At 34.9% G+C, this 67287-nt stretch overlaps 4 protein-coding genes and 1 non-coding gene across 15 annotated transcripts in view; 2 read left to right on the top strand and 3 right to left on the bottom strand.

The window, feature by feature from the left end:
* Positions 1-11020: 11020 nt before the first annotated feature.
* Positions 11021-11104, top strand: LOC124897470. Its single transcript, XR_007054188.1, has one exon. It is a non-coding gene; the product is annotated as a small nucleolar RNA Z196/R39/R59 family (small nucleolar RNA).
* Positions 11105-11879: 775 nt separating this feature from the next.
* Positions 11880-29349, top strand: LOC107862132 (probable serine/threonine protein kinase IREH1). The gene is made up of 18 exons (XM_016707597.2): positions 11880-12888; positions 18041-18111; positions 18191-18373; positions 18462-19847; positions 20255-20427; positions 20568-20811; positions 21891-21983; positions 22057-22197; positions 22275-22367; positions 23757-23961; positions 24406-24491; positions 26317-26405; positions 27884-27935; positions 28044-28100; positions 28215-28388; positions 28474-28551; positions 28934-29126; positions 29240-29349. The coding sequence occupies exons 1-17, from the start codon at positions 12234-12236 to the stop codon at positions 29015-29017; spliced, it is 3864 nt and encodes a 1287-aa protein (XP_016563083.1). The 5' UTR covers positions 11880-12233; the 3' UTR covers positions 29018-29126; positions 29240-29349.
* A 3891-nt stretch (positions 29350-33240) lies between these two features.
* On the bottom strand, positions 33241-36402 carry LOC107862133 (probable inactive receptor kinase At1g48480). The gene is made up of 2 exons (XM_016707598.2): positions 34894-36402; positions 33241-34302 (listed from the first exon to the last, which is right to left on the bottom strand). Exons 1-2 carry the CDS (start codon positions 36269-36271, stop codon positions 33695-33697), a joined length of 1986 nt encoding a protein of 661 aa, XP_016563084.1. The 5' UTR covers positions 36272-36402; the 3' UTR covers positions 33241-33694.
* Positions 36403-46017: 9615 nt separating this feature from the next.
* LOC107862134 (chaperone protein DnaJ) lies at positions 46018-58620 on the bottom strand. Its single transcript, XM_016707599.2, has 11 exons — positions 58163-58620; positions 57708-57776; positions 57440-57535; positions 57220-57344; positions 56844-57039; positions 56008-56183; positions 54470-54599; positions 48505-48665; positions 47261-47337; positions 46576-46627; positions 46018-46294 (listed from the first exon to the last, which is right to left on the bottom strand). The coding sequence occupies exons 1-11, from the start codon at positions 58460-58462 to the stop codon at positions 46126-46128; spliced, it is 1551 nt and encodes a 516-aa protein (XP_016563085.1). The 5' UTR covers positions 58463-58620; the 3' UTR covers positions 46018-46125.
* A 6597-nt stretch (positions 58621-65217) lies between these two features.
* LOC107864767 overlaps positions 65218-67287 on the bottom strand; it is a 5640-nt gene continuing 3570 nt past the window's right edge. For 2 of the 11 annotated variants that reach the window (XR_007053958.1, XR_007053962.1), the window contains exons 6-8: positions 67247-67287; positions 67101-67156; positions 66751-66962 (exon numbers count right to left, since the gene is read on the bottom strand). The exon at positions 67247-67287 is cut by the window's right edge and continues 88 nt beyond it. Coding sequence is in view for 4 of the 11 variants with exons in the window: in XM_047409981.1 (XP_047265937.1) it covers positions 65556-65634 (79 nt within the window). In the remaining 7 variants the exon portion in view is untranslated. Of the gene's footprint in view, positions 65635-66750 lie in introns of those variants that run through there. The other 9 variants (XR_007053959.1, XR_007053961.1, XR_007053957.1 and 6 more) reach the window with 9 other exon arrangements.

Genomic DNA, 67287 nt, shown 5'->3' with positions numbered 1-67287 from the left:
AACAAGTTTTTAAAAAATCATACGTAGAATTCCATCTAGTATCAATTTCCTCAGGCGTTAATATCGGTGTAAGTCCATTTTCTTGACATTTAACTTTAAATTTTCTAATTCTCGATCTACGATTATTTCCTTGAATAAAACCAACAACAATACGAATTTTTCAATATAAAGCTCAAAAAACTCAAGACCATCTTTTACAATTAAATTATATATATGACATGCACACTTAATATGAAAAATTTCAGGCAACGGCAGAGATAATGTAGATTTTAATTTTTTTATAGCAGTCTTGTTGTTAAAAGCATTATCAAAAGTAATACATAAAATTTCATTTTCGATACCATAATATTCGACAATTTTAACAATAGAATCAACAATAAATTGTCCAGTATGTTTACGATCTTCATCATATAAAAAAACAAGAATACGTTTTTGCATCACAAAATTACTATCCATCCAGTGACAAGTAACGGTTAAATAATCATTTTTATTTAGAGCACGACCAAGATCAGAAGTTAGGGACAATCTACATTGAATATTTTTTAACAATGTTGATAAATAAAAATAATATTGTGAATGAAGTATAAAAATATCAGACCGACAAGTACTTCTACAAATACCGTTAAACATAAGATTATAAATTGCTTGTATATAATGAATAAAGGCATCATAAGAAGGAAAACTAAAAGGCAAACAACCTACAACTACCATTTTAGTTATTTCTTCCTGGTCCCTCAATTTATTATACTTCTTCGCTACGTGACCGGTTGATGGGTCCATTCTAGTTTGCGTTGGCCTACCAACATTCCCACCACTTTGTGCAATATTTAAATCTCTTTTGTGAGCTTCATCTATATGTCTCATTAACGTACCCCTACCCCCTTGCTTTTCTCCACTTCTATGCTTGTATATTTGTTGACAAATATTGCATTGCACCTCAATATCTGATATACGTTCAAAAAATTATCATGCAACACTAGTTGTTTTACGAGGTCTTGGGGCACGGGAAGGACGGGGAGGGAGATTAATCGATTCAGATCTAACGTTAGCATTTTCTATTGTGGGTGTCTCAGCAATATTTTTATTATCTTCGTCTAAATTAATCGCATCTACTTCATTTTCTTCTTCTATAACGTAATTTTTCTGAGCTTCTACATAATCCATATCGTGAGCACCTACACCTAAAGATACACCTACTTCTTCCTCAAAAGGTTGACTAAGCGGTGTCGAAGGCACACAGGTACATCTACTACTTGAACTACCTCTGCCGCTAGTAATTCGCTTTTTACTACCACTACCGCTTTCGGAACAAAAAATTTTAACACCTTTAGTAGCGAGGTTTCTTAATTTATCCATAATATAAATTAAATTAAACTAAAAAAATTCAAAATACACAAATATAATAAAATTAAATATTAAACAATTAATATAATAAATAAAAATTAAACGTAAGAGATGGAACGACAATACCAAATTTTGGAAGTATAAGAAGGTTGCGACTTTAGAAACTTCTGCTCGTACTTTGTAAGCAAAAAATTTAAAAATTAAAGTGAACACTTTAAGAAATTAAATATATTGAATATTTGAGAATTGAGATTGAGATTTGAGAGAGAATGAGATTTGAGAGAGTGAAAAATTGTGTGAAAAATAATTTGATGTTGTAGGGTATTTATAGATTTTTTTTTTGGATTAAAAAATATATTTTAAAGTAAAAAAAAATTCTTTTAATAAAAGAGCCCAAACTAGCCGTTTGGACCCAAAAACGACCATATAACCGTTGGGCCAACGACTAGTTTGGCCCAAAATTCATTTTTTTTAAAAAAAAAAATTAATCCGGGCCGGTTAACCGGTGGGCCTGGACCGGGTTTGGTCCTGTCCGGGCTAACCGGACCCAAAATTAAAAAAAACCGGCCAGGGACCCAGAACCCTAAAGCCTTAGGGCTTTTCGGGCCTGGTCAAACCGGGCCGGGTCATTTTAGTGGGACGGGTAGGGACGGGTCGGCCCGGCCCACTTGACAGGCTTACTTTAGCTCCTCAGTATAAGTCTACCACATTCACATCACCACATACCGTTTGTGCTTTTGTTGCTCAACCTTCTACTAATGCTTTCACTTTGGCTATCAATCCAACGATTGTGCTTCCCCAGTCCACTAGTGAATATACGTTCAATACTCGTGATGATCATTGTTATACTCTTGAGCCTACAGTTAAGTTAAGTGGGCCGCCAAAATTTCTTACTTAGAAGCCTAGTATGCTAGAAGACTCAAAGAAAATGGTTGAGAAAGTTAAGAGTGTAGAAAATGATATGAAAAGTTCCTTGGGACTTGTGGGCTATGAAGATGTTTCATATAAAAAATGGGGTATGTTTTCAAGTGTTAACCTTCCTCTAAGCTTTGAGACATCAAAATTTGAGGAGCTTGGTGTACAGAATGATTCTGTGAAACATTTGGGACGATATTGCAATCATTCAAGGGAAACTGAAGGAAAGAAGAAGGAAAACGCATCTGTTGTCGTGCCTGAGCCAAAGCAGAGCTTGAGAGGTCCAACTCACCAATACTGTCAGCCTCAATCCCGATCTTATATATCAAACCCACTTATTCATCTGCAACAAGGTTCCTATTTTCAAAATCTAAGGAGTTTCATTCCACTTCCTCAATGTCCTTTGAACAATGCACAATTGTGTACCCATCCGTCTTCTTATCCACAATGGCATGCACCTGTCCCTCAACATCGTCCTCGACCCCCACAAATTTACCAAGGAACCTCTAAATTTAAGTTTCATCCGAGGCCAGAGTTCGCAAAGAGGAGGAAGGAAAAGGATAATTTCACTCCTATTGGAAAGCCCTATGCTAGTTTGTTCCAAAGATTGAGACACAGGGGCATGATTACTCCTCTCCTTGGGTATATACCTGACCCACATTCAAGAAATTTTGATCCTAATGTATTGTGTGCATATCATTCTGATGTTTAGGGTCATAGTACTGAAGATTGTCGTACTTTGAAAAGAGAAATAGAAAAGATGATTCAAGATAAATTAATTGTGGTGCAAAACATTGGCCCCTCGACCATCCCACAGAGTTCTTCACCAACACGCAGTACTACACAATATGTGGGAGGCAGTGAGTTAAGCATGGGGATCCAAAACCTATTTGTTGAAGAAAATGTGTCTGACAATGGTGGAAGCTCTAGTCATGCTGATATGCAAATCAGTGGCTAATATATCAGGCTGAGCAATTGAGAAGTCATCCCTCTCCCTACTAGGCAGAGGTCTGGTAGTTTTTTTTGTTTTCTTTTCTGTTATTCGAATTATTTCAGGGTGGTAGTTAGGGATCTATCTCGTTTTGTCCCTTTTGTTGTTTATGGTCAAACCTTTTCTATCTTTTATTTCAACTAAATAGAGTGTCCCTTTTTCCTCTGTGTTTAAATATATGTTATTTGTTTGTTTTCTTTACATAGTACATTTTATGTTGGCTTTAGTGATATGACATGCTGGTGGAATTCTTCGCTAAATCTTAAAATCCAATTTGAGCATGAACTTTGAATCAGAGGGCTAAAGTTAGAAAAAACATGTGAGAAATAGGTAGCATGTTAAGACATTTGGTGACCATGTTGAAACCTTCTTTCAAAATTAAGGTAACTGTTTTGAGAATCACTAGAAGAACTTGGTCATCAATTATAAGGCATGCCTCAATTGGGTCAAACAGTGGATGCGTGATCCTATATCAAGAGGAACAGAAAGAAAATCAGCTCCACGAAATCATGAGTCATTCAATGTAAGAAATGTACAACAAAAGTGGAGTGTATGCTGGAAAACCGCAGAAGAAGTAGTGACGCACAAACTCAGTCAAAGTTAATGTTGTAACAGATGTCGCACATGATCTTCATCTCCAACTTGCAAATTACATGTTATGTACTTGCATTTTCAAAGATTGATATGACGAAGACGTTTCATTCTGTTATCTAAACATTGTGTCATCCTTTGTTTATCCCACTTGAGTCTTAGTTTTATTTTTTTTCATACACCTCTTTTAAATCAATATAGAGTCAACAAAACTCAAAAGAAAAGGTTTCGAGCAAAATAGTAGAGTCAGATTTAAAAAAAAAAAAGAAAAAGAAGAGCATCGAGAAAATTAAAGTCAGAAAAGTCCCAAAGAGAAAAAAAGTCAACAAAAGAAAAAAATCAGAATCAAGTAAAATAACAAGCTGCCAGAACTATGCATGACCTGATTCTCCTCTCTCGGGGGTGAGATACGTAGGCTGCCCTACTCCGAGATCGGTCTAACCAAATAAACAATTTAGAGTCATCCAGTCAAAAGAAATTAGGGCATGAGTTAATCCTCATTGTTTGAGTTGATTCCAAAAGTTGTAAGTCCTACCCCACTTCAAGTGTCGTTTGGGTCCTATGTCATCCTTTTTTTTAACCCTATCCAAAAGCCAAGTTACAACCAAATAAAGACCTTCAGATCAATTTTTGAAGATGTTAAGGCTAAGCATGCAAGGGATATGATGATGCATTTGGGAACTACTTGTCTTCCTCAACATGAGAAATTAGAAGAGAAATAAAAATGAGAGAGTCTTATTGGTGAAAACCCTCACGGGCACCGTAAGACGATGGTAAGTTGAGAGAGATAAAAATGAGAGAGTTTTATCGGTGAAAACTCTCACGGGCACCATAAGACGATTGTGAGTTAAGGGAATGAAGATAAGAGAGTCTCATTAGTGGAAAACCCTTACAGACACCATAAGACAATGGCTACCTGAGGAAAAAAAATGAGATAAGCTTGTTGGCAAAAACCCTTCAAGGCACCACTAGCCGAATGGGGTCTTAAATACAATTGACCTAAGAAAGTAACTCAGTTTCAAGGCCATTAACTCAACAACAATGGGTAAAAATTTTGAATGAAATCAAGCTGCTTAATCCAAAATGCATGGCATAATCATTAGTGTTGACTGTCATTTTTAGATGAATGTTTTGTTTCTTTGTTTCAAAAGGGGACATTCATTATCTTTTCCTTCTTCTCTTTATTTTTATATTTCTTGAGTCGGTTATCCAAACAAAAATTGTCATTCTTTTTTTGTTTCTTGTCTTTGAGTCAAGTCCGTGTCAAAACAAGTAAGAAAAAATATCAAAACTGGCTACCAGCTTCTTCAATTGCAAAAAGCGAGACAAGAGGCCAACATATGAAAGAGATATGATTGTGAGCCGAAATAAGGCATACAGAAATTTTCGTCAGTAGACAAGTCTGAGACTTCATGGAAATACCAAATTTCAAAAGGTTTATCTGAGGAGCATGGCAAAGTAAAGATACTGTATTTGTTTTAAAGTCACTCTTAATTATCTGAGTTTGGGTCAATAATGCATCAAGTCAATGATATATGAAATGGTTGGAAGCAAGGTTAAATGTGATGACGGCAAGAGCGTTTTCCACGAAAGCCAAAGCCACAAACTTGCCTCCATATTTTTAAACTCACAACTTTTCTTTGCATGAAACAGGAACACATGTCACCTTCAAATCAAGGATTTCAAAGCCTAAACATCAAGGCCCCTAATTTCTCGCTTTTACAAATGTAAGAAGCAATGTTGCTGCACAGGTTTGATAATTAAATCATGGTAAAAATTCATCATCTTATATTCCTCGGAGACACACTTTCCTGTCCAGGGATTTTAGTTTTCATTTGTTGGGTGATACACTTCTTAAATTGAACCGTTACTCCTAGAAGACGTACCTTCTAGTCGAGTTATTCCCTTTGACTCTTAGAAGACGTACCTTTTAGTCGAGTCATCCCCCTTGATTCCTATAAGACGTACCTTTTAGTCGAGTCATCCCCCTTAATTCCTATAAGACGTACCTTTTAGTCGAGTCATCCCCCTTGCTTCCTAGAAGATGTACCTTTTAGCCGAGTCATCCCCCTTGATTTCTCGAAGGCGTACCTTATAGTCGAGTTATTTCCCTGGATTCCTATAAGATGTACCTTTTAGTCGAGTCATCTCCCTTTGATTCCTATAAGACGTACCTTTTAGTCGAGTCATCCCCCTTGATTCCTATAAGACGTACCTTTTAGTCGATTCATCTCCCTTTGATTCCTATAAGACGTACCTTTTAGTCGATTCATCTCCTTTTGATTCCTATAAGACGTACCTTTTAGTCGATTCATTCCTCTTGACCCCTAGAAGACATACCTTTTAGTCGAGTCACCCCCCTTGATTCCTATAAGGCAGACCTTTTAGTCGAGTCATTCTCCTTAATTTCTAGAAAATGTACTTTCTAGTCGAGTCATTGCACTTAATCCTTATGAGACGCACTTCCTTGTTGGTTTTCATTTGTCAGGTGACACACTTTTTAATTCAAACTTCTATCTCTAGAAGACGCACTTTCTAGTCAGAATTCCTCACTTTAATTCTTAGGAGGCGCACTTCCTAATCTTGGTCATTCAATTTTACTCTCAAGAGATGCATTTCTTGGTCAGAGTCTTGATTCATTATTGCAACATGCAAGTAGGTATGATATGACTTTCTCAAAAGTCTTCCGATGGTAAACTGGGGAAAAAAATAAATTAATATCTGTTTTGGAACTTTACTTTTTTGGCAAACGATTTCCTCTTTACAATAATTTTGTTTGGGATAATTTTCTTTCTAGTTTTGACGTGATTTCAGGAGCCCGCCTGAAGCACAGGGCGAATAAATGGAAAGTCAAACAGCAAGGTGAAGAAATTGAAAGTCAAGCAACAAGGAGAATAAGTTGAAAGTCAAGTAACAAAGTGAAGAAAATGAAAGTCAACAGATCGAAAATAGCAAGTCAGGAGCCTGCCTGGAGAACATGGTGATGAAATTGAAAACCAAGCAACAAGTTGAAGAAATTTCAAATCAGAAGTCCGCCTGAAGAATAAGGTGATGAAACTCAAGTCAAGAGTCCAACAGAAGCTGCGTAGATAGAATTTTGTAATTTCATTTATGTTTTTAACTTGTAATTTTCATTTTTGTGTAATAATAGAGCCGCGGATCGAAACCTCGATGGGACCTCACTCGACTCTCTAACTCGACATAGTCTATCTCCTTCCAATCCTTTGAGATAACTGTCACTCGATTCCCTCTTAACTTATGTAGGTAGGATGTCCTAGGTCAAGACCTATTTTTCCTCCTTCCTCGTGCTCCGTGCTTTTGAATAAAGGTCAGAACAAAATTTTGTCTCGTTGTCTACTGCTTTGTATGAAACACCATGTGTTTACATCCAAAGGGGGCATGATATAGACACGCAATTTTGTCCTTTTTCAAAAATATTTTAATCATTTTATTTTATTTTATTTTATTCACATTACCATACTTTTGTTTAATTGATAATTTCTCCAAAAAAAAAAAAAGAATTGAAAATAATTAAATACATAGCATCTTTGTCATCTCACTATGCTACCTCAACACCTCATTTTTCATTTTTCATTGGATACATGCAAAAGGCACAAGCCCTACTCATTTTTTCACACGCCACCCTCATCTTTCCACATGCCACACTAACTTTTCCACATGCCACACGCTTATTCCCACAAGCCACCAATTATATGCTTCCACATAGGATAATAAATAAAGAAAAAGAAAAACTAAATAAAAAATAAAAAAGGAAAATTCTAAAGGGGGAGACTCATTCTTTCATCATCATCTTCTCCACAATAACAACAATTACCAAATCATTTTCCTGACAAGAATGAAAAAAAAAAAGAGGGAGAGAAAGAAAGAATCGTGCGAGAAAAAAAATCGAGAGAGAAAAAGGGTCCGAACAATGGGAATCCGGCGTAAACAGTGCCGGTGAACAATAACGGCATGAACAGTAACATCGCGAACAGTAACAAAGTGAACAGTGTCGGTGAAGAGTGACGGAGAACGGGTCATTATTTCTCATTGTTGAGTTGGATTGTTGGTGTTAAAGTTTGGCTCAAGATTTTCGGGTGCGAACTCTCTTTATTCGAATAACATTGAGTTTGAAAGCTTCAAATTGAGGTCCAATTCTACTCCCTTTCTCTTTTTTATTTCATTGTTTATTATATTTAGTGTTATTTTGACTCGTGGTTTGTTTGCTTGATTATGGTTGGTGAAATGGTATCTCGTTTGAGAATTGAAATTGGTTGTTTGGGGATGGAATTAAGAAATTGATAAAAAGTTGAATTTAGATAAACTTTGGTTTATTGTTGTTTTATTTAATTCGTAATGAGCATGAATATTGTTGGAATGTGATAGAATTATGATATGTTGAAATGGATAGACAAATGTCGGTTTGGGTAGGCAAAACTTAGGAGTGATATGTTTATTAAATGTTTTGAATGTTTAATGTGTGTGTGAATGTTTGGTTTCTAGTTCATCGTGTTTAATTCAAACGTATTTATTTAGCCGGGAAATGCCCCGAGACACAATGTATTTATTCATCAGGGAATGCCCCAACGTACTATGTTGTCGGAAGACGTTCGTGAGGAAGGTTCGAGGCGTCGGGTAAAACACGGGAGCGTAGTTAGTATTAGTGTAGGTTAGATAGGATTTATTAATGCATTTTTATATTTTGGACTGTATAAATTGGACTGGACATTGTACTTTTGATTCATTTTTTTTTTGTTTTTTTGATTGTTTTACGTGTTTTGTGTGTTTTGTACATTCGTAGTGTCAAAATTAGCCGATACGCTCCACCAAGTGACCGTGATCAAACCACGGGATCAAGGAGTGACTAACACCTTCCCCTCGGTTAATAAAATTTCTTAGCTGGAATCTCTGTTTGCAAACCAGTTTAAAGAGTCAAATGGTTTTGAAAAAGGATTTTCCAATGGTGACTTGACACACCCGATTATGTCAAGTGGCGACTATGAGTTTTGAATGTAAAAGGTCCTTTTCGAAACAAATTATCTTCATTTTGTCACTTTAATAATCAAAACCCTTTTGAACCTTAAAATGAAATCTTTTCGGAGTTGAAAAAGGGGTATGACAGTTTTAAAAAATAAGATAATTATAATTTCAAACTTAATGCTATCCTAATTAATATATTGTATCTCTTTTTCTCTTTCATCATTATTTTTATCCCTTATTTAATTTTTTCGCTTATTTAAGACATTATTTTACTGTTAATTTATATTTATACACATAAATATATAAGTATTATATTTATAATAGAAATATACAAAGTATGTTATATATAAAGTTTATACCATGTATATACCATATACACACATATAAATATACAAAGTATTAAAAAACATACTGAGCATATTTATAATATAAATATACAAAGTATGTTATATATGAAGTTTATACCACGTATATACCATATACACACATATATAAAAATCCAAAGTATAAAGAAACATACTAAGCATATTTATATATTTATGGTATATGATATAATATACCATAAATATGCGAAGCATGTTTTACATATAAATAATTTATTCACTCATAGTAAAATCTTTCATGTATAAGAAAATTAAAGAAATAAATTAGCGGCACCCACAAATTTAATAACAACTCATCATTTTCTATTTTTTAGGAACGGAAATGAAGGAAATAAATTAAATAAATTCCTAAAAAAATAAATTTGTTTGAAAGATAATATTTGTTACCTAAAAAACAGGAAACAGTGATCTGTTAATATAACATCCACATTTAAAATTTTCAAATATGAGAAAACGACTATTAATGTAAATATTATATATGTCATAATTGAAATTCATTAAATATGATCATATATATGTAATTATTTTTATAATAGTGACTAATTGTGTTCTTTTTCCATTAGTAGGTAAATTTTAGTTGGGTGATTTTGATAGTTTGTAAACGTTAAGGCATAAAATCATATTTAAAAAAGTTTTTTCAAAAGTCAATTTTTTTTTTCAAAAAAGACATGGTCAAACACAACTCTAACTCCAATTTCAAAATTTTTTAGTTTTAATGGCCAAACGACTACTAAGCTTTCTTTTTTATTTAAAAGATCTTAACACGTGGCACTCAAGATGGATAAAAACAATTCACCTTGATAGTAATTAAATAGATCATTAGTATAATCATAATGTCAATAAATTTGACGTCGGCGCATGGTCGGAAATTAGCAAAGAAAATGTTAGAATATGCTAGTCTTAGTACATGTTCAAAGTAATATATAAAGCAATATAATACGGGCTCGTTTGGTAGAGTGTATAAGAATAATACAAATATGGTGTAATAATAATGCTTGCATTAGTTATGATGCAGTATTTGGTTCAATGTATTAAAAAAAAACATGATTACATAATTTAAAAAAAAAAATTACATAATACCCTCAATATATATGTTGGAAAGGATGCGGGAATTTTTTTTATGGGTAATAGGGTCTTTAAGCCTATTAATGCATGCATTAGATCCAGTGCATTACTAATGCTATGTATTTTGAGGTATTAGTAATACACACCTCAATACACAATAGAGTATAACTAATTTAGTTATACATATGCTAAAAAGGTACACCAAACAAGGCACTATTAATACATATTAAACTAATGCATGCGTTATCATTTCAATACACTCCACCAAATGACCCCTACGTGTGTAGGTGAATTTTGTTTTGATTTGTTGAGAAAAAAGATAGCGGGAGGCATCGGAGCTTGAGCACCCTAGAGGTGTTTAAATCATCGATTTTTTCATTTGTTGTAATAGTTTCTGTTTGATGATAATGACAATAATTTACGATTATTATCAACAAAAAAAAAAAATCCAACTTCAAATTAACTAAATTTTAAATCATGTCCAAACAAAATCTTAGAGGTCGTTTGGCCATTAAAAATATTCTTTTTATTTTTTATTTTTTTACAATATTAAAGTTGTGATGTTTGATCATGAAAATTCAAATTATTATTCCAAAATTGTTTTCTGAAAAGTGAAAACAGATTTTTGTTGTTTTCACTGTTTTCCAACTCTAATTCTATTTTTTATTATTATTAAATATAACCCTAATTTTTTTAATTTTTTCACGAAGCCCTCATAGTGTTTAAAAAGTTTAAAGTGTTTAGTCACTGGTGCAATTAATGATGATTTTTTCCATAATTGTTGATTGAACAATGATTAATATAAAAATACCATCATCTTTCAGCTGAAATTGTATCTAAGATATTTTTATATTATCTTTCTTCAATTTTATTTCAACTCTATCTTTCCCCAATTTTTGCATTTCGACTAATTGAACATTTTTGTATTATCTCTCTTCAATTTTGTTTCAACAACTTGAGTTAATTCTTACAATTGGAAAAACTAGAAAGTTTTTTGAGAACAAGTGAGTACCTAGTGAAGATCCAAATCAAAAAACAAATGATGCATCTAACAATGCGTCTTAACAAATGATCCAAATCAATCATTCTATCCCTTGTAGTTCTGATGCTTATTAGGAGAGTCATTAGTTGTCAATCTTTGTTCTCGAGTACTATTTTTTTCGTTAATGCAAACTTGGTTCGAGTAATGAAAGTGTCTATACATAAAAATCACATTTGGTTGTATATTAGTAGGTAAATTAATAGTTGGGTGATTTTGATAGTTTTTAAAAAATGAGGATATAAAATTATATTTTAATTTTTATTATTTTCAAAAATCTAAAAATAAAATCTTTCAAAAAGGTACTGACCAAACACAACTCCCTCCAACTTTAATTTATTTTTATTTTTATTTTCATGGCCAAAACGGCTACTTAATATCACCAACTCTAACATAATAGCTTGGCTTATAAATAAAACAAATATCCTACTCCAATCAAATAAAGAAGTATATTAAAATCGAAAACTAAAAATAATAAAATAAACATGTCTCTGTATCTTACCACTTGACCACTTTGGACCTTATCCATACATTACACAACCATATCCATTACAGTATTTTTCTACTACTATGATCTTTCTATTTTATAGGTGTATTGTGTAAGAAAACTACTCAAATACAATAATGAAAATTTTCCACAACTTGTCAAAGTGGTCTTTTCTTGTTTGCTTCAATTTAGCCCCACTGCTAAAATCCCCCTCTGTCTGAATAAAAGAACCCAAAATTGTTCAGTCTCTTTCTGTCAATTTTTTTTTTCTCCATTACCACACTATGCTTTAGTCCCAACTAACACAGCCCCTAGCAATGCATCTTTTTGCTGCTGGGGCTGTATTTGTATTTTTTTTTCCTTCAAAAACAACAAAATTAGTTGAGTTGCGTGCAAGCAAGCTGATTCGAACTAAAAGGTACTGTTAAAAACCCTAAGATGGTGTTCAAAGGGAGGTTCTTTTCGTCGAAGAAGTCGGATACTTCTAGCCCAGATGGATCAAGATCCAGTGGTTCCAACTCACCATTCCGATCTGATAACAAGAAGAAAGGGAAATCTACTTCTTCTAAGGATAATCCTCCAAGTACCCCAACTTCATTGTCGAGTTTTGCTAGTTTTAAGGACAAGAAAAAGGATGTTAAAGGTAAAGAAAGTAGGAATCTTGGAAAAAACAGTAGTGTAGAAGTTAAGGAAAAGAAAGGGGTAATGGATACTAAGGAAGTTGGGGTTACTGGGGCTACTTCATTTCCGTTGTCACCGATAATGGCGTCGTCGTTGGGGTTGAATAAGATTAAGACTCGATCAGGGCCATTGCCACAGGAGAGTTTTTTTGGGTATGGGAGTAGAGATAAAGGGAATACTTTGGGTGGTAGCAATTTGTCTAAGACTGCTGGTGGTGGTGACGGGAAGATGAGTTCGGGTTTGGGAAAGAAGAGTTTAGGGAACAAGGATGAGAAGAAGTCAGTATTGGGGTCTGCTGAGAATGTCGAAAATTCGGATGGTGTGTCTGCTGAGAATGCTTCATTGAGGGACCGAAGCTCACGTATGCCAGGACCATCGAGGTTGCAGAGTGGCGAATCATCTGCCGGAGCAGGTTGGATAAGTAGCATTAGTGTAACTTCTGTGGATTCAATTGCGAAAATTAAGTACTGTATTTGTTGTGTGTGTGTTTTATTTGATGATTCAAGCGTTTATCCTTCCAATTCAGTTAAATTGTGTGGCAAAACGCTAAGAGAGATGCCCTTAGCTAAACTACGGATTCATAGATTGGTTTAGGTTAATATGATGACTTACATTACAAAACTGAGTCATGTGGGAAATCGTGATGTTTCTTGGCCAACCATGTTGCTAAAACTTGAAAATATATATCACTCCAACCATAATGGCCAACTGAGGCATTATGTAATCTTGCAAGGATTTTAGTTAGGAATCAGATGTGTACTTGTAGGGATTTTAGCTGCTTCCCATGATTAAATATCCGATTCCTGTTTCTTTAAGTTTGTCATCCGGGATATCAAATTATAAAAAATAGATATGTCATTAGTGTATAAAGTGTGACCCTTTTCCGAAATTGAATAACATTTCTGGAATGGACGAAACAAAGGCATCAATTTGGAATCAATAGATCGCCAATGAAACTGCATAAAGCATACCATATTTGTTGATGCTAAAAGAAAAAGGGCAGTCCGGTGCACTAAAGCTCCCGCTATGTGCGAGGTTCAGGGAAGGGCCGAACCACAGAGGTCTATTGTGTGCAGCCTTACGTTGCATTTCTGCAAAGGTTGTTTCCATGACTTCAACCTGTGACTTCCTGGCCACATAATGACAACTTTACTAGTTACTCCAAGGCTCCCCTTCTCGTTGATGCTAAACATACTTTAAATAAAATCTACTCTAGAAAATCCCAATTAAAAGACGACTTAGCAATATCCATAAAAAAAAGAATCTAAATACTGCAACTACGCACATCAATCAACAACTACAACAACAAACCCAGTGTGTTCCCACAAAGTGGGGTCTGGGGAGGGTAAGATGTATGCAGTCCATACCGCTACCTCCGAAGAAGTAGAGAGGCTATTTACGATAGACCCTCGGCTCAAGATAAAGAATAGTAAACAAGGCCGTAATGAAACAAGCAGCAGGAGACCCTCGGCTCAAGATAAAGAATAGTAAACAAGGCCGTAATGAAACAAGCAGCTGGATGGATGACATAACAGAAATATGGAATAAAAATATCAAAAATAGAAATCATAGAAAATGCGAGATAAGAGAAATAAGAGCACTACAAAATACAGACTAAAAAAATAGGACACCCACCAAGCAGGAACATACACACACAGATCAAAGACACCCATCACACCCAAACTCTCCTGGCTAGAGACTCCTACTCATGGACACAGTCCAAAGATTACTAACCCGGCTACACAAGAAATCACCCAACTACTCGCTACAACCCACACACTCACACCAACCTTCTACCCTTATCCGCGCCCTCCACACCTCCCTATCTAGGGTCATGTCCTCCGTAAGCTGTAGCTGCTCCATGCCATGTCTAATCACCTCCCTCCAGTATTTCTTCGGCCTACCTCTACTCCTCCTGAAGCCATCCAAAGCTAGCCTCTCACACCTACGAACTGGGACATCTGTGCCCCTCGTCATCACATGCCCAAACCATCTCAATCTTCCTTCCCGCATCTTATCCTCCACCGAAGCCACTCTTACCTTCTCCCGGATAATCTCATTCCTAACTCGGTCCCCTCTAGTAAGTCCACACATCCAACGCAGCATTCTCATTTCCGCTACCTTCAATTTTTGGATGTGGGAGTTCTTGACTGGCCGACACTCCGCTCCATACAAAATGGCCGGATGGACTGCCACTCTGTAGAATTTGCCTTGAATTTGTCTTAAGCTTAAGGGGCACCTTCTTATCATACAACACTCTGCACAATTGATATTTAATTTTTTTGTAAGTAAAGCAAAATAAAGGCTTCAAACACAATTCAAAAGCACAAAATTCCCAACTAAAACCAATGAAAAAAGAAAAGAAAATGAAGAGAATGTTTAATAAAAGTTGCTATTATAACTTTCGTCTTTTTCCACCAAAAACAGTTTCACACACACATTAAAAACTCAAAATTCATCTATAATGAAGAAAGTAGGAAAGAAAGAAGGATGCGAAGGGAGTGAGAAAGCGCGTGAATATTAAGAAGGAAGAGAAAGGAATTTTAGGAGAATAACTAATTAGCAATAATGAAGAAACAAAGAGAGGAATTTTAGAAGAATAATTAATTAGTAATAATGAGGGAAAAATAAATAAGGTAATTATGTAAAATTAATTTTATAAGATTGCCGGAAATGATTGTAAAAGAAGCCGAAACAGAGGCGATTCTGGAATTTTTAAAGCACTGATTGAAATGAATACTAAGAACGAAGAGAGAGGAATTTATGAGAACAACTAATTAGTAATAATCTATGATGAAGGAAATAAATTAGGTAATTATGTAAAGATTAATTTCAGGAAAGCCGTGAGAAAAGAAGCGGACACTGAGGTGACTTTAAACTTAAAAGAAGCGGTGTTGTAAGTGTTCAGAGAAAAGATACTTGACATTCTAAAATAATGGGAAATAAGGATAGTTACATGCAGAAACAAAGGAAAAAGGGGAAAATCCGATTAAAATTAGGAAATAGAATTATTGGCCTGTGAAGCTTGCCATGTCACCGGGTCTATGTCCCTGTTATATATGTGATACAAGAATTACAAGGACAACATGAAACACACTTCAAAATCAGTCCACAAGATCAAAGATCCGAGGACCCTTTTGAAGACCACACTCGGATTCAACAAACAACAACAAGAACACAATGTATTGATGTGTTTATCACCTAAAAATAGCTGACAACAAACTATGTTAACATCAACAAGATGAAGAACAACAACAATGGAACAAGAACAACAAGTCACGGATTTGAATTACAAGAACACAAACAAACGATTACAACATAAACAAAATGGATAGATAGTTAGACCTTGGTTGGTATAATCTTAAGAATCCAAGAATATGGTAATCTTGGACCCTTAACACTACACACAACGGTTAACCTAACTCCTACGTTGACACAAGAGGAACTTTACCTCCTCTAAACACCAACGTCTCAAACCAACATTGCAACACAAGTGATATCCACACTTGTTGCCCTCATTTTGGTGTGGTGGCTATTCCAAGCCCTACAACTAAAGGTGTTTCATGTTTCAAGTCTTACATCAATGAACAACTAATGAGAAAAAGACCTAAAATGTTCTATTTATATTCTATTACAAGACAAGGCAAAATAACAACAATGCCCTTAAAGGGTGGGGTGGCCATGGAGTGCATTTGGACCCAATGAAGTGACCAAAATTCCCTTAATGAAGATGACCAAATCATGACCCATTAAGTGTTGTCCAAAATCGTGAGTCCTCAAGTCTTCGATGCTCCAAGCAATCTTCCACACATGGCGTTGCTTGTGCTCAAAACGGGTCTTCCTTGCATATTCTTGTGGCCTCGGGGTGACCAAGTCTTGAGCCTTTAAATGATGACCTCCAATCATGTCTTCAAAAATTAAGGTGGCCATTTGACTTGTATCAATATGTGTGTGTATATATATATATTGATCGTGATCGAGATCGAGAGATAGATATATAGAGATAGAGATAGAGAGAGATTCTAAAAAAAAGGGCAGCCCGGTGTACTAAAGCTACTTCTATGCGTGGTGTCTGGGGAAGGGCCCCACCACAAGGGTGTATCATACGCAACCTTACCGAGCATTTTTATCAGAGGTTGTCTCCAAGGCTTGAACCCGTGACCTCCTGGTCACATGCAGCAACTTTGCCAGTTACTCTAAAGGTCCCCTTCAGAGAGAGCAGTATGTATTTACACCTTTTCCAATGTGGGACACTAAGTCTACTATGTGCATTAACTATCTAACGGTAGGTAAAGTGCTCTCTACCTAGTACAGCTCCATTCCAGGTCTCAACTAAATAAAGGTTCATGAAATTGGCTGTTTGCCAACTTTATACTATCAAGCTTCAACGATAAACTGTTCAAGTTATGTGGATTACTAAAAACATTATGTACTAGTGGAGAGACGCTTCGAGGAAAGAAATAGGGATTGTTAATATGAGTATATGACAAAGGAAATGCAGCTGGTTCTCCCAAGTTTCTAAGTCCATTAAATATATGCAACTACTTCTTTTTCACTACATTCAGTAATTAAACCTTATGCTACCCTGCTTACCTTCTTTGGATGCTTTAGTTTTGGTGTCCCTATATCCTGCTACTTAACGCTGGAAAAAAGATGTAAATTGGCAGTAATGCATTTGGATGACAGTAATTGTTAGCATATTCTTAGATTTCACACAACTTTATATGTTAAATTCTAGTCAACATGTTCTTTCTCTTTCCCTTCATTTTTCTCCTAACGGGAAAGGTGTTTCTTTTCTTGCTGAAAATTCCCTGGCATACTTAATTTGTCGTATAAACCACCTAATAAGCTTAAGAAAAGATTTGTAACTGATTTGTTATTAGACTTCTGGATAATGGCGAACATCATCTGTGAGTTCAGAAACTTTTACATGATCCAAAATTTCATATGCTTTAATGAACCAAGATGCAAAATTGTCACTTTATGGAATTGTTTTGCTTTCTATGGATTACCTAGAGGGGGAGAGACCCAGTCAGCGACACAAAAATGTTTGAATCAGAGTTCTTGAGATTAGATTGGTGCCATCTATGTCTTTCCCGTCTGGCTCTAACCGGTAGACCACCCCGCCCTATCTCAATAAATTAAGTTGAATTCTATATCTACACATACCAAAAACATAGCAAAATCCCAGTACCAATCTAATCTATTCTATAGATATTTGGACTAGAGTTGACAAACAAACAAAACCAACAATATACTTTTTTAGTATCGGATAGAAATCTAAATGGGGCGTGGCCAAGCGGTAAGACAACGGGTTTTGGTCATCATCAACATAGCAATAGGATGCATCTATTGAAGCCAAGACTCATGTAACAACAAGCTGGATCGAAGCTCAGCCATAGTTGGTTTTGGTTGTTGAAGCTTTGCCGTAGTGACAAAGCTTTCATACTCCGAAGGCAGGCCAGCAAGAAGTATTCCCATTATGTAACATGTATAACATTGACTGTAGACTTCGTTTGGTTCATGACTAAGTGTTTTCTTTTGTCTATTGCATTTTTTGATAGGGCAATTCAACCCATCTTGGAGCCATTCTGGAGGTGTCAGGGGCATGGATGTATATAATCCCGAGTTAAAGGTAAAGGTTCAATGAACACCTGGTGAATTAGTTGTTTCTTTTCTTGCTGTAATGTTAACCTTTAGTATGTGCTTTCTAGACATCTTATGAATGGGAAAACCCAAAGGAGTCTGAATCACCTCGTGTTCAAGCTATACTACGGGTAACCAGCGCACCCAAGAAAAGGTTCCCGGCAGATATAAAAAGTTTTTCCCATGAACTTAATTCCAAAGGTGTACGGCCTTATCCATTCTGGAAGCCTCGAGGTTTAAGTAATTTGGAGGTAATTGAACCTTTTTGCTAGGTTCTTTAATTAAGTAAATGATCAGCATGTTTGTTCAATTATAATCAATTCTTTGCAATTTTAACAGGAAGTCTTGACGATGATTAGAGCAAAGTTCGACAAAGCAAAGGAGGAAGTGGATTCTGATCTGCGCATTTTTGCTGCAGATCTGGTTGGAGTTCTAGAAAAAAATGCCGAAACTCATCCAGAATGGCAGGAAATTATTGAAGATTTGTTGGTTTTGGCTCGGAGCTGTGCAATGACATCACCAGGGGAATTTTGGCTTCAGTGTGAGGGGATTGTTCAGGATCTGGATGATAGACGCCAGGAACTTCCTATGGGTACACTGAAGCAGCTTCATACTAGGATGCTTTTTATACTTACAAGGTGTACGCGATTGCTTCAATTCCATAAGGAAAGTGCGTTTGCTGACGATGAGCCTGTATTTCAACTTCGTCAGTCATTGCAACCCGTGGATAAATGCATTCCTCCAGGCATGGGAAGAAATGTTATGATGTCTGGTCCTATGCAATTCCCAAAGGTGCCGGCCCCAAGAAAATCTTATAGTCAGGAGCAACATGGGTTTGAGTGGAAGAAAGATCAGGCTGTACATCAAGGGGACTCTCAGGTCGCGCAAGCTGAAAATAAAAAAAAATTGGAGTCGCCTGGTGGAATGGATCGGATGACGTCCTGGAAGAAATTTCCAACTCCAGCAGGAAAAAGTCCCAAAGAAGCTTCTCCAACCAAGGAGGACACAATTGATGGCAATATTGAACCTTCAAAGCTATTAATGAACAAAAGAGGAAGTCCTGATGTAAATCTAGCTGCTGCCAAGCATCCTGAGTTTCTTTCTGCTAAAGATTCTCATGCACATTCTTCAATTCCTTCCAAGCACCAGCATAAAGTTTCCTGGGGATACTGGGGTGATCAGCCAAGTGTTTCAGATGAAAATTCAATAATTTGCCGCATTTGTGAGGATGAGGTTCCCACTTTGCATGTAGAAGATCACTCCAGAGTTTGTGCTATTGCCGATCGTTGTGATCAAAAGGGTCTTAGTGTTAATGAGCGCTTGATTAGAATTGCAGATACTCTTGAGAAGCTCATGGAGTCATTTTCACAGAAAGACTTCCAGCCCATTGTTGGAAGCCCAGATGTCACAAAAGTATCAAACTCTAGTGTGACCGAGGAATCTGAACCCCTCTCTCCAAAACTTAGCGATTGGTCACGCCGAGGGTCAGAAGACATGCTGGATTGTTTTCCTGAAGTGGATAATTCTGTGTTCATGGATGAATTTAAAGGTTTACCTACTATGTCATGTAAAACCCGCTTTGGACCAAAGTCTGATCAAGGAATGACAACATCATCTGCAGGCAGCATGACTCCTAGGTCTCCCTTGCAGACACCAAGGACCAGCCAGATAGACCAGCTCTTGGCAGGTAAAGGTGGTTTCTCTGAGCATGATGATCTTCCTCAGGTAGTTGCCGATACATTCCTGCTGCCTACTTTTTAAATTTCGTCTATTTGGCGATACCGGTATAAGGATTTGTTTCGTAGCCCTCAGTGTCTTTCATTGGTTGATTGATATATGTATCGCTTAGCAAATGTTATTTGAAGTGAACCTATGATATGATATTCAATTTGAGTTCAAACTGTATTTTCCAGCTAATTCCTGTATTTTGCTCTGCTTGAAGTTTGAGAAGCTTGTGTTTCTTGTAACATTTTGATTTAAATAGAAGTTATAATGATATTTCTTTTAGTGTAAAGTCAGTTTTGTAATATTCACGAGATGTCCGAATTGCTCGTGTTAGTGTAGTATATTTGGTATCGACTTCTTTCAGAAGTTTGAATTGACATTTGATGTTATATGTATCAATGGTGCAGATGAATGAACTGGCAGATATTGCTCGATGTGTGGCGAACACGCCTTTAAATGATGAACGGTCTATATCTTATTTGCTCTCTTGCCTTGAAGATCTGAAAGTTGTGACAGAGCGCAGAAAGTTGGATTCACTTACGGTTGAAACATTTGGAACCCGCATAGAAAAGCTGATAAGGTAAGTTAGTTTCTTGTGATTTCTACCTTGCTGTGCTTTCTGAGGAAAAAAGAAGAAGATAATTACAAGAATTGTGAGAAGGGGGGTGACTGCGGAGGAAATAAAACTTAAGGATTAATATCTTGTCTTTTGTACTCCAGGGATAAGTATTTGCAACTATGTGAACTAGTTGATGATGACAAGGTTGATATCAGTAGCACCGTCATTGATGAAGATGCTCCCTTGGAAGATGATGTTGTACGTAGCTTGAGAACAAGCCCTATTCATTCCAAAGTCCGTACCTCTATAGATGACTTTGAGATAATAAAGCCAATTAGTCGTGGGGCATTTGGACGTGTTTTCTTGGCGAAAAAGAGAACCACTGGAGATTTCTTTGCAATTAAGGTACACAGACAGTTTGTTGTAGGAGTTCCTTTTTTTGTTGATCATTTCTCCTCCTGGCAAATGTTATAGGAGTAGTTTCTTTTTGTGTTGATCAACTCTGGGGCATCCTTTTTCCTTGCTCTTAAGATTATTTTCATGTGGCATTTGAGCAAGCACCTGTAAAACTTCGTCTCCCTGAATCCCAGCCAAAAGAAAACCGGGACAAGAACTCCATGTCATCACTTTATTTTGATATGCATTTGTTCATCTCTAGAAGAAGAATTTGATGAATTTGGAGATTTTCCTGGAAGGATTATGTGACAGCGACAAGATATAGTTTATCACTAGGGGAACACAATAACCTCAGGAAGATTAAAGAAAAGAGATTCACGGGAGAACTTTTAGAATCAAAAGAATACATATTTCAGTATATTGGAAAAAATATTTAAAACCTTCCCTTTCCTATTTCCTTTTGGCAATTCAAGGGGAGTTGCTTAATTTATTTATTTTTTATTTGAAAAAATGAAAAGCAAGAAGTTGCACCGCATGGTCCATGCAGGTTTTGAACCTGCAACCTTCGCAAGGAGAGTTGCTTAATTAACTTAATGGTGTTTACATATCAAAAAAATTGTCTGGACGTGTATATCTTTTCAAGGTCTTGTGCAGGGAGGTGTGATTTCTTCATTTGTTTAATTGAGATATCCCATTTGTGTTTTGCTGGATACATGTTATCTGCATGTCTGTTCATTTCTCTGATATGATTTCTGCTTCTCAGAAGCTTTTGGACTGTTGAACAAATAATTAGGATGAGCACCATTCTGTTATCTTGTATCAGTTACTGTCTCGTTAAATTGAATTTGGTTTTATGATTTATGACTTATTTGTGGTTTACGCTTATTTGATTAGACATGAAATTTTTGCTCGACTCGAAGTGAGAAAAATCTTGTTCTTCCATTGCTGCTGGTGGATAGAGTATGCTGCTTTTATAATCTCACTTCTTCTTAGCCTAATGGTCAATATCTTAATTGTACAGGTGTTAATTTTACGTATCAATAAGCGATGATTTTTGTGGCATTCCAACTTACTTGTTTAGTCTACAGGTTTTGAAGAAGGCAGATATGATACGCAAAAATGCTGTTGAGAGTATTTTGGCGGAACGTGATATTTTAATATCAGTTCGCAACCCCTTTGTGGTGAGCATGTGAACTGAGAAAACTTTTACTTCTAGATATGATGCACTGTTTTACTAATTTAATAACATATTAGGTTCGATTCTTCTACTCATTTACTTGCCGCGAGAACTTGTACCTTGTGATGGAATACTTGAATGGTGGGGACATGTATTCATTGTTGAGAAATCTGGGCTGCTTGGATGAAGATGTTGCTCGTGTATATATCGCTGAAGTAGTGAGTATTTATAACTCCCTTAGGAAACGTTGTGCACAACATGATTAAATATGAATCTGAGATTCTGAGCTGGTCAGGTGCTTGCTCTGGAATATCTGCACTCTTTGCGAGTGGTTCATCGTGATTTAAAGCCAGACAATTTGTTGATTGCTCATGATGGTCATATCAAGGTAATTGTTTCTCGTATTTTTTTTTGACTTTTTCAAGTGCTATCAATGCGGGCTTAGCTAAGATCAGTGCATAGTGGAAGCAAATAACCTATATAGGCACATCAGTTTTTTGTGTTCGCTACACTGACTGGAGACTTGTATATTGGTGTAGGAGTAAGTGTGAGTTAAAAGAACTTCTAGTTGTAGAGAACCCAAATTTCCCTAAAAGACAACTTATTTAGTATTGGTGAAATGGGCCATGATAAAGCAGAATAGTTATAGAGGTTTCATATAGTGGACACTACTAATTTGGGATTCAGATGCCATTGATTGATTGAGTAAAGTCTTGTTATATGACTGTTTTGCTGGACTTATATTCCAGATATTTTAGTTTGATTGTGCCTTCGTGGTTCTCTACCCACTTTATTGGTATGAAGAAAATTCTCTTATATCCTCCGGCCTGCTTTTATTCTTAGCAAGTGCATGTTTCGTATCCATGTTGCCCTCCAGGGCTTTGGTTCAGTGGTAAGGGTACAAAGCACAATGTCTGGGTTAGGCGTACGTCACGAGTTCGAACCCAGCGCGCACAAAGCCTGGTATTGAATGCAGAAGGATAAAGGTGCGGAACTATTATCTCCTAAGTCTCGAACCGTGCGCCAACTTGCCTTTAGGGATTTCTCGGTCTCAAGTCATAACTATGTAGCTTGCTAGCAGGTCATGGATGTATGTGAATATTAGCCTGTAGTTCATAGTCCTACCATTGAATGGGGGAATCTCATGAGTGGACTTGGGCCAGGCTTGTCACATGAATTTGATATTCTGCATTTTAAGCTTGATCAAATAATTTCGCAGATCTGGAATATAAAAAAAAGATTAAGGCAAATCTTTATATTGAGTTAAAAAGTTAGGGAATACGTAATTCAATGAAACATGATGAGCATATATAGGTTGTCAATAGTTGGTAACCATGAACATAACTATTGGCAAAGTAAGTGTAACAGCTTACCCTGAAAAGCTATGTAACTGCAGAACTTTTAGTCAAAACACCCGTAGGTTCTATAATGGAATAGAATAGGATAAATACTCTAATAAATAAAAGCGGTCGAGGGTTTTATTGAAGTAATATGCCTTTTAGTTCATTAGTGTTACATCGTATTATCCTATATCCTTTGTTGCCTTTTTGAGCTTGGGTTGAGTACACTTATGTTAACGTATCCCTTCTCCAGAGCAAATCACTGAAATGTAAATCCTAGTTTTTGCTGATATAGATCTGGATAAATATTCAAGCTCAAATGCAAAGGTTGTTGATAGAACTGTTTCTTTTGTGGTTTCTGGCTTGAAGTTTATTATGTTTAAGTATGCAGTTTTTGTGTTGATGAGTCACAGCTTTAATGGTGGTATTGTCTACAGTTGACGGACTTTGGGCTTTCTAAAGTTGGTCTTATCAATAGCACAGATGACTTGTCTGGTCCGGCTGTCAGTGGGACATCCATGATGGAAGATGATGAACCTCAGCTATTGGCACCTGAGCATCAGCAGGAGAGGCGCGACAAACGCTCTGCCGTTGGCACACCAGACTATTTGGCACCCGAAATCCTTCTAGGAACAGGGCATGGTTTGTATATCTGTTTTTTGTTGTTTTCCGTTCTCAATAATGAATTGCTGATTTATCTTTTAGGAAGTTTCAGATGAAGCAATCAGATATACAATCAACCTATTGCCAGTCTAACTTACCTTTCTCCTTCTTACTTACCCTTATAGTGTAATTACATATCTCTTCTTGGTGGTTTAGGGGAATTAATTCTATATACAATAAAAATTGGATTATATGACCCGGCGGTTACACCAACTCCTTGTTGAACTGAAAGGACAGGGGAGGGTTATTGGCGAACTTGTTCATTTTTTTTAGAGATATTCAAATCTTCGTATTAATTCTTTGTTTAAGTTGTTATATCATTATTTATATCGAACCTGTAAGAAAACAATTTGGATGTGACATTCTTCTTTCATGCCATTCTATTTCTTGTTAAGTGGTTACCACAGAGCTTGACTTTTTCAGGTTTCACGGCTGATTGGTGGTCTGTGGGTGTTATTCTCTTTGAGTTGATTGTTGGCATTCCACCTTTCAATGCGGAGCATCCTCAGGTTAATATTTTGTAGTAGCTGTTTCTTTCTTCTTTGTTTTCCATTGTGACACTGATAGTATGTCAATGAGCAGTTTTATATTTTTATATATAAGAATGACTCACTATCGTTCCTTATGTTTTGCGTTAGGTTCAGAGCTTTTCTTGTATGTTGCCTAAGCAATTTTTCCAATTATGGGAAAAATATGCCATAGTTCGGAATACTTTAACATGTCTCTTTAGGGACATATGATAAAATTGGAACTTGAAAGTTGTAATACTTTAAAATGGTGCTTGTTTTTATTTGGAAAATATACTCAATTCCTAACAGCTTGTTTCATTTGGAATATGAAATTGATTTTAATTGCTTCAATGTACCTTAGATAACTGATTCCAGTTTAACCATTTGTCTTAGAGAAATATGTGGACATAGTAAAAACGAAAATGACTTAAACAAATGATAACAACAACAGTATAGTCCCACAATGTGGGGGTGTTGGGAGGGTAGATGGTATGCAGACCTTGCACATATGATGACAGATTTTATAAATAGAACTAATTTAGTAATAAAATCAAGTTGGAAAAAAAAATCAAACAGGACCTAAGTGCATTTATGAGAAACAACGTAAATTTTCACTTAAATAAATGGTGGGTTTCTAAGATTTTCAGTTTTTTTTCTTAATTGTGGCACTAGGGACATTCTTTGCCCTCACATTGACTCTTCATATTTTCCTGATTTTATTTCTAGGTTTTGAGTGTCATCCAGACTTAAGTAACTTTCTTAGAGTAAATATGTATTGTGTTGTATGATGAGAACTAATTTACTTAGTATTATTGCTAGAGTTGACAGAGGTCTGCTCTAGTAGCACAACCTATTTCCAATCATTTGGTTGGGACATCAAGTAACCCAGGAAAGGCAATAGGGGTTGCTGGGTTGGAGGGGGTAGGGTTGGTAGAAAAAGTAAAACATTGTTTAATATTAAGAGTTTCGTTCTTTTTTTTTTCTTTTTTAACTAAATGAATTTACTTAAATAAAAGTAAAGATAAAAGGAAGTCCTAGAAAATTTTGTGGACTTAGTTGCTAAATGTTTTTGGATCTATTACTAATGACATCCGTCATCCCTTATAGGTTTTTGAAATGCTATTTCATGTTATGAGTTACCTGAAATTCTATTTCATGTTATGAGTTACCTGAAATTCTATTTCATGTTATGAGTTACCTGAAATGCTATTTCATGTTATGAGTTACCAATCAATGAATTATACCTCAATCCCAAACTAGTCGGGTCACTAAATAGATCCTTGGTATACTCGTGACAATTTTATGAATTTATCTTCAAGTTGTATTCTTTCTAAGCCAAAAAAAAAAGGTTGAATTTGACCACTTTTTAGTTCTTCTTTCTTAAATCTATAAACAATTAGCTCTCAAATAAATACTGTTTGTTTGTTACCTTCTTATTGGTTACTCTCTCTAACTGAATTATGTGTCATACTTTCCCTTTTTAAGTCTTGAATTCCTCATTTTTACCCTTAATGAGATAATTTGTAGCAACACAGATGTCTATGGCTTGGTTTAGACCACAAGTTTCAACCGTCTTTCTTTCTTAAACTCCGTTTCAAATATCGTCATATCAATTCGGACAGAGGGGGTATTATTTTTTCTCTTAATGAATAACACATTTTGAATTTTTTTGGTATTTACATTTAACAGTTTTAGACGCTAATTATTGAATAAAAATGTGAATATAGCTTACACATGTCGAACTTGATATAAACAGTTAATTGCCGGCACTAGCACTTCTGAATAAGTACTTCTGAATTTTATATTAACCTTTTCTTATATTCAGAAAATATTCGACAATATTCTCAATCGTAATATACCCTGGCCCGGAGTTCCAGAGGAAATGAGTCCTGAGGCATATGATCTGATTGACCGGTAAGAGAATCCTTGGCTGTTCTTATTAATCCCAACATAAGTTTCCTTGACGGTGAGTACTTTGGCCAGTAGCATGTGTGAATTATGAAATGTAATTATTGCTAAATGAGTAATCAGTTATCTGTACGTTAGAGAGGCAGTGGATGTTCTAATTGGTGTTGACTACAAACACTGGTGTTTTATATTGAAAGATTTCTGTAAATTGTCTCAAGTTAGTCGATGGTTGTGATGCAATAGCAAGTTTCAAATGTTTTTAGCGAATTGCTTTTCGATCTTGATGTTTTTATGTGCATGCACTTTGGAAACTCCCAGAGGTCACTATTGTCTCTGGGGAGTGCTCAAAAACTAATCCTTTTCTTAGGACAGGGAAAAAATTTCACTGCAGAAAGTATAGATGTGATCACTCAAATCACTGGGGCCGTTTGGTTACCTGGTTTGGGATTCTAATCTCGGGGCATAAAATTTAGGATAATAGTCGTCCAGTGTCCTCTGCTTTCCTCTGTTTTATATTACTTATGGGTGCCGTATTTATGTTATGTAATCTGCTTCTGTGCTTTACTATGTGTTTGTGTGGTATCTCGTGTCTTGAGCCGGGGGTCTATCGGAAACAGCCTTTCTACTTCATCAGAGGTAGAGGTATGGACTGCGTACATCTTACCCCCCCAGTCCCACACTGGGTTTGTTGTTGTTGTAGTCGTCCAGTGTTTGGTTACTGAAACTTTATCCAGCTTCAAACCAAACACATGTTTTGGATTATACACCGTATAGCCCATTTTTAATTCAATGAACCAAACAAAACAGTAGTAATAAATAATCTAGGGATTATTAGTCCTAGTACTAAAATCCCTGCATAACTTTGTCCCTAACCAGATAATCCAAAAGTTAATCTTTTCTGACATATCAGAATGAGTTAAGGTTTTGAACCAACTATTTAGCATGTCCAATGAATCAACTATGCCTGATCCAAGACAGGTTTTGGTTAGCTACATGAATCCACTGTAGACATTAATCCCAATGCATATCTAGTAGAGTGAGACGGGGGTCTATCGGAAAAAACCTCTCTACCTCACCTCTGAGGTAGAGGTAGAGGTAAGGTCTGGGTACACTCTACCTCCCGAGACCCCACTTTGTGGGACTACACTCGGTATGTTGTTGCTATTATCTAGTTGAGTTAATTCCTTAATTTTCGAAACACTAATAAAATTTAATTACTTGATCCAAAAAAAAATCCATAATCTTCAAGTGCACTCAGATTTACTAGAATTGTTCTATGTCTTAGTGCTTTGAATTAGGATGACCAAGCTTTAAAAAAACATTAAACACAACTACTAATTAAAAAAAAAATACAATACCACTTCTCAAATTAAATGAAATGAAAGATTAAAAAATAAAAATTAAACATGACTCTTTTCTGTCCAACAAATGTATCATAGAAACTATATCCGTTTCTTAAATTTTGCTGTCCTTGTAAATTTCAGGTTACTTACAGAAGATCCCAATCAGAGGCTTGGAGACGGAGGAGCCTCAGAGGTAACAGTCATTTTTCCGTTTTACTGTTGATATGAACATAGTTCTTTTTATCCTTTAAAGTTCAAAATTTTTGGAGTACATCTGGAAATGAATATAATTCTTATGCAGGTGAAGCAGCACCCGTTTTTTAGGGATATTAGCTGGGACTCACTTGCTAGGCAGAAGGTTTGACTGCAATTTCTATTTCATGTTTACTCTATCTATAGAATCTGATAGGTAAATGATGTCTCCCGTAAGCTAATTGCTGTTGCACCTAAATGTTTGTATGTTGTTTCTCAGGCTGCATTTGTGCCTGCTTCAGAAAATGCACTGGATACAAGTTACTTCACGAGTCGCTTCTCTTGGAATACTTCAGATGAACGTGTATACGCAGCCAGTGAATTTGAGGATTCTAGTGACAATGGTAGTGTTAGTGGTAGTAGCAGTTGTTTAAGTAACCGCCATGATGAACTGGTATGATTACAATCAATGTATTTAAGGTTTGTTTGTGAATCTGGCTTTTTTTGTTGAGTGGGTTTCTCGATGGATTGCTGAACAGGTTGATGAATGTGGCGGTCTTGCAGAATTTGACTCAGGCTCTTCCATCAACTACTCTTTTAGTAACTTCTCATTTAAGGTAGTTTTTTGTTCGATCACACTTGATTCATGATTGTTTGCTTTCCATTATTATCATTTTGTGTTATTTTGGTATACTAAGCTATTCAATGTTATTACAAGGAGCGGAAAGATGCTAAACAAGTAATGAGTTTCTTGATTCTGGTATATAACCATTGTGGTATTGAACCCATGAGTCGTACTATGTGTCACGTTTTCTTACACTGAACAACCTTAACATGTTATTAACACCTGTTGCCTGTCAGTTGATTAATCCAAAACAAATCTTTTTGGCTTGATCAACCAATTATTACTTTTTATTACGTGATGTTCTCTTTTGGCGCCAAGGAGCCATTCCATACTTCCAAGGACTAGTCTCATTTTATTGACTTCTCTTCCTGCAGAATCTCTCCCAGCTTGCGTCAATCAATTATGATTTGCTTACAAAAGGTAGCAAAGATGATCAGCCGACTAATCCTAATGCATAGCCAAGGGGGGCACTTGCATGCCACAGCATCAGATTTGATATTTTCTGTTGGGGTGATTTAATGAAAAGAATGGCCAGTCAATTATCTCCTGTTTTTATACCTTGTAAATGTATGTACTTGCCCATTCTATAAAAATATGTGCTTGTCTAATGGTGTTCTATTCTGTAGCACCGTTATTATGCTTCTGACGATGATTGAAACCTTTTGCTGTCCCTGTTGCAGATATATATATAAGCAGCTTAAAGACTGTGACCGACTACCGGGGGATATGTATTTTTGTCATACAAACAAGTTTAATGCTGTGAGGTTTCACTTAGTTTTTATTTCGCAGCCAAAAAGGCCCTCCATTCATTGGCATTTAAGGCCTCTGATTGTACTTGTATTTTTCCCTCCACAGCAATATAAACACATCTCATGTGCAATTGCAAAGGTGACATGACTTCTCATCTCCATTTTTGAGCTCTCTGTTAGCCGTCTTTCTCTAAATATTAGTGGGCGGTTGTTGCTTGCAACATCGGCAAGGATCTTTCGGAAACAACCTCTCTACCTCAACGAGGTCGAGGTATCTACCCTCCCCATATCCCATTTGTAGGATTACACTGTGTGTGTTGTTGGCTGTGGCAACATTTATGTAACCTGTTTGGGCTTCAGGTTCTAGCTATTCGTGGAGTTGATGTTAGTCCAAGGTTTCTCTTATTGGTTGATTTGTCACGTCTAAAGTTAGGCTTTGGAAAATCCTACTTTAAATCTGTATGTTTGAAGTTTCAATTTACTAAAATATCATTTTTTGAAAGGGCTCCTTTGTTTTAAATAGGGGTCCTATCTGCTATCTGTGAACATGCCCCATCTTAGTGGTAAACCAACCAAGTACCTCTCCATAAGCCCATTTATTATTGTCCCTCTTTAACTAATAACCCGCTCAACAATCTAGGGGGTTTGAGTATGTTATCAACACAATTTTTTTTGTTTAAATGGTTGAAATGTCCTTGATGATATTTTACGAATGAGTTTTAGTATGCACATGATAAAGGGCGAATGATATAAGTGAGAAATAAAATCATTAAATTTTGGAGAAATCAAAAGTGGTTATATAATGTGAAGCGTCATAAGTTGGAGGTCAGACGTGATACTTGAGCCTATGGTCTTTGAGAAGTAATCTCTTTACCTACTCTCAGTACTTGGTTGTGGAATTAGACTAGATATGTTATTCCATGAGTCTAAACCCAAAGCAAAAAAATAAAATAAAATAAATAGTTCAAATAAATATAATTCTTTCATTTTAATTTATGCGTGGAGCTCAAGAAATAAGAGAAAATTTTGTTATGTTTACTAAATTACCCTCATTAAAGTCACTTCAATGCTAGTCTTTTTTAGTTCGACTTTTCCTATTAAATGAAATCTAATAAAGATAAAATAGTAATTTGTGTCCTTAATTAGTTGTTTTTCCTGAGAAGAATAAAAAAGAAAAGCGTATTGAGACGGAAGGGTACCTATTTATGCTGCATTAGTAACGGCACACCCTTCGAGTTTGTCCTATTGGTAATTGATTAGTGTTAATAAAACCTTAACATTTGTCCACCCTTGATCCACAACTGGAGCACAAAGGCCAAAAAATAAAATAAAAAGCAGCTGCATGCCTACATGTTATTTTACTTGATGTTAGGTACTTGTGAATCACAAATAATAATATCAAGGTGGGAGAATCAATTAACCAATAGGCCAAGTCTGATTTCTTACAAAAATAAGAATAAAAATAAAAAAAAATGGTGAGTATATGATGTACAACTCATATTCCTACCTCAAGGAGTCAAGGAGTTAGAGAGATTATTCGTGAAAGATGTACGAGTGTGCAACAAATTTAAGCCGTTGCGAAAAGAAATTTGACAATTATTAAGAAACGCATTAAGAGGGTATTCAGAAACAACAACGAATTAGTGTGATAATTGAAACAAAATAAACAATAGAAGGTAGCAAATATCAAAAGGTGATAACGATGACGAGCAATAAACTACCTGAATAGGACTAAGACTATGGCAGACACAATGGCTTCAGAACTATCACGACGTCTATTTCGCCGGAAAGTGAGACTAACACCCTTCTGCCTAAACTGCGTTTTCCATACCTTCTTATCTAAGGCCACCGTGTATATGCAAATGGTACATATTCGATGCAACTTGGATGTATTTTTTTAAAAAAATAATCATCTTCCGGTGATTCAACCTTTCTAAAAAAATTTATTTGCTACAATCCTTAATTTGGTGGCTTAGGTTGTTACAGTACCAGATTAATGCAGAATCATATTACAATGCTTTGTTGTGCCTAAAACCTAAGCCTTATAATCGTATTGATTAATGTAGCTTTTCAAAAATCATTTGTTACTTGGTACTTTCTTGGACCTCAATTTTATACTTCGAGAATTGAAAAATAAAATAAAAATACATTTGCATGTGAAAAATCAACTCGAATATAACATACTTTGATTTTTAAAGTGACACTGCACATGAAGTAGGATGAGGTGGATGAAAATTTTCTTATGTCTACTACCTACACTAGCTTGTATTTCGTATGTTTGTGCAAAGCTAAAATATGGTGTTTGAATTTGGAAACTAACTCGAATTCTTTTGGTAAATTGGTGTTAGGGTTGACTTGCGCGATTCTCTCGACTATTTTGTCAGGATAGATTACGCTTTCACTAATACATGTATTGAGTAACTTTATCCATTAATACTTAAAATATATAGAAAGAAATGATCTAATGTTCTTTATTTTCTTTGGTTTTTACCCACTTTATTAACGGTTAGGTCATACCTTTGAGGAAATAGTATGATAATGGAAGTCGAGGATAACGGTAAAAGGTTAGTAGGTAATCGATCGTGTCTAGTTTTCCTTTTCAGCTTTGTTAGTATTACTCTCCTATTATTTTATTCTTTGATTTTAGTATTTTACTTGGTTGTTTCCTTCGCTTCAATTATCGTATCATTTGTATTGCTATTGTTCTCTTTGTCTTTGTTTTTGCTTTACATATTTTTTGTTTGATATGCTTTACCTGAGCCGAGAATCTACCAGAAACAACATCTTTACCCTCACAAGATAGGGGTAAGACTGCGTACATACACACTACCTTCTCCAAACTCCTTCGGTTTTTAACCCATTTCATTGATGATTAGACCATGCCACTGAGGATAAGAGTATGATAACAGTGATTGGGCAAAGACATGTTGAAAAACGGTGAGGTGGTCCACCTCAAAGGGAAGAAACCTTGTTTGTGATAGCACATGCTTAGACATTCAATTGTATGGACACTGGGGTAAACAACAGCTCCACAACAATTTCAAATCAAAATGCCAGTGAGGACAGAGCTAGCCAATGCATATAATGGAAATGTCACCAAAAAGAGGGTTCATAAGTTACTTTACAATATTGTTTCTTGTCTATTTACTTGATTGTTTTGGCTATCATATCAGCTTGTCATTGGCCCAATCCCAAATAGATCCAAAGGGTGATGAGACCTTTGAGAGGTGATGGTAAAATCTTTTCAATGCTTTGGATGCTAACAATTTATGAATGGACCACTTAGTTTCCAGTGTCTGCTCACTCTCCTAATGTGACCCATAAATTCAATTTTCTATTAAAAAAATGTGGACCACTAGAGCAGCACACCCTCTTTTCTTAGGGTTTTCATGACTACTAGTTACGCTTTTTTAAACTGCCACCAACAGTGATGGATTCAGAATTTAACGTAGATTGTGAATTGAGAAAATGAATTTGAAATATATATTATTTTCACACATATATATACAGAGTTCTATGTCAAGCATTGAGTTGTGTCAAATCCGCAAACCCCATGATTGATAGACAGCTCTTTTCATGTATCTTTCACTTTCAGTCTCACTATGTCTCTTTAAGTAGATTCAGCAACATCGCACCTTTTGTAATAATAAAAGAAATTGATGAGCAATATCCAGAATCAAAGCACACATGCCTTTCATGTCGTGTATGTATTGGGTTGGTGTAAATACTAAAGCCGGCAACGAGGAAAAAAAGAGAAGGAAAGGGTACCTAAACCCCCCAAGGCATATATTTCTTTATTGCCACCATCCAACTTCCAAGGACCACAAAAAGTAGCCAACTTCCATGAGAGAGAAGGTAATTTCTTTAATTAGGAACTTGGATAAAGTGATGGAGATCATCAAAAACGAAGTAGAGAGAGTACACACAATCCGTGAAACCAAAGATACTTTGTCCTGATCCACAAACAAAGCATGGTCACTTACACCAATTTACTACCACTACTAATACTAGTCTACTACTACCAAACAACAAACCTCCTAAATGAAAAAAATACAAAGTAAAGGTAGGTATTAAGTTCTCAACAAAGTTGGTTAAAGTAAAAGCAAAGTAAAGGCTGAAAGTAATAATTACAGCAACCATTATCCACCCAACAAGAACACAGATTGGTCCTCCCCCACACAAAGGAAAATGAGAAAAGGGCTCTAGCTCTACTACAATGGGAAGAAGAAAGGGGCATAAATTGTTAAATGTAAATGAAAGGAGATAGGTCCTAACCAACAGATGATAACATGAAAGTTTAATATGCTTAAATGGGGTTCTGTAAATTGGTGACGGTGCCTCTTTAGTACAAGTACTGCTGCACATGTAAAAGGACTAAGGTCCACCTCAATCAGATTCATTGACAGAGTCAGACTGTTCTTGAGTAACCCGTAAGCTTGAGCGACGGAGTTCTTGAATCCGCTCACAGACCTCGGGCATCGAAGGTCTGTGGTCGGGGTATTGAGCCGCACAATCTATTGCAAGCTGCAAGAGTTGCACCATTTCTTCCTCAACACTCTGGTACCTAAGGAGCTCAAGATCAAAAACTTCTGAAGTCCATTGCTCTCGAACGATGGATTGCACCCATCTTGGCAAGTCAACACCTTCCTCATTCAGGAGGGCGTGAGTGGGTGGCTTCCCAGTAAGAAGCTCCAGAAGCAATACACCAAAGCTATATACATCTGCCTTTTGGGAAACTCTGCGTAGGTCAGTCACCTCTGGAGCACGATATCCAGCAACTCGAGTTGGCGAAGTTGGAGGTCCAACAAGCTGGGCTAGGCCAAAATCTGAGACTCGTGCATCATATGATTTGGTGAGAAGAACATTGGATGATTTAATGTTCCCATGGACACTTGAACCTAGAGAGTGTAGGTATTCAATGCCCCGGGCAGTACCAAGGGCAATGCCTGACCTGACTTCCCAATTCAGTGGTGTCCTGCCAGACCCCTTGTTTCCTGGAAAATAACAAAGCTCGGTAGTGAATAGCACGAATATAAAATTTTAGCAAACATCTTATGATCTAGTTTCTCAATTTAACAAGTTTCAGAGTTTCACAAGCTACAAAAATAGCAACATTTCACAGATGCACCTCTAGCAAATCTAGAGAAATGAGATGAGATTATCAATAATCCAAATCGTGTTTTTAGAATTCATCGAAGAGAAATGTTCAAATTCATACAAGATGCACACTTGTGAAGAAATATGATAGATTCAATTAGTGCAGGTTAAGGATATTGTTGGATAAAGTTTATGATATGACAACTAAGAATAGGAAAAATAGAGTTCTGCTTATGCAACTTTTCTGCTTATAAGAGAACAGTAACAATCCTTGGGATACACTGAATGGTCACAAAAGGCACAAAGCCAAATTAGGCATGCTATAACAAGACATCTATCTTTTGTTCAGTTAGATGTTCACCCCCAAATAGAGACATTGCATGTAGCCCAGTAAGCAACAAGTCCAACTAATCAATCCACAGCCTAAAACAAGAAAAGCAATTAAAAGAAATATCAATTTATTAGAAAAGAGTATAAGTTTGACTCACCATGAAGAAGTGCAGACAAGCTTCCCATTGGCATGTAATCATAGACAAGAAGTTTTTCCTCCCTGCTGTAATAATATGCCCTTAGAGGCACCAAATTCTCATGATTCATCAATCCAACCATATCGATTTTCTCCCTGAAATCCATCTCAGATAAGGTCACATCCTTCAATCTCTTAACAGCTACAACTGTACCCATCTCCAAAACCGCCTTGTAGGCTGTTCCAAACGTTCCCTTCCCTAAAACCTCCGCGGAAGCTCTCAACAAATCCTCCAAATCAAACATCCTCGCAGACCCGAAAAAGATCAGCTTTTTAATGCCACCATTTCCACCACTCTCTCCTCCCTTCCCAGTAGCTGTCATTGCAGCAGCAGCTGCTGCTGCCACCGAATACCCGTTACTCCCAACACCACCATTTTCAGCATCCACATTAGGTTTCTCCCCAGAAACTTCTGTTTCCGGAGTCTTATACGTTGCCACATCAACAGACCTCGCACTGTTACCACTCCTCTTTCTACACAACACAAACAAAATCAACATCAACAGAAGAAACCCCACAACAGATCCAACAACAATGCCAGCAATTGCACCACCAGACAACTTCTTCTTCTTATGCCCATCCCCAATCTCAATCCCACCAGTAGCTATAGCAGGCTGAGTAGCCTGTCCAGGACAAACACTAAGCGGCTTCCCACAAAGTGAATTCCCACCAAAAGCATCAGCAGGCATTCCTTCAAGACTCTTCGGAATCGACCCATTTAAGCTATTACCAGACACATTAAACTGCTCAAGATTCGCCAGCTTCAACTCCGGAACACCCCCAGAAAACTGATTATTCTCAAGAAACAATGTCCTCAAACGAGTCAAATTGTTAAACCCATACCGAATTTCACCAGAAAAATTATTGTTCGAAAGATCCAACCGAACCAACAAATGCAACCCAAAGAGCGAAGAAGGAACAGAGCCACTAAAACGATTATCTTGAAGATAAAGATTCCTCAGCTCAACAAGCTTGTAAACATCAGAAGGAATCGAACCCGACAACCAGTTAAACCTCAAACTAATTGTCCTAACCTTAGTAAGATTAGCAATGGTGTTCACCGGAACTTCACCGGAGAGCGACGCCGCCGGTAACCGGAGAACCGTAACACGATTATTCTCACACAAAACACCAGCCCAGTTACATGGGGTTACATTAGAAGCATTCCAAAACAAAGTCCGACCACCTACAGCAGACCGTAACGCCAACAAAGAGCTCCGGTCGGAATTCAGATCTGAAGAACTAGTTAAGAAAAACAAACCAAGAAACAGCAGAACAGACAACCTTAACACGATAAACAAACGAGAAAAACCCAACATTGTGTGTGAAAAACTATACATTCATTACAGAGAGAAAACTAAAAGGGGGAAGAGAAAGAAGAGACAAATATTTGGTGGTGTTGGGTTTAAGCGTTTTAGCTTTTGCTGTTGGCTGGTATATGTATTACAAAGGGGAGGGTGAAGTGACAGTGGATATGAATTCTTGTTTTTTTAGTGGGGGGGAAGTAGATGAAATTAGAAATCCAGGGTGTAAAATGGAATAATTGAAAAACAAAAAAGAGTAAAATATTTTCTCCGTATCTAATTAGGTGTCGTCATTACAAAAAAAATGCTTTATCATTTCATAAAATTAAGGCATAATATTTTTTTTTTCATATTTATTCTTAATCATAAATATAAAAAGATATCAATATAATATAAAAAAAATGTTACCTCCGTTTAGAAAAGGCAATCTACTTTGATTTGACATAAAGTTTAAGAAAATAAAGAAGATTTTCGAATCTTGTGGTTTTAACTTAAAGTAGTGTCAAATGTATCAAAATTCTCTTTAATCTCGTGGTCATAAACATGCCACGTGGAAAGTTGAAATTAAAGTATTACCAAAAAAGAAAAAAAAATCATTCTTTTTTAAACAAACTAAAAATAAAAGCAGTTCATTCGTTTTTAAATGAAGAAAACATTAAATAAAAAGAAATAATAAATAAAAATGCTTTAATCAATTTAACATGTAATTACTGTAATATTTTTCTTAAGGATACAAATAAAATATAAAAGAAACCCTAGCTGTTCTTTTTTTTTTTTTTTCTCCTTTTTCTTAGTATGGTCAACAGCTATCAGAGTTGATGGGTGTAATAAGTATAAAGAAATGGACTGTTTTCTTCTGCTAAGTAAAGAGTGAGGAGTCCAACACTTTTTTCATAGGATTTTTATTTTTTTTGGCTATTACTTTTAATCATATTGTATGATGTTTTTTGTTTATGTTTAGTAAAATAAATCATTTTTTGCCTAACTAACAAGATTTTTTTTAAAATAATGTGATGAGGCTTTGGGGGCGAGTGGAGGAAATTACACTTAATGGAAATGAGTCATCCTTAATTTTTGACCACCACTTATTTCATTAAAGAATTTTCAAAGCCAAAAATTAAGTTAGTGTTTGACCATAAATTTTTGATAATAGATTTTTGAAATTTAAATATTTGTTTGATCATAAAATTTGATCAGATTTTGAAAATAGAATATTTTCAAATTCAAAATTCAACCACAAATTTTCAAGTCAAATGTATGTCAAAATATAATTTCAATTTCAATATCACAACTTCAAAAACTTAAATTTTAAGTTTCAACTTTAAAAACTATGATCGCACGAAAGCTAAAATATCTTTATTTATTGAATAAAAATTGTTAAATTTAAAGTTTTATCCATAGAGTGATCGAATCTAAATGACTCACTTCAAGGTCATCTATGTAAATCACTCAATTTATAATTAAGAAGTACTCTAAATTAAAAATATGTCTAAGTTAAAAATTTGATATGAGTAGCATATATCAAGTACTATAATTAGTTTACCAAAAAAAAAAGTACAATAATTATGGGGTTTTCTTTTTACTTTTTTTGGTAGTTCAGCTTTGTCATAGAATTTCTTGATTGGATTAAAAGCCTTAAAGATTATTGATTTTTCTTTTATGAAAAAAGCAGCTTCTGCAGCTTGGACTATCTGTTCTTTGAATTTCTTGATTTGGGGTTCTACTTTTTTATTTCTCCCCTAACCTTTTTTTAAGGTTGTTGCCAATAAATTATTTAAATGAAATAGGATAAATTGTTTTTTTCCTTTTTTGTAAAATCTATTCACTTAAAAATGGAATAATTCAAATGCATGACATAAAAGGTTTTTCATTAACCTTAATTTTAAACTAAATAAAAGAACAAGAAGATGAAATTAAAGTAATTTTTTGTCTTTTGTGTCCTTTTCACAAAGCTATATTCTGTACAAGTTGTCTTATGTTCGGTCTGGTATAAAATAATACTTAGGTCGTTTGATTAGAAAAAGGTTATTTTAAAATAATTAATTTTAGAATAAGTTATTTCGAGATAATTGAAGATTAGTTATCTCATCATTTATATAGAATAACTTATTCCATCATTATGATGTAAATGGTGGGATAAATAATCCTGGTACTAATTAATACTTTAATCCAAATATGAAATAAAATAATACTTTATTTTATTTTAAAACTATTTATCCCTTATCACCAAACGACCCCTTATATTATTATTATATATAACTATACTAACAATACGTACTACTTAAATGAAGTGTCAATCAATCATGGTAAAAAAGTTTCGATCCAATATTTTCAGTTTTAAACAATTGGAATATCACTAACGTAATATGATGCTCAAATAAGAGAGGCATATAGTTGGTAAGTACAATTTATTTAACTTTGACTCACATATAGTGGAATTTTTTTTATGATTTTAGTCATAGGTTTTGAACTTGAAAAATTGAGAATTTAAAGTTGTATATAAACATGTAGTATTTTACTTGAAAAAAGTTTAAAGCTTTGTGAGTCAAAGTTTGTAAAATTTATGGTCAAATAGGTATTAAAAGATAAATTTTAAAAATTTAATCTAAAATTTATGGTCAAACATTAAATTACTAATCGGCTACAAAATACGCACCTTGTGCCCGATTTACGAGGAAGTTGATTTCTCACATAATCGCTTGACTTATGAGGAGTAATAAGTATTATCTCAAAAACTTAATTTTCTTATTTGAAAAATCTAAATAAAAAGTGACCTAATTGAGACATAGAGATTTTTGACATACTAAAGAGGGTGGGGTCCGAATGTGAGCATATTTAATCCCCATCACAATTTGTCATTTTTATTTAGAGGGAGGGGCCAACCAAATCCAAAAAGCCTCTTTCCTCAATTTTTTTTCAATTTATAATCAATTACCTCAACATCAAATAATAGTAGTAATATTAAACGAAAGACGCTTAATTTTTGTCTCACAAAAAAGAGGGTTAAACTTCACATCAAGAAACAATATTTTCTTTGGACATTGAATGATGTTAAAGTCAACAAATAAAAATAAATTAGTTGTAGGAGTAATTAATGAGACTTGAGCTAATTGCAGTGACATTATTCTTTAATTATCTGAGCATGCAGGATAATTAATTAATTATTCAATATGAAAAATATTTAAATATTCTTCTTTAGAAATTATATTTAGGGATTATGTTAAATATTTTACGTTGTACAACTGTACAAAATTTGCGCCCATGGACAGTTGACCCGACAATTCTCATGTCTCATGCTTTAGAAACGTTGAATTTTGATTGAGAAAATTTCAAAAATAGCAATTATAGAATCTTAATTGTAACTTTTATAACATAGTTTTAAAATTATAAAAAAATAGCAATATGTATTTTGTATTTCAGTAAACTATTGTTATTTAAATACATATACAATTAGAGATTCTCTTCCTAATGTAATGCTAATCTGTTTGAGTTAAATAAGGGAAAAAATTATTCCTTAATTTATGACACATTTAATTTTATAGATTCATTTACCTTATAAAACTCTTTTTTTACCACAATCATAAATTACAATTACTGATTGAAATTCAAAAAATATTTTTCATAATCAGTAATTCAAAGCAAATTCAAAATACAGATTCAAATTCAAACTCTCTTCATCAGTATCTCTCTTCATGTTATATATATATATATATATGTATATATAAATATTTTTCATAATCAGTAATTCAAAGCAAATTCAAAATACAGATTCAAATTCAAACTCTCTTCATCAGTATCTCTCTTCATGTTATATATTTTTCATAATCAGTAATTCAAAGCAAATTCAAAATACAGATTCAAATTCAAACTCTCTTCATCAGTATCTCTCTTCATGTTATATATATATATATATATAGAGAGAGAGAGAGAGAGAGAGAGAGAGACGTATTTCGAAAAAAATATATTTGAGTTAGACGTAAATACAAATGCAAACTGGAATGAACATATGTATTAATCATAAATATGTATTTTTCAAAATTTACAAATGTATACCAGAAAAAATATACTTTCAGACTTGTAAAAAACATGTGTTATTAAAAATATATATGTACACTGGAATGAACATGTGTATTATTCATAAATACATACGATTCATAAATTTATATGGACTTCTGCATAAGAATACAATAACTATGTATAGTTCAAAAATATATGTGCAAATTTGTAAAAATACATGTGTGTATAATCATAACTGAAAAATACATATGCATTAGAAATAAATACATATACAAAATTGGATAGAAGAAAAGTTCATAAAGACAATTACTAACATTTACATAAACTAACCATGAAAATATTGGAGTTTAAATATATATGCAAAAGTGGACAAATATATATGTATTGTTCATAGATCTATAAGCATAACTGGAAAATACATATGCATTACTAATAAATACATATGCAAAATTGAAAAATAAATATTCATAACAACATATGGCTAACAGTTGCATAAACTAACCACAAACTAAAAATTATTTTAGAAGATTGAACATCAATAATTTAAATATAAGAGAAAAAGAAACATTAACATATCAATTTTCAACATTAAAGTAACATATCAAACTTAAGAAATGTTCAACTAAATTTTTGTCCACCCAAAGTTAACTGTGTTAAATACAATAAATTTAAAGTACACATCAAATTTCATGCACTTCAGTGTCTTCTGTTATCCCGTTTTTCCTGGGATGCCTCATTGGTGCTTCATCATCACTCTGTGCCTTCTCTTCTTCTTTTCTCGAATCATAGTACCACAAAATTGAAGCATATCTTGTGCCAAGAAGATCTGAGTCAAAATCAACATATTGAACACCTTCACCAAAAGTAAGACACTCAACATATGTCACCATATATAAACCAATTCCCTGCAAATATATTTATCAATAAGTAAGTATTGGTTGTAACATAATATATACATATATACAAGTACTTAAATATCAGTACTTACAAGCTGCCACTTGATTGTTGAGGTAAATCATCCACAAAAGAAACATCAAATAGATCCATCTTATCATTGAGTTTGTAATTAAGATGATTGTCAATATCAATATTCTTCTTTTCGTACAATTTACATGTCATGAGATATAAAGGCATAACCTTAGCTAACTTTTCAATTTCAGCCAGCACCACAACACTATCCTATATGATCTTCAATGTCGTTGAGCGTATGACATTTTATATGTGGTGCAAATTTGGGCAATACTCTTGTCATGTATATTTGATCACGCAACACCTACATATCACAAAAAATACAATTATAGATCGAAACAATGTCACATATATATTTACAAAATACATCTTAAAGTTACATTACAACATATATACATAAATTTAGCATATGTATTTTATGAATACATCACTGTTCCAAAATTAAGTTATCATACATTAAAATACATATCACGTTCATCATCTCATGAATAACAAATACAAATGAACATAAAATACAAATCTTAGCACTAACAAATACAAAATACATATCTAATCCGTAATAACTACATACATACATTTTCAAAATACAAAATATATATCTTAAAAGTAACAAATATATATCTTCACATTATAACTATAATTTCATATCTTAACAGTAACTCTCGCATAAGCAGATAGTTTATCAAAATGTATATATAAAATACATATATGAACATACAGTTCAAAAATAATAAAAATACAAATACATAAAAAATTACCCCTTTCAATTTCTCTTCTTCAAATTCATAATCAGATGAAACGGGACTTGATATTTTACTAGCTTCTTCTTTTTCGATTGACTTTCTCTTTTTCATCGATTTTTGAACTTTTATGGGTTTTGGAGATGATGAGTTTGTCAATGCTTTTCGTTTTATGATTTTCACAATCTTCTCCGAATTATTACGTTACTTCTATCTCACCTCTTCTGTGCTAACACCTTTCTTCGACTGAATATTAGTAGATATTAAGTTAATATCTTTATCTTGTGTTAAACCAAGACTGAAAGAGGGTAGTTCATCGAAAACAAAATTCACTGTTAAAATACCTCTAATTGAACTACTACCTTGTCATGTTCTGACATTATATCAGAACTCCAGGAATTTCAACACACACACAAAAAAAATCAAAGTCAAAAATGCAGAAGAAATTTGAAAAAAAAAGCTGATAAAACTTGAATGGATGAATTATATGAAAAATATAACTTTCAATAACTGTAAAATTAACTTATTTGATGGGAAACTTTGTTTATCACGATTTTGAGAGAAAAAAACCCCAAAAAATCAAAACGCGAAATAAGCTGAAAAAAATTGCGACAATAAATTACATAAAAGAGATTATGGAAAATATAACATGCATTAACTGTAAAATCTACTTACCTTAATAGATGGAGACAATATTTATCAAGAATTTAAGAAAAAAATATGATATTTGAAAAAAAAATGAAAAGTGAAGGAAACTGAAATTGATAAAGTTGCGCGATATTGATAAAGTAGCGTGAAAAAAGGATAAGGTAAAATTATGGGTACAAGTCACACGCTTTTCAACAAAAGGGCAAAATATTGCTACTTTTGTTATGACTTGTAATTTTGATAAACTATTGCTATTAATTATAATTAATGTCTTAGGGTTGCTAGTTTGTGTAATTTTTCCATTTTGATTTATACTAATTATCTATCGTGTTTCTCATTTACATATTTTTGAATTAATTAGAAGAGGTTTTGACTATTTTATGTTTATTTATTTCTTAAGATATAATTTTTTTACTGAATATTAACTTTATTTATGTGTCATTAATCCATAATTAAAGTACTTATATCTGCAAAAACAATTGCCGTCTCGTTTCAAATTACTTAACCTTCATTGACTTGGCACACCCCTTAAATTTTTTTAGTTAGCATGTATTTTATTAATTTAATCACCCTTTGTTGATGAAAGGCCATAGTTACTTAGCTTATTGAAGTCTCAATTCAAGTAAATTTAAGAACCACTTTGCTACTACAACAACAACAATATATACGATAAAATCTCATAAGTGAAAATTGAGAAGAAAAAGTGCACACAAACTCTATCACTACCTCAAGAAGATAGAGAGGCTATTTCCGAAAGATCATCGACTTAAGTGTAACAAATTCAGTATAAAGAAGAGAAAAATAGTGAAAAAACTATGATAACTAATTCGCCATAGAAAAAACAATAATCAACCACAAAATACTTCTATTACGAACCACTTTAGTAGCTACCAAAATGCATTTGACCAGAAATCCCTAAAAGATTAGGGAATTCTCTATTTTCCCTATCTTCAATTTTTTCCCTATTCCACCCTTTGGAAATACAACTGTCATTGACAACATTAATGAGGAATATTAATGTATATATAGTTGCAAAACTGCTAGAGAGTATCTATCTCTATCCATCATTTTCCTTTTCTTTTCTCATGAGTAGTCCCTCCGTGTCATATTAGTTGGTCTCTATAGACTTGCACACCTATATTAATTAGGGGGTTTATTTCATCAAATTAGCTTTATTAATTATGCTTTGAAAATATAAATTTGAGTAAATACACTTTATTTAGTCATTTAATGTTAAGGATAATATTGGAAGAACATAATAAAATTCTTTTAATTTCATCAAATGAATAAATAAATTGAAACAAATATTTTTAGAGAAAGGATCAACTAAAACGAAACGGAGGGAGTAGTACTTACGACATTACACTTTTCTTTGTTTTTCTTCCTTTTTTGGGGGGTTGGGAGAGTGAGTTGGGAGTAGGGACATTTCATTTTCTTGGGATGGGATGGAAGCATGATTATAGTTAAGAGACATCAAATCATGTACATAATTTCATGATTAGCATGATGCAGGTGGATAAAGTTTACATGACCTAAAGTGGAATTATATCAATAGCTCTATTCTAATTTTTTTTTTTTTTTATGATATTGATGAATATGCAAAAATAATATTATCACAAAAATATTTTATGTATGATCCCGGCAAACACTATTAGGATTGACGCGGTAGGAATGTGGGCCATGAGGTTTGGGGTGCGTCGGTGGAGGCTGAAGATTAGATAATTATAAATTTATAATGTTATTTATAGAACTTGTATTTTATACTTTCATTAGAGAAGTCATTTTTTCTCGTTTAAAGAACTTGTTTTTCTAGATCAAATATCTTTAAAAATTCTGATCAACCAAACATTAAAAAAAAAAAAAAAAAAAAAAAAAAAAAAAAAATTGAAAATCCTCCCCACCAGAAGCACCCTATATATAAAACATTTTATAAGGAGTTGCTACAAAGGACAAAATTGACAACATTTCATTAAGCAAGCTAATGTTCTGTTAATGGGCAGGAGTCCCAGTACTTAATTGAATTCTTAGATAACATAACGAAAAAGAAATTGCTTGGATTAGATGGAGGTATCTTAATCACCAACCAAAGATAGAGGTGGATTTTAATAAAGCTAATAATTAGGAACAAAAACTTAGGTAAGAATAAATTAGGATGGCACATTTTAGGTAAGAATGATTAAGAATAAATTTGTCAAACCTTATACAGTATTTTTTTTTTTTTTTAATTGATTTTGATATGTTTTACTTGAGCCGAGAATTTATTGAAAATAACTTTTTACCTTCGGAAGGTACATGTATAGTTGCACACACATCAGTCACCAACGTCACAGCTCACTTATGAGATTACACGGATACGTTATTGTAATTGTTGTAAATTTGCCAGACATTGATCAGTGCCTCACCTTCTTGCACACAACTGTGTCAAGCTGTTACTGTTTTTTTTTCCCCCCAACTTCTTCCTCATTATGATAAATTCTGTTACAACTTTTTCTTTAATTCATATGGATAAGCTGTTAAGGTTAAACTTTACAGTAAGGTTATTATAGCATTTTTTTTTTGAGTTGGAACTTGGAACCGCAGCCTTCACTGTCGGCCACCCCATCCAATTTCCATCATATCCTTCACATACCAACTGAAAAGTGAATATAATTAAGTACCTGCCACCCCTTTTTATGTACTATCCTCTCGAACAAGTCCCTAGATTAGTAGAACTAATTAATTATGCTTATTGTTTAAACAATCATAATCCATGCTATATTACGTCCACAACATGGCTATAGCTTAAACTTATCCTAAATAACCTTTTTCATGCTCCTCCCCTCCCCCCTTTTCAAATTGCACAAGTAACATGCATGTGCTGGTCAAGCAAGCAGGGGTAAGTTTTTTGTGGGTGGCAATGGAGTTGGGCTGAATTTTGACGGATTAAGATGGACGGTAAATCGGCTCAAAATTGCTCGGACTGGAATGAACTAAAATGTAAATCAAAATCCAATCAACCAAATCTTACCGAGTTTTATTACGACTTTGTTTACTGTCTTTCTATCCCGAGCCAGGGTATCGGAAACATGGACTACGTACATTTTACCCTTCTCAGACCCACTAGGAGTGGGAATACACTGGGTGGGTGTGTTATTGTTGTTATGGTTACACCCAAGTTTCATGAACTAAAATGAGATAAACTAATAAATGGATAAATCAGTAATCAACTCAAACTTACCGAATTGGCAGATTATGGTTGCATGGGCTAATTTCAGCACCTCCATAGCAGTCCTTTCTGATGTCTGTGAGACAGGACCCAGCCCAAGTCAAAGAAATAGATGTGGAGGTTGCAATGAGAAAAAGGAGACATAATAAAAGACTAAAAGAGAGAAAAAGAGGCAAGGAATGGACAGGAGACAGACACAGGGATAAGCAAAAATACATGTACCAAATCAATATATTGAATGAGATGAACAGTACAATATCATCACGACTATTGCTCTTTAATTTCCCTGTGAAGAACAAAAATTGGTTTTCCTAATCGTTTCTGCTGCAACATTTTACGATGAAGGCTAAAATACATGTTCCAAATAAAACAGCAGAAAGTGACGTCATTAGAGGAAAACTAGGTAACGGTCTGCTCAAACTCCATACAGCTGTCGTCTCTGTGCTAACTGATGCAAATCTTCTTGAAGATCGTCCAATCCTACAAGTGGACAAATGGCTATAAGCGAACAAACAAAAATACATATAAGGGTAAATTTTCAGCTTGCAGAATACTCCATAAAACTCTCAGTGGAACAGATTCTGGTATTCCTTCTCAAGATTCCATAGCTTTGAGTGGGCTTGATTCTCATCTAGTTGCTTTTACTTTTTCTTCTTATGTATGTAAATTCATAGCAATCAGTTAAAGTTGTGATAATATTTCAAATAGGAGTTGATATTTCATAATCATAAGATGAGATATGATTGCAGAACATAATGCACCTCAGAAAGTCTTTGACTGGTTTCCACAAACGCGCTACACCTCTACGTTCACCTGCAGAAACAAGATTCTTATCCAGATTATTTCTTGGTACCCTTTCAATAAAATTAAAAGGTGAAGAATGAAAAAACTATGAAGGCAAGTGTTGATTGCCATGCTATGACACATTGCACACTTTTGAGTGCGTTCAAGAAATGAGGCCAGTTTTTCTTTTCGATATCACATTTGAAATTATTTCTGAAGGGTTCAATCTAGCACGGTTTCCCATTTTCAGGTTCAAGACCACATTGATTCAAGCTTGCTAGTCCCAATTCCTTCTCAGAATTCATCGCTGTTTTATCTATAATTTTGTTCGTTGAAGAAAATATTAATCTACAAGTTTATGGGGAGGATTTTATAGAACAATCTACCTTGGGAGGGAGAGAGAGAACTAAAAGCTTCGCTAGACCAGAAGTTGTTAGTACTAAAATTTGTCTAGTATGTTCACTTCTTTTCAATACCTCCTTTCCCCCGTCATCATAATTGTTTCTCACATAACATTCATTTGCGTCATGCCTTTGACACGCTCTCCGAATGTAATTATTTTCTTCTGTTTTGTGATGTGGATCTCTGACTGAAAGTCTTCCTCTTATCAAACAAAGATTTTGGACTAATTACAAGAAAGAAAGAAATAATAAGAAGATATACCGTCAGATGAGACTGAATGATGTTTGGATGTTACTCTAAGTGAAGCCAACTTCTCAACTAAGGTGCGCTCTGCATCACTGACACAGAAGAAGAGAACACACATTAATGAACATACACATATCAGCGAACTATTTTAGATGAAAGCAACAAAATAGTGAAGATGTTCAGTGAGAAACTATTTTATCCCTGCGCAAAAGAATTATCCAGCTCAGACCTTACCCCTACACCTTGTGCAACTCAGACTCAAACTCTATGTTACTTCATAAAATAAGGTTGATCACATGAACCTGGTTCTCTAACTTTGCTCATCAAAAACATAAAAAAATAAAAAGAACCTGGTTCTCTAACAAATTATCTTAATTACCACAATTCCCCTGTTCGACAAAAGTTGCATTTGTATACAATAATCAGATTGTAGCGGCTATAGTTTAGTAGTATAAGTGTGATTCATTCTATCATCCTTAAATGCTTAAAGCCAATTATATGCAGATTTGATCGTATCCTATCCAATTACTGTATCACAAGTAATTAAACAAAACAGACAGACTAAATCTAAGAGTAGAGAGAAGCAACTTTGTCAGTCCCTATTATCTAGCAGATCAATGTTGAACTGAATAATTTTGTTTTTCTTTTCAAGAAATACAAGGCAAGAGATGAGGAGCTTTTCAGGTTGCTGGCCTATAAGAAATTTCAGATGTCAAGGAAAAAAACTATCACAACGACACAACTTAAGAACGTCCACATAACTCATAAGATGCTTTGGAAAGTGGCAAACTTTGACAGAACATAAATTCAAGACTTTGAAACAGGCAAGTCGACAAATTAAAACATCTTTCCTACCTTTTTGTTCAGATAAGACAGATCCTTATTGACCAGATTAAACAAATTTATTCAATGTAATCTCTAAGGAAGAAGCTAAGGTGTATATTTTGTCTCATAAGCTAAACCACTTTTCACATTAACTTACCAAAGGGAACATTGCAGTTTCACGCTAACCTCGAAATGGTGCTTCTTATGTTGATTAGTCACATAAGGAAATTGATGGCTCATATAGGACCTCACATTGATGAGCTTTTAGCAAATAGCTTTAGAAGAAGAGAATGAGACAAAATCCACAGGAAAATTGGCACGAAGGAGAACTCATTGGACTAAGGAGCCCTTACATAGAAACAGAACTTTATCCAATCCAAACTGATCAATTTGAAATATGGGTGTGTCTGAAAGCTTATACAACAAATTCAAACCTGAGATTCTTTGGGATCTGAACATTTATCAGAAAAATATGATCTCCTCTAACTGAAGATCTATTCATGTCTGGCACTCCCATTTTTGACATTTTAATCTTTTCTCCAGGCTGACATCCAGGAGGAATCTGAAGATCTTTTATACCATCTACAGTTGTCACCTGTAGGGGTCCAAACAGAAGTCTATATGAGGAAAAGAAAGACATTGCATAGGTCATAATTCAGGAGATGTGACTCTTTAACAAGTAATATTGCTATTATACCTGTTAGAAAATGAGTAGAAATAGGAGTGGTATATCAAAATCCTACTTGGAAAAGGATTTTATTATAGTGTCTATAAATAGGGTCTATATGTAATTATGTAAACACCCAATTTCAATAATATTTTCTCCATTAATTCTCATATCGTATCAGAGCATTGGTGAAAAACATCACAAAAAAAAAAATAACTCAGTCATGTCAATTCTAGTGACTAATTTTCGTCATATTTAATTTTGTGGGTTGTGTGAAAAATACACCACCACCAAGAGGATCAGAAATATCAGGCGACTAAAACCCGACCAAAATCGCCGGAAAAGTACCAGCCACCTACTTCACGAGCCGGCGCGTAAGACAGTCTCCGATCGAATTTTTGAGTTTTTCTTTCTTCTGTTGGGGTCGCCAGTCTATTCCGACCACATATCCTTTTCCAGATTTCGATCGCCGGAACCTAAATTCCGGCTACTTCATAATATTTTTGGTAACTATTTTCTGCTTCCAATGGCACACCCTGTGGGACTGTTTCCAACAACCGTTTCTTGGGGTTTTCAAGTCAAATTCCCAAGATGTCTTTCGGGCATGATATTTTTGGCTCCAAAAATACTGGAATTGGAAGTTCAAGCCCTCTGATCACTTCCGAAACTTTAATGGGAAGTTCAACTTATTTAGCCTGGGCTTCCTTGGTTGAGTTGTGGTGCAAAGGTCAAGGTGTCCAAGATCACTTAACGAACAAGGCTAGTGTGCTAGATGAAAAGGGAAAATCTAGCACGGAAGATGCGAAAGCTAAAGAACAATGGGAGAAAGTTGACGCTCAATTATGCAGTCTCTTGTGGAGATCTATTGATTCTAAGTTGATGCCCTTGTTTCATCCATTCCAGACGTGTTATTTAGTTTGGGAAAAGGCTCGTGCTTTGTACACTAATGACATATCTCGTTTTTATGATGTGATATCTCGCATTATCAACTTGAAGAAACAAGAATCCGATATGTCTACTTATTTGGGACAAGTACAAGCAGTCATAGAAGAATTTGATACATTGATGCTCGTCACTGCGGATGTGGAAAAACAGCAAAAGCACAGACAGATGTTGTTTTTAGTTCTTACACTTGCTAGACTTTCTACTGACCATGATGTTGTACATGATCAGATTTTAGCTAGTCCTACGGTTCCTACAATTGATGAGTTATTCTCTCGTCTGCTTCGTCCTGCCGTGCCTTCCCGTCACAGAGTAGTTTCATCACCCACTGTTGACTCATCTATTCTTGCATCTCAAACCATAGAAAACGAACATATCAGCCTATGGAAAATCGACGAGGAGGAGGTCGTTTCTGAAAAAACTTGATCGAGGTGTAGTTATTGTCATAAAGTTGGACACACTCAGGATATATGCCATAGTTTGCATGGTCCACTACCCAGTTATAATCCTATTGCTGTAAAGGAATATAATGAGTTCCTTCAGAATCGAACAAGTAAGCAGATATCTCCACAGCCTAATCGACCATCCAATAATGCTCATATTGCCCAAATAGAATATGATGAGTTCCTTCAGTATCGACCAAGTAAACAGACATCTCCATAAGTAGCCTCGGTTGCCCAGGTTGATGCTTCTGTTGCTGGTAATCCTTTTGCTTGTGTTTCATAGCCTAGTACTCTTGGATCATGGGTTGTGGCTTCAGGTACTTCTGATCATATTTCTGGTAACAAATCACTTTTGTCTGATATTGTTTATTCACAATCTCTTCCTGCTATTACTTTAGCCAATGGGATCCGAACACAACCAAAAGGAGTTGGACAAGCCAAACCCCTATCTTCTGTCCCTCTATACTCTGTTCTTTATGTCCCTGATTGTCCTTTTAATCTTGCATCTGTTAGTCGTTTGACACGTGCCCTTTATTGTAGCATAATTTTTTTTACGACTCTTTTCTAATGCAGGACCGCAGTACGGGACAGACGATTGGCGCAGGACATGAATCACAAGGCCTTTACCATTTTACCTCTTCAAATTCCTTCACAGCATGCTCCGTTACAGACCCTCCAGACCTAATTCACAAATATTTGGGACATCCAAGTCTATCCAAGCTCCAAAAGATAGTGCCTAGTTTGTCTAGTTTATCCACATTAGATTGTGAGTCATGTCTACTTGGGAAACACACCCGTACTAGTTTCTCACATAGTATTGAGAGTCATTCAGAGTCTATTTTCTCATTAGTTCATTTTGATGTTTGGGGTCCTAGTAGAGTTAGTTCACCTTTAGGTTTTCGTTATTTTGTTAGTTTCATTGATGATTTTTCAAGATGTACTTGGGTTTTCTTAATGAAAGATCGTTCTGAGTTATTTTTTATATTCAAAAGTTTTTAATCTGAATTACAAACTCAATTTGGTGTTTCTATTCGTACTTTTCGTAGTAATAATGCCTTAGAATACTTATCCTCTCAGTTTCAGGAGTTTATGACCCATCATGGAATTGTTCACCCGACATCTTGTCCGTACACCCCTCAGCAGAATGGTATAGCAGACAGAAAAAATAGGCATCTTATTGAGACTGCTCGCACTCTTCTCATTGAATCCCATGTTTCGCTGCATTTTTGGGGCGATGCAGTCCTCACATCTTGTTATCTAATTAATAGAATGTCATCATCTTCCATTCAGAATAAGGTTCCCCATTCTATATTGTTTCCACAGTCACATCTCTACTATATCCCCCCTCGTGTCTTTGAAAGCACATGCTTTGTTCATAACTTAGCCCCTGGAAAAGATAAATTAGCTCCTCGTGCTCTCAAGTGTGTGTTTCTTTGTTACTCTTGAGTTCAAAAAGGGTATCGTTGTTATTCACCGAAACTTCGTCGCTACTTTATGTCCGCCGATGTCACTTTTTTTGAATCTCAACCTTACTATATATCTTATGATCATCCTGATATCTCTGAGATTTTACCCGTATCTCCAGTCTTACCTGAACCATCCTTGGTCTTACCTGTATCTCCAGACTTATCCGAACCAACCTTTGAGGACTCAACGGTTACTTCTATGTCTCCAGCTGCAGTGCCACCACTTCTGACTTATCATCGTCGTCCGTGTCCACTATTAGTCCCAGATGATTCATGTCATGCGCCTGACGTTGCTCCTATTGCGGACTTTCCTTCTCCTAGCCAATCAATTGCACTTTAAAAAGGTATGCGTTCCACCCGTAATGCTAACCCACATTATACTTTCTTGAGTTATCATTGTTTATCATCACCCCATTATGCTTTTGTATCATCTTTGTCCTCTAGTTCCATCCCTAAGACTATAGGTGAAGCACTTTCTCATTCAGGGTGGAAGCAAGCTATGATAGATAAGATGTCTGCTTTACATGCGAGTGGTACTTGGGAGCTTGTTCCCCTTCCTACAGGTAAATCTATTGTCGATTGCCGTTGGGTTTATGCAGTCAAAGTTGGTCCAGACGGTTAGGTTGATCGGCTTAAGGCTCGCCTTGTTGCCAAGGGATATACGCAAATATTTGGGCTTGATTACAGTGACACTTTCTCTCTAGTGGCTAAAATAGCATCTGTCCGTCTTTTCCTATCCATTGCTGCCTAAGTTACTCGGACTTTTCACTTTCGGTGCCGCACCCGTGTCTACACGACATGTGTGTGGGTGTGGGATCCGTACCTGATCTATTCAACCGATTTTGGGTACTTTGACCAAAATTGACTGGAAAAGTCCGGACAGATTTAAGAAATTTTGTAATCAAAACAAAAGTTAAGGTGAAACTGAAGAAAATGGAATACCTTGTATATAGAAATTTCTATGTTATTGGTTTTCTTTTTATCTCCTTCCAAGATTTTCTTCTTCAACGATATATTCTCCTCAAGTTTTTCATATGATATCTCATAATTTATGTTTTATAACTCTGTTTTTAGATATTTAAATTATTTTTTGCCGAATCCCCGCACCCATATCCATCCCTAGATCCATATCCCCGAATCTTTAAATTGAGACTGTGAAGGATCCGACCTCTAGATCCGTACCCGTATCGGACACCCGAACCCGAGTTTGAGCAACTTATATTGTTATTGTTCGTCATTGGCCTCTTTATCAGTTGGTTATTAAGAATGCTTTTCTGCATGGTGATCTTGAGGAAGAAGTCTATATGGAGCAACCACCTGATTTTGTTGCTCAAGGGGAGTCTAGTAGCCTTGTATGTTGATTGCGCAGGTCACTCTATGGTTTGAAATAGTCCCCATGAGCTTGGTTTGGAAAATTCAGCACAGTAATTCAGCAGTTTGGCATGATTCGTAGCGGAGCTGATGACTCAGTGTTTTATTGACATTCTCAACCAAATCTGTGTATTTATCGGGTGGTTTATGTTGATGATATCGTTATCACTGGCAATGATAAAGATGGTATCACCAAATTAAAGCAACATCTCTTTCAGTATTTTCAGACCAAAGACCTCGGCAGACTGAAATATTTTCTAGGTATTGAGGTTGCTCAGTCCAGATCAGGCATTGTTATCTCTCAACGCAAGTATGCCTTAGACATTCTTGAGGAGACAGGAATGATGGGATGTAGACCCATTGACACTCCTATGGATCCAAATGCTAAACTTCTACCAGGACAGAGGGAAAGTCACTCAGTGATCCTAAAAGGTATAGGCGGTTGGTTGGAAAGTTGAATTATCGCACCGTGACAAGACCTGACATATCCTTTCCTGTGAGTGTTGTAAGTCAGTTTATGACTTCCCCTGTGATAGTCATTGGGATGCAGTTGTTCGTATTCTGCGATTTATAAAGTCAGCTCCAGGTAAAGGACTACTCTTTGAGGATCTAGGTCACGAGCATATCATTCGATACTCAGATGTTGTTTGGGCTGGATCACCTTCTGATAGACTTTCTACTTCCGGATATTGTGTTTTAGTAGAAGGTAATTTGATGTCTTGAAAGAGTAAGAAACAGAGTGTGGTTACTCGATCTAATGCAGCAGTAGAATATCGAGCAATGGTTATAGCAATTTGTGAGATAGTTTTGATCAAACAGTTGCTGAGAGAATTAAAATTTGGAGAAACCGGTAAAATGGAACCTGTGTGTGATAATCAAGCAGCCCTTCATATCGCATCAAATCCAGTGTTTCATGAGAGGACTAAACACATAGAGATTGAATGTCACTTTGTCAGAGAAAAGATACTCTCAGGAGATATTGTTACAAAATTTGTGAAGTCAAATGATCAACTTGCAAACATCTTCACCAAGTCCCTCATTGGTCCTCGTATTAATTACATTTGTAACAAGCTGGGTACATATGATTTGGATGCACTAGCTTGAGGGGGAGTGTTAGAATATGAGTAGAAATAGGAGTAGGATTTTGCTATAGTGTCTTTAAATAGGATCTCAATGTAATTATGTAAACACACAATTTCAATAATATTTTCTCCATTAATTCTCACAATACCTACATGGAACCATCTACAAGCACTTCAAAGCTAAATTAAAATGCCAAAAACACACAATGTCATGAAGGGAATTGTTTGTGGGAATGGAAGGGCAGGGAAACAGATATAGGCGAACAACTGAAAGGAGAATTTTTGATCAAGTAAAACAGATAAATTTATTCATTAACAACTGAAAGGAGAATAACAAGTTGCTAGCAATCAATTCAAATCTAATTGTGTTTAAATTGTGCCTTATTGAAAGAACAAAGGAAATTCTCTTTTTGCAATGCTTTTATTACCTTCTTAACTGTCCCCAGAATGGCCTCCGTAAAATCGACATCTAATTTTGAGTACAGGTTGAGACCATCCCTCCAAATATCACGTTTTTCTTCAACATGGATGACCAAATAGAGGTCACCAGACATACTACTGCAGAGAAGACCAAATTAAGCTGTGAAGATGATTGTCAAAAGGAGAAAAGCAAATCCACATCTCTCCCTGAGGCCATCCGAATACCCAAGTCACCCCCCAAAAGAAACATAAAAATTTGCAAACAGACATGGAATAAGTGAAAGAACAGAAAAGGTGAAGTTGCACTTTCTAACCTAGGTGAGAGGAAAAGCATTGAAAAGTTTGGGCATAATAATAAACAAAAAGCTAGCGCATGTCTTATGGACTTCTTACTTTTGCTTAAGAAATTTATAGCTATTACAATGAGGACATGTTTCATTTTGTCACTCAAGACTTCCTCAAAATCTGTTGTGTCCTCATAATCTAATGCACTTGTTTCACAACAAAGAATGAAACAGAAGACACTAACCGCAAATCAAAAAGAAGAGCATACACAATCTAGAAAGTATCCACATAAGATCAAAGAATAGGAGATAAAAATCAAGGACATACGTCAAAGTCCTTTGTACTGCACAATTCTAGCACCTTGTTGCTACAGATCAATAGAAGTATTGTTTACTTGTCAAAAGAAAAAAAAGATCAAAGACTGGACATACATCAGAATACTGAAGATTGAGAAGCATGACATTCGGTAGCATGTTGAGGATATTTTATAAGCGGTGTCACATTTGTAAAAGTGAACAAATCACTATAACAGGATGAGAGATGTTGCAAACTACAGAGAAAGGTGAACAGCTTTTGTCTTTCAAAATGGTGGTTCTAAATATGTTTATATTACACTAATATAACTTCTTTTCAGTTGAATTATATTTTTATCACCTTGGTAATAGTGAAATGAGCTATGATGCATTGGTTCAATCCAATTATGCTCAGTGGCAAACAGAGTTTGATCCTGAGAAATTACAGTCTGTAATTCTTTAGTCAAGAGGTTCATAAAATGTTCGAAGAATGAATGGAGCTGGTTTCAAACCCCCCGACCTGATTCTGCAAAATCAAGCATTTGGCCATCAGACCACACGGTGTTATCTGCCAAGTGGTGTCATTCACTATTTATATATACATGCTTGCACATTATTTATAGATATATTTAGTAACATTTTCTAATGAAGCGGAGTTGATAACACCACTTCGACTAACATGCCCACAGCTGAATTGACAAAAACACCAATATCTATAACTAGTAACAAGCAGCAGAGGCAACATGTAGAGCAGAGCAGGCAAATCAAACATGTATTTAGACTCAGAGGAACCTGTTACTTACAATCATAATACTATGTATTTGTCCAATTAAACTAAAAGTTCAAATTGCATATACTGTAAATTTTCTTTTGAATTGACCAATTTTGGTCAAAGCATTAAGATTTTAGATGAAATTAGGGGTAATCTGCTTAATTCACATGACTTAGGAACTTTTATTAAAGGTGACCTTTTCTTGTCAATGTTACCCTCTCCTCGAACTTGCATCGTGGCTCCATCATGAACTCCAGGTGGAACCACCACTTTGATACTTCGTTTTGATTGTATTTGACCATGGCCACCACATTTTTGACAATTATCAGTTACTATCCTTCCCTTACCTTCACATTTCAAGCATGCAGATACCTGAAAACATGAATCAGCATCTAGAAAGCATGTCAAGAAGAACCAGCAGACTAAATAGTAGATAGCAGCAAGTTGTTCAAAATAACACACAGGTTGGATGTGCAGAGAGAACTTCTATTTTTTTTCTTAAACAAAATAAAACATTGAGCAGAATAAACAAGTCATGTAGTGCCAGAGCAAAATAGTATCTTCTTGAAAGTTCCACTACTTTGAAACAGTATTGTAGATTACTTGTCACAGGTGAGTGACAGAAGCCTCATATGAGTTAATCCAGAAATAGTACAAAGGTCATCTTTACACTTGTCATGATAAACCAGCAGTGATAAAGTTCAAAACAATATATGAAATGATAATACTCCATATACAAGTTGATTCTTGATATAATTGAATCATATCACGTAAATGAAAAGTAAAAGGTTTCCAACTAAACTGAATTCTTAGGAAACATAAGGAAAAAAGAAATTGCTTGGATTAGATGAATGTATCTTACTTACAAACCAAAGATAGAGGTGGATTTTAATATAGCTAATAATAAAGAAAAAGCATTTCAAACAAGAAATCAGTTTAGATTATAAGATAAAATGAAAGATGAATAACAAAAGAAGTGATTACAAAAGTATTCAACAATTACAAATTCCACATGCTAGTATGTGAAAATACCTGAGTCATAATACCAAAAGGTGTTTTCTGTGTTTTCACCACTCCTCCTCTTCCACCACATTCAGAACAGACTTTAACACAACTGCTAGATTTAGCACCAGTCCCGTCACACCTATCACATTCATCGAGAGAGGGTACTTCGATGTCTCGCTGCCCTCCAAATATAGACTCTTCAAAGCTCAAATCAAGGTCATAACTGAAAGACAAGAAATAAATTCATCAACAGATATTCAGCTAATGGAAAAGGAAGACCAAATCGAACTCTTTCCTCTCTCTCTCTCTCCCTCTCTCTCTTTTGGGGGTGGGGTGGGGGGGAGCATCATCAATACCAAGGATATACTGATAGTTTCAGAAGCAAATGGGCATCGATACTCACCGAATATCAAGGTTCTGCCTCCCCATATTCTTGAAATCAAAGTTGAAGCCTCTGGATCCTCCAATTCCTCCAAAAAAGGCATTTGATTCACCAAAATACTCAGAAAATACTTCAAAAGGGTCCACCTAAGAGATCAGATAATCATGCAGTGACAAATACCAATCATCATGAAGAAAAAATGAAGCATATATGAAAATATAAACAAAGTTCAGTACTTTACCCCCTGCGGACTGCCACCAGGCACATCATACTCTCCTCGCAACCCTGCCTCGCCAAAACGGTCATATGAAGACCTTTTCTCATCATCTGATAATACCTAAATACACACTTTGTAGTCAAATTGAAAACAATGAACGAAACGACCAAATATAAATTTTCACCAAACTAGGACGCCTGTAACAGCAAACTTCATTACATCATCAATTCAACATAAATTCCCTAATAAGAAGCAAAGGAAAGTTTTGGAGGGAAAGGAAGCAGGATGTTACCTCATATGCAGCACTAATCTCCTTAAACTTTTCTTCAGCTCCAGGCCCTTTATTCATATCAGGATGATACTGTTTCCAAGTAAAAACAATGATTAAGAAGCATTTGCCACAAGCCAAAGATTTCTTTATCAAAGACGTTCAAGCACAAAGCTCGTTTAAGCAAGAGTGAATGGTCAAAAACACACCAAGTATCCCAATTTTTCGAGCTTAATACCTGAAGTATCAGGTGTGTGAGTTTTGATAAGTATCACCATCGCGCAAGTAGTAAAAGTTAACAATTGATACTTGAGGCGTGTTTCGACAGATAGTTGGTGATAGCTCACTTATGGAACTCAAAAAACAGGAAAGTTTGACTATTAACTCTTTAAGCAACAACAACAAATTATGTGATACTGATAACAACTTACAAACGACATCGCAAAAAGAAGAGTATAGTATAGTATAGTATAGTATACCTTGCGAGCAAGCTTGCGATAAGATGCTTTGATCTCTTGGAGCGTTGCATTTCTACTCACATTAAGAACTGAATACAGGTCGGAGCTGGACGACTTCGCAGCAGCTTCAACAGTCACAAAACGCCGCCGCCTTCTCCGATTAACGGAGAAAGGATTAGACTCAGTAGAGCTGAATTCGAGAGATGAAGATAACGAGTTTGAAAATGTGAGGGTTTTAGGGAAGCCGAAGGTCGAGAAAGAGGAGTTAGGATTGATATTCGGAGCAGTGCAGAACCAGTTAGGGTTATAAATAGCCGGCATCGCCGGCCGGTGACGGATTCCGGTGAAGGAACAATAGAGAAGCGAGGTAGTAAAATCTCTACAAGGGACAAAAGGGGTGAACACCTTTTCTCTCTTTTTTTAAATTTTGTCCACCTTGCTTATGATAAATAATTGATTTTAATAGCCAATTAAAGTGATAATCATAATTACAGTAAATAATAAAGTCTTTTATGGAAGATTAATTTGATATAAATAATCAATACAGATAAATATCACTATCGTAATTGACTCCCATTTGAATATTAATTTGATGTAAACATCAAATGCGTATAAGATTTTATTGTGTTTAATTTGGAAGAAGGAAACTAGCTCCCAATGAAGTGATTTATAAACTTTACTCTAAATTACGAACATAAACATTATTCCAAATTACTAATGCCAAATGAAAACAATTTTTTATATATATAATTGGTCATTTATATTCATACTTACCAAAAAAAAACACTTATAATCATCATTTCGATGAGTTTTTCAATTTTCAATGAAGACTTGTAAGTCATTTGGCCATTCTTTTTAAAAGCTAAACTGAGGTGTATATTGTTTAGCAACGAAAAGAAAAGGGGGAAAGAGCCAAAGAGACGATCAACGTTCCGTTGGCAGTTCTAAGTTCATTGGAAAATACTTTACATCAAAGGATATTATGAGACGTGAATCTAAACCAATCAGTTACACACGATGCAAATATGTATTAGCCGAATATCATAGCGAGTTCAAAAAGATAAAAGTTTACATCACACTTCTTACATCTTTAAATATAAGTTCAAAAGAGAAGTTGCGAAGCAACTTCAATAATGAGGATCCAAGCCATTTAAACTGGTGATTGTACTTCATGACATTCATCTTGACATTGCTAATTCTACTGCCTATGCAGCTCTGTTCATCCCACAAAAAGTTTAGAATCGAGAAAAAGCTAATCATCTCCACTTCACTACTCCCTGAAGCTCAGCCATTAATAGATGTGCCACTGATTTGTATCCCATCTTTCTTACTGTTTTGTCCAAAGATCCAACAAGATATTAGACAAATTCTCAGTGCAAACTATCGTAACAGATACGACGAACAAACAAAATCTCAAGTGAAACTAGTGACAGATACACAAACCTTTAGATATGACGCTACTCCCAGCTGGAGCAATATTTCGCATCTTTAGACACAATGCCCTAGAAAAGCATGAACAAGAAATCGATCCATGAGCAAGAAAAAGCCAAATGAAATTTGCCATTACCAGTATGAAAAGAAATCGACTTCACAATCACCTAATCCTGTTTTATATAACCACTATGTACCTGTTACACATCCAATATGGTTTGATGCCTTTTTCTTCAACGCAATGAGGGCATACCCATCCTTTATTTGCTCTCACCTCCTCCAGTTCTATTACATAGTTGCACGTTTTTTAGTACTTGTCGACATTCACAAATGAGAAAGCAAGGATCAATAGGATCAATTTCACAGAGTTCCCGTTGTTAGGCCTTACATTAAACAGAACCAAAGGGTAATGGTGGCAAATGCATTATGGGTGACTTTTAGTTTCTAAAATGCATATCTATTGCCTCACCTTCACCATATCGCATCAAGACAACGTCGGCAAAGAACACCATTGCTAGAATGACAAATTGAACATTCCGTCTTGCCTGTACAGGAAATTTTAAACTCATCAGTATGCCAGCAAACTAGTTTACGGAAAGGAGAAGTGCTTCGTATGACCAACCTAAGCAAGGTTGATCCACGTCGAAATCACCACAACGCTTACAATCTTCTTCACCACACAATTTCTTTTCACTGCATTAGCATTCACAAGTAATCATTTTCAACTGATAGAGCGTGACAAATTAGAAGTTTGATGGTACACAAGGACAAACTCTGCGGAGATAGATGTGCAGGTCTGGTCAACTTGGGTGGGTCAAAATGTCAAAGTAATAAAGGGCTACGATGGGTCAAATAACATTGTCACAACTCACTGCCAAACACAAGCTAATCTCCTCTCCTTTTGTATTTTGCTTATTGAAAAATCTGAAATCTAATATATTCTTCTTAGACTACTAGCTTAAGTCCATCCATTCCAATCTCCCAATTCGATTTTGTATGTGTGTGGTTTGGGATGTATTATAGTATTAGGGGATACAATTTTGACCCCTTTTGATGCACTCCCTCCGTTTCAATTTGTTTGTCCTACATTCCTTTATAGTCGTTTTAAAAAGAATGGCTCTCTTCTTTTTTGGCAACTGTTTAATTCTAACTTTCCACCTAACATGTCTGAGACCACAAGATAAAGAGTTATTCTTTACCTAATTAAACTCTATGTAAAGTCAAAATCAAACATACAAATTGAAATGGAGGGACTAATAATATGATGGGTAATCAAGTTCAATTCGTTAGGTCAAGTCAACGACTAGTCATAAACCACCCCGTTTAAACTTGTGCCGGTTATTAAAAATATGGAATGACAAGCAGAAGCAGACATGGAACGTAAACTCAAGCTTAAAAGGATCATAGCAAACAGCAAGCCATGGGTCCGGCGAAGAATATCTAAAATTTGCTCATTCAGTCAATTCATCAAACAGTTTGTGATTAAAAAGAAAACTGTGACTTGCAATATTCACCTGCAGCAGTGACAGATAACACCCACTTTCAACCTGGTGCAACGCCGAGACAAAGCTTCCGGTGAGAGGTTCGCCTTAAAGCCATGTTTCAAGCTCAAGAAAGGTAGTACATTATCGGGTTTCTTCTTAATATCATCTTCAACATCTCCATCTTCAAAAAGTCACAATCTCTCCGTAAGAAATCAATATACAAACAAACACACCAAAAAAGGAGAAAAATTGATACTGTATAAAACACAAACGTATTGCTGGTAATGCAGAATTTTCTTGCAATCGATTAGAACGGCGCAAAGGGGCGGAGAAGTAGTTCACTTTGTTGTTATTTTTCTTCTTCACGGATTTTGATTTAGTTCGAAGGTCTCCGATGATTTTATGAAGTCCAAGATTGGCAAATCTAGCCTGTACAGTAATACCCCGTGAACTTCAGCTACTATTTGCAATTAACATTCACAGAAAATCGAAGAGAAGAGAGAGAACTGGTTTTCCAAGATTTGAGCTTTTCGCAGTTCTTCATAGTCAGCTTTCACTCTTTGCCTTCCCATTTGTGTGGTCCTTTCGACTTTCAAATTTGAATAGCGATTTTCCCTCCTCTCTTTTTCTAATGCCCTGCCGAGTCTCCTTAATTTTTTACTCCCTCATTTTCACAATAAGTTAATTGTTGGGGTAAGTGAATTATTAAATTCTTTTCTAAATTTATATAATCAATTAATTTTTAAAAAGGTATTACAAGGTCAATTTTATTTTTGGGTAAAAATGAAATATTATGTTAAATTTATGTTTTTATGCTTTTTCCTTAATTTGTGTGTCAAAATCCAACAATTCATTAATTATGAAACGAAAAAAATACCTTTTACCACAAAAAAATTCACTTTATTTCAAAAATGATATTCCCTCCATTCAGTTTAGTTCTCTCGTTTCTTTTTTGATTAGTTTAAAAAAAAATATCTATTTTTTTTATTTGACAACTATTTAATCACATTATTTTTATTTTATCTTTACTGAATCTCACTTAATAAGAAAATACAATTAAAAAATAGAGATTAAAGTGACTCTGAGAAGGACAATTTTATAAAGTCATTATTTATTTCTTAAATTTCGTATTCGATCAAATTGCCGACACATTAAATGGGACGAAGGGAGTATTTGGCAATAGAAACATGATCACTCTCACTTCTCACGCAAAAATTTAAAAAGAACTCCAATTTATATTCATAGTGAAACTCCCAACTTCAAAAAGTTTTTTTTGTGTTTGATACGTAAAATTCATTTTTCTTTCATTCATACACAAAAAGTAATTTTATCAACTACATGTCACAATTTTAGATAAGAAAAGTAATTTACCAACTATGTGTCATAATTTTAGAGCATTTTTAAAAGAGATAATACATCAAAACCCCCCTAAACTTGTTAGCAAAACTTACTGTAGACCCTACACTAATCGAGCAATTATTTATCCCCTTAGTTATTTAAAGTGTATTATTTTGCCCCCTTAACAACTGACGTGGCAAAAAAAAAATAAAGAAGCATTTTAGGGAAAAAAAAGTATAAAAATTTTTTAGTGGGGCCTACTTTAATATTTTTAAACGTTATTTTTTTTTCCTTCTTCCTCACACCCCGCCACCCCATTTCTTGTTCTTTCTTTATTTATTTTTTCACTTCTATTCACCAAAATCTTCAATCAAATACACAATAATAAAATACATAAATTATACAAAAAATAAACTTTCCTATAAAGATCAGGAATCAACAAATTAAATCCCAAAAATACATAAAAAAAACAATTCTTTAAGGTATCGTTCTCCAAGAATTTGCTAAATTTCAACACCCAAAAAATTCAAAGAGCATCAAATCACAGAAAAAAAAAATCATTTAAATTTTTAACCATTTTTTTTTCCTTCGAAATTTTCAAATCTCAGAAATCACTCACTTAAACAACATGAGAAAGAAGAGATCAATAGCATCACGACTAACTTGTTCAAATGTTTATTGCTTTATCACAGTGAAACTATAGTTTCTTCACAAATCAAGATATTGGAACTATATTTATCAACCTTATTCCTTCAACCAAGTTTACAAGCTAATTATAACCATGAAATTGAGTAGGAAAACAAATTCTACAAATTTTTAACCTTATTCAATTTAACCAAAAATCTGATCGACGAACTTCCCCGGAGCACTGATGACGAAATTCTTCGCCAGAAAATGCTGAAACTAGCGATCAGAATCAGTCACAGCAGTCCACCGTCGTTGTCACTGTTTCGGCGACGGGGTCAGTTGTTCATGGGAGGAGGAAGAAGAAGAAAGAGGAATAGGATTTATGGAGCGGAGGTTAGTTGTTGTTCATGGGAGGAAGAAGAAGAAGGAGGAGGAACGGATAGGGGTGGGGGTGGGGTGGGGGTGAGGAGGGCTGTTTGAAGAAAAAGAAGAAGGAGAAATCTTGAGATGGGTTTGGGAGGGCAGGGGCTGAAGAAGAAAGAGTAAAGGGAGGGGGTTTATATATATATAGAGAGAGAGAGAGAAATAGTATATATATATTTTTCTTTTTTTAAAAAAATATATAAAAATAGTATGTGTGTGGAATTACTTTTTTTTTTTAAAAAAAAATTATAATTTCTTACATGGCAATAACATGACACATGTGGCACTGATTTGACAATGACATGGCATTGACGTTTGCTCAAATTGGGGCGTGTGTACTTCACTCTCCGCAGTGAGAGTGGTATAATTTTTTTAGGGGGTAAAAAAATCACTTTAATATTATTAAGGGGGTATATAATTGTCCGATTAGTTTAGGGTTTAAAGTAAGTTTTGGCCACAAGTTCAGGGGTGTTTCGATGTATTAGCTCTTTTTAAAAAAATTAAAATTATCATAATCTTATCAATTACATGTCATACTTTTAGAGGAGAAAAATAATATATCAACACATGTCTCAATTTTAGAGGATTTTTAGAAAATTAAAACTATCATAGTGGTATTATCAGGACTATTAAATTTTGGTATCCTTCCTTATATATAAGTTTAATTTTAGTTTCATAAAAATATCAACCAAATTTTTTTATGAAAATATTCTTCACTAAGTAGCCTAATCTATTAAGAAATTGGTATTCTTCTGTTGTATAATTCATAAAAAAAATTGGTTTAGACACATATAAAAAGAGTCAATATATGAATAATATATTATATTATCTTAAATTAAAATTAAGGACTAATTAATGTTGTCACATCATTTTTTTATTGAGATTTGTAAAATCGGTCATAGTGACTTTTGTGATAGCCAAAACAAAGTAAAATAACTTTTGTATAATGAATAAAAAAAAATAACTTTTGTGTAATAGACTCAAAGTTAAATGACCATAAATGAACTTTACTCACTTAATTTGAAATGACAAAACATGGATGTAGGTTTTCAGCTTAGTACACAGCTGACCTCTTAAATTTGCAAGAAATTTCAGTTGGACACTCGAATTAAGTTTTATTCCCATTGAACATCTCATATTAGTATTTTATTAGATGCTTCTAATTTAAATTTTGAACAATTTTTTGTGTGTACCTTCATTCATCCGTTAGATAGTTAAGTTAATCAAATAAAATATGTCATTTCTTTTAATTATATGCATCAGCCTCAAGTATAAATATTTGGAATTTTACGGTTATTGAGACAAACACATATAATTAAAGAAAATATCACATTTTATATTGTTAATTTAACTACACTAATAGAAACACATGCAAAGAAAAACAACTTGTTTACCCATTCCGTTTTAACACCTTCACTTACCATAATTTCACAGTTATGGATTGGTGCATCTACAATTCGACGCAAAACATGTGCAAACAGTCTCAAGTGACCTTCTCCCATTTTATCCTCAATATTTACAACTTACACATGTTTCTAATGTTGTCTAATTTGATATGCCCTCACATCCATCTTAGCATCCGCATCTCCGCAACACTCATCTTCTGGTTATGTTGGACTTTAGCATCCCAACATTCACAATTGTTGGGTTTTACTATCTTGAATAAGAAACAATTTGTTCCTTTACATATGTATATTTGATTTTGAAATGTAGTGTTTATGTGATAGAGGCTACTTCTGAAAATTTCTTGCTTTAGATAACAACATATTTGGTGTAATCGCATAAGCAGGGTCCGGTCTTGCTTTAGCATTTTGATATAACCTCAAAGAAACGATGGTGCAAATACTGGTGATTGGTCTTCATAACATTCATTTTTACGTGTTGAAGCTAATTCTACTGCCCATCTATCTCTTAAAATACAAGTAGAAGCTTACAATGAAATAAAAATAGTTTATAATCTACCCTTCGAGCCTTCACTGCTCCCCGAAGCTGAGCCATTAACAGATGTGCCACTGATTTGAATCCCATCTCTCTAGTCTAGCTATTTTGTCCAAGATCCAACAAGGAGAGCAAAAGGAAAACAAAAAGACAAGAAATTTAGGCACAATGAGCTAGTGACAAACATACAAGACTCTGAATATGTAATCGAGCCCAGTCGGAGCCATCTTTCGCTTCTTTAGGCACAATGAGCTAGAAAAACATAGTTATGTATATAGTTACTTTGTAGTTCTACTCTTCTGAGGCTTGGTGTTAACACATTAAGATGTTGACATTAAGTGCTCTTTGTTTGTATCTTTGTTTTGTTGGTAAATGGTATTCACAATGTTACCAAAAAAAAAAATATCAAAAGAACTTAATTAGACAAGGTGCTAGTCCTGTTTTGTATAACCACAACGTACCTGTTACATATCCAATATGAATTGATGCCTTCTTTCTTCAGTACAATGAGGACATATCCATTCTTTATTTACTCTCACATCCTCCAGTTCTAGCACAATTTTCATGTATTTTGTACTAACTGACTTTCGTAAGAGAGAAAGCAAAGATGAATTTCGGTATCTAAAATGCATAGCTGTGGTCTCACCTTCACCATATCGAACCTTAAGACAACCTTGGCAAAGAACACCTTTGTTAGAATGGCAAATTCAACAATCACTCTTGCCTGTGGTGCTATACTGGGTATATTGTTGTCATTTTATACGAGTCTAAAACATATCCTCAATTAGTAGTTATAACCCATCTGGATTTTTCTCTTCCGTTACTCTCTTTAGCTGAGTTTGTATTGATAGTTTGATACCAAGCATTTGCAGGCATTATGAGACCTATTCGTCCATGTAACCTTTTAAACACCTTCACTTACCATAGTTTTTCACTTGAACATCGGTGCATCTATACGTCGACACAAAATATGTCAAACCCATCTCAAGAGACAACCTCACATTTTATTGCTTGTCTATGCCACTTGCATTTTCTGACGGAAGTGGCTATTTCTAATCTTGTCTAATTTGGTATGACCACACATTCATCTTAGCATCCACATTTCCCCAACACTCATCTTGTGAATGTATTGGACTTTAGCAGCCCAAAATCCAAGAAGGAAAAAGATAGTAAAACCCAACAATTGCGTTCTTTAATTTTCTTCAATCTAAATCTAAATCATTATGATAGACAATATAAGCTCAAAAGAATGTTATCATTCAATTCCAACCACAAACTAAGCAACGTTTTTTTTTTTTTTTTTTTTTTTTAACATGTATCTCATTATTTTTCAGATTAACACGTGAGAATTCTTTCGTCAGCTATAAGTTCAAAAGAAAAGCTGCAACGCGAATTCGAAAATGATTGGTCTCCACAACATTCATCTTTACCTTCTGAAACTAATTCTACTGCCTATCTAGCTCTTCAAATCCAACAAGAAGTTTACAATGCACCAAAAATAGTTTATCATCTACCCTTAACAGCTCCCTGAAGCCTATTCATTAACATATGTGCTACTGATTTGTATCCCATCTTTCTAGCTGTTTTGTCAAAGCTCCAACGAGGAGAGAAAAAGGAAAACAAAAAGATAAGAAATTAGAAAAGATCTCAGTGCACACGCACTACATAACAAGAGACATGAGCAAACAAAACCTCAAGTAAATTAGTGCATACAAAACCTCTGAATATGGTAATCCCAGTTGGAGCCAGCTTTCGCTTCTCTCGGCACCATGAGCTAGAAAAACGTAAATAAACACGAGCAAGAAATCATTACACAAACAAGGGGAAAAAAAAAAAGAAATCATCAGTATCAAAAGAACTTAACTACACAAGCGTTTAGTCCTGTTTTATATAACCACTTCGTAT

The sequence above is a fragment of the Capsicum annuum genome, chromosome 3 (assembly GCF_002878395.1).
Source record: "Capsicum annuum cultivar UCD-10X-F1 chromosome 3, UCD10Xv1.1, whole genome shotgun sequence".
Classification (NCBI taxonomy): domain Eukaryota; kingdom Viridiplantae; phylum Streptophyta; class Magnoliopsida; order Solanales; family Solanaceae; genus Capsicum; species Capsicum annuum.
This window is presented reverse-complemented; position numbering and strand designations above follow the sequence as displayed.

Excerpts from the sequence above, each read along its gene's own strand:
- LOC107862132 (XM_016707597.2), top strand. The coding sequence starts at position 12,234 with ATGGTGTTCAAAGGGAGGTTCTTTTCGTCGAAGAAGTCGGATACTTCT. Across the intron at positions 22,198-22,274 it reads GTGTATATATCGCTGAAGTA|GTGCTTGCTCTGGAATATCT; the intron begins GTGAGTATTTAT and ends TGAGCTGGTCAG. Across the intron at positions 28,101-28,214 it reads ACTCACTTGCTAGGCAGAAG|GCTGCATTTGTGCCTGCTTC; the intron begins GTTTGACTGCAA and ends GTTGTTTCTCAG.
- LOC107862134 (XM_016707599.2), bottom strand. The coding sequence starts at position 58,462 with ATGCCGGCTATTTATAACCCTAACTGGTTCTGCACTGCTCCGAATATC. Across the intron at positions 57,777-58,162 it reads ATCGCAAGCTTGCTCGCAAG|TATCATCCTGATATGAATAA; the intron begins GTATACTATACT and ends ACTTGGAAACAG. Across the intron at positions 48,666-54,469 it reads TTCTGGGGACAGTTAAGAAG|GTGACAACTGTAGATGGTAT; the intron begins GTAATAAAAGCA and ends GGACCCCTACAG.
- LOC107862133 (XM_016707598.2), bottom strand. The coding sequence starts at position 36,271 with ATGTATAGTTTTTCACACACAATGTTGGGTTTTTCTCGTTTGTTTATC. Across the intron at positions 34,303-34,893 it reads CTTGTCTGCACTTCTTCATG|GAAACAAGGGGTCTGGCAGG; the intron begins GTGAGTCAAACT and ends GTTATTTTCCAG.